The sequence below is a fragment of the Malaclemys terrapin genome, chromosome 2 (genome assembly GCF_027887155.1).
Source record: "Malaclemys terrapin pileata isolate rMalTer1 chromosome 2, rMalTer1.hap1, whole genome shotgun sequence".
In the NCBI taxonomy this organism is placed as follows: Eukaryota; Metazoa; Chordata; order Testudines; family Emydidae; genus Malaclemys; species Malaclemys terrapin.
Window position 1 is genome coordinate 109,191,217 of NC_071506.1, and position 72,089 is coordinate 109,263,305.

The following is a 72,089-nucleotide window of genomic DNA, read 5'->3' on the forward strand; positions in this document are numbered from 1 at the left end:
TCGGCTGGGCTGAGCTCAGAGCGGCGTGGGAGGCGGAGGCCGGTGCAGGCGGCGGGGAGTGGTGCATCCCGGGGAGCCCGGTGGCACAGTGAGCGGCGGGGATAGCTAGTTCCTGCCCCCTGGGCCGGGGTCCGTGCCCCTGCAGGGCTGGGCTGGGACTGGCGGAGTGCAGGGAGCCAGCCGGGAGCCCTGGAGCTGCGGACCAGGCTGCCAACGCAAAAAAAAAAAAAAAAGAACCACGGCAGGGCAGCCGGAATGTGCCGCCCCAAGATTGTAAGGGGCGGCATTCCAGCCAATGTGCCACCCCAGGCAAGTGCTTTCTCATCTGGTGCCTAGAGCCGGCCCTGGGGAGTGAGCATGCGTGGTTGCGTCTTGGGGTGGAGTCTCAAGGGGAGCTGCAAGCATAAGGAGAATTGCATGCATGGTGGGTGTATGGGGGGGAGATGTACGCAAGAGATTTTTCTACTAAGACAAGAAGACATCTTGACTCTCCCTACCCCAGGGTGCTACTGTCTTTTAAGTGGAGAAAGGGAAGTCAGTAACCAATTATCTCCAACAAAGATTTGTGCTATAGCAAAGGCTGGTGGAACCTATGGTATCTTGTCTTGTTCTTATAATAAACAACAAAGAGACTTAATTCACTAACAGACATAACACATGACAAAACAGAACATAATATAGGCTTTGCCTGGGTGGATGCCTAATGTTCCAATGTCTTCCAAGGGCCTGGTCCTGCTTCTCTGAGGCACGTGACTAATCCAGTTGAAGACCAGTGCTACTTATCTGAATAAGGGCAGCAGCATCAGGTTAGGCAATTTTGCTTTTTTTCCTATAGCTTAACCTTAAAAATTGACATGTAAATTTTATTTCCATTGGTTAGTATAATGAACAAGTAGAACAAAGCACAATAAATATCAAAGCAAAATTAAAAAACAAAATAAATGGATCATAAAATTGTGGCTACTGCTTCTGTTTAGTGTGATGAATAATAATAATAAATAAGAATACAACAGAGAAGATAAATTATGCTACAAACATGGCAGTATCTTATTTGACTATATTTGTTATCAAGAAGACATGCAGTCCAGAAACTCATGGCATACACATTGGCAAAAGCCATAAACCATGAGAATAACAAGGCTCGAAGGAACAAGGCTGACGAAAACGACCCCCAGGGTGACTTTCTTAGATACCAGTAAGTAGATCCCTAAAGGCAAGGAACTAAAGTATAGTAAACCTAACAACCAAATGAGCACTCGAATTGAGGTCTGGAAGAGCAAGGATGTACAGTTCCACACTGTCCAGTTGTGGGATACAGTTGCAACAGAGTCAAAACTCGTGGGCCTGTAGAATTCCACCACCGGGGTGGAGTTCAGAGTCTGTGGGCTTTCTCTCTGCACTTCCATGATGGTTATAACCAGGCAGTTGGAGGAAGCGTGAGAAGGGCTAACAAGAGATGCCAGCCTTTTGGGAGTTAGCAACAGTTCTGTAGGATTATCTGGTAGGCACTTCTTCCCCTTTCCCCCACAAGCCAAATTCACAAGGATGTTGTTGTCGTCAGGAAGACTACTAACCTCATCATCAGGCAGGCATGTCTCAAACCTACAGAATGGGCACACTATGACTCCCTGAGGAGAGTCCCCGAAGTCTATGATCTTGCAAAGGCATTTGGCACATACTCTGTGACAACACTCCAGCACTTTTGGTTTCCTCTGTCTCTGATTATAGCGGTTGTAACAGATCTTGCACTCAAGCTCATCTAAACCCTGGGACTCCACAGTATCCTCTGGTAGTTGACTGATCATTTCTTCTAATGGTTTGTAGACGTATGATGATGGGAGTCAAAAATAAATGCTTCACTAAGGATGCTATTAGGGCGCCTCTCAGATTATCACATCACCCATATCAGTCAGGAAAACATCATCACAAGTACCAGTAATCTTCATTCATTTTCAGCTTCTGTCAGTGACTTTGTACTGTGTGTCCTTCACTCTGTGCCATGGATCCATGTAAACAAGACAATGTGGAGTTTCTGTAGAGGAAAGAGAGTCTAGCATTGTTAGCACTGAACTGACAAGTCTTTTACAGCTTTATCTTCCCAACAACATTTAAAAAGCTCTCTAAAAGCATTCTTAAAATAGTTTTTGTGTGTCAGACAAGGCATATACAGCAACCTTGCTGATTATAAAATTTTATACCACTCCAGACATTTATGGATCTTTAGTCTCGTGTGTAGCCCCATTGCCTCTCTAACCCCATTAAACCCTTATTGGATCCTCGTTCTGTTAGATTTGTTCACTTATCTAGGACCCTGTTTTTTATTTTTCTCTCTTTCCAGCTTACACAGCTGTAAGCCCACCCCTTTTCCATTATGCCTCAAAGCCAAACTCACAGGGCAATGAGGCGTGGGCTTTTACTATCCAGTCAACAGTCCCCCTTAAAAATATATTTTGAGCCCAACCAGTACATCTCCCAAGTGCCCTGTCCCTTTTTTCCTGGTGCTTCTGACTTTCTATGCTGTGATGACTGGTTGTAGACCCCTAACTAGAAAGAAGGTTGTAGGAAACTTGCATTGCTGCACCCCTTGTACTGGGTGGGGTTTCTACCATCAGGACCTGCAGCTTGGGTTGTGCTGACATAAAGAAACAAGTCCCGCTATGTAACAGATATTGTGTGTATTATCCTGGCTTTGGGGCATGTTACAGATATTAAATACAAAATATTAACCAATGCTGCCTACATTGGATAATAATAATTGTCAACCTCTTTAAACCAGTGCAATGTGCCAGAGGGCAAAAAACTTCCCATAATATTACCCCAAATTCATTCACATTCTTGGCCAAAAAACTAAGTTTCACAACATGTTTTGAAGACCACAGCAAATTCATGCTCTGGCAGAGTACCAGAGACAGTGTGGACACAGCTAGCTACTTGCCACTAGGAACACCCTGTCCTAATACTCTGATCCAGCTGAGCTGTGCTTGCAGAGGCGGATTAAAATTTCCCAGGGCCCAGGGCCAGAGCAAATGGGTGGGCCCTGCCCCCACTTCTGCCTATGACCCCGCCCACAGCCCCACCCCTTTCTGCCCCTTCCCTGGGATCTGCCCCTGTTCCACCCACGGTCCCCCCATTCCGCCTGCCTCACAACCTGTTTGCTCCTTTCTGTTCCCCCCCCTCCCCCGCCACTGTGGCCTCAAGACCAGAAAAGCTCTGTCCCCGTGCCATGAGCCTGGGGCCATAGCAGGGAGTGAGAACTTCTGCAGGGGACCAGGATCGGGGCTCTGGGGTTTCTCCTGCCCTGCCTGCCAGGTGCTTGTGCCAGAGAGCAGGATCGGGCATGGGGACTGCCCCTGCTGCCCTGCGGCTTTTGTCAGGGACAGGGTCGGGGCACTCGGGGCTTCCTCTGCCAGGGATGGGGCTGGGGGCCACTGCGGGGGCTTTCCCCACCCAGGAGCTTTTGCCAGGGAGAGGTTGAAAGGTGCAGGGGGGGCTTCCCCCGTCCTGCAGCTTTTGCCAGGGTCGGGGGCCACTGGGTGGGGAGGGTTCCCCTGTTCCACAGCTTCTGCTGGGGCCACAGGGGGAGCTTCCTCCATCCCATGGCTTCTGCCACGGTCAGGGGGTTACTGGCTGTCGAGAAAAGTCTTTTGGGTATTACTGTGTAGTCCTAATCAAAACTTAGCTCTCTACATATTTTTGTTTTCTGGCCCTGATGAGCGTTTCCAGGCTTCACCACAGCCTAAGTCCTTGTATTTGTATTTGTCTATCAATCTTTAAACTTTATTTTCTTGACCATTAGTTTTGGCAAGGTCTTGATTTTTTTCCTCTCGGGAAATTTATATCTTCATCTTACACTGAGGCAGAATAGTCTCTCTTTTTAGATTCTTCTGTCAATTAATTGTCATCCTCTCAGGCGACCAAACATCTCCTTTATGGATCTCTTATTCCAATGTACTTGTATTTTGTAATATTTGTCTTAACTTCCTGTTCAAATTGGGTTCAATTCTCCACTTCTAGGTTTTTAAAATTTACTTTCTTTCCAATTGTTTACACAAGATACAACACTTTGTTTTCCCTTGCTGTTTCGTTCAATGAAATAGAACAAACATATAATAATATACTCCTGTGAGAATTTATAATATACAGACCCCATCATTCATTTTCTTAACTTATTTCTACATCTTCTCACTTCATTTGCTAATCTTTCCAAACATCCTCCACATCTTATTCATAAGTTAAATTATTATTTGTATTGTGTTAGCAATTGGAGGCATTATGCTAGGCACTGTAAACACATAATACAAACAGCTGGTCCCTGCTGCACAGAACTTAAAATCTAAGTATACCAGGAGACACAAGAGGTGGATATTTTACACCTCTACCCCAATATAAAGTGACCCGATATAACACAAATACGGATATAACACGGTAAAGCAGTGCTCTGGGGGGGTGGGGCTGCGCACTCCGATGGATCAAAGCAAGTTCGATATAATGCGGTTTCACCTATAACGCAGTAAGATTTTTTGGCTCCCGAGGACAGCATTATGTCAGGGTAGAGGTGTATATCTCACATGACCCGTGGTTACTTTTTGCACATCTTTATTCATTCACACTAGTCTTTATTTTACTCCTAGTATCTCTAGATGACCTTTAGTCATACATAAATGCCACGAGATACTAATCCATCAGGAATTTGGGAAACCTACAAAATGGGCACAGTAAGATGAAATGCTGCCCTTCAGGGATCCTAAGTCCCCCAGAAAAGGCTTAAAAAAAACCCTAAAAAAATTCTGGGCCTTGGATTTATAAAACCTGAGTCTCATCTGGCTTTTTGTACTGGATGTGAGATAGGGCAGTGAATTCATCAATTCACAATTAGAGTTGGTCAAAAATTCTGTCAAAACTATTTTTTGACAGAAAATTGGGAGTTTGAGAAACCAAATTTTTTTCACAAAGAGTCTGCTTGCCACGGAAAATTTCAACTTCTTGTTAAAAACCCTCAAGCCCTAAATTTTCAGATTTGAACCAAAAATGAAAGTCAAACATTTCTGCAGCAAACCAACCCATTTTCCAACCAACTCTACTCATAATTTTAATCACATTCGCTTGCATACCATAAACATGTATTGTATGCTAAAAAAAGTATTTCGGTGTAGCAAAAAATACAGTATTTTGCTCAATTCTATTCTCTTTATTTGGCCAGATTCAGCACTAAAATAAGACATCAAAATTCCATTGAAGTTATAAAAGTAGTAGATTTGGCTCATTATTTCAGATTCCCTGAACCCCTTCTTCTGGCCTTCAAGTAACCCCCCCAACCTCTCCAGGCTCATCATCACAAGCAAGCGCCACACAGACCAGAACACACCAACTCAAAGCGGCACCACGCCCTGCCACAACAACAGATGCAAAACCTGCAGCTGTATCTCCACGGTTATGATGATCAATACCCCCACAACACGCCTTTCAAGATTCCTGGGTCCAACAACTGCCTATCACAACATGTGGTGTACCTCATCCAGTGCACTAAATGCCCCAATGACAACAGTGGATGAAACCAGACAGACAATCACTATGCTCTCGAATGAGCTCACGCAGCAAAATGATAAAAAAAAAAAAAAAAAAAAAAAAAAAAAATACAAAAACACACTATCACCTGTATGTGAACACTTTTCACAAAACGATCACTCTGTATCTGACCTCTCAGTCCTCATCATCAACAGAAGCAGGCACAACGCTTTCAAAAGATGAGCCTGGGAACTTAAATTCATAACTTTGCTAGACACTAAAAATCTTGGTCTTAGAGACACGGGATTTATGGCTTTTTACAACAATCGGTTACCTACTAACCTCCCTTTTTGTACTATGACTACAAGGATGTTAACAGGCCACCTCACCCTGATTGGTCCCTTTGCATATGTACAAACTACTTATGCTAAACTATCTGTTCGACCTTGTATTTAGCTGTGACGCTGGGAGTACTTTTCCCAGAAGAGCTCTGTGTAGCTCGAAAAACTTGTCTCTTGCGCCAACAGAAGTTGGGCCAATAAAAGATATTACCTCGCCCACCTTCTCTCTCTAATCTCCTGGGACTGACTTGGCTACAACACGGCATACAAAAAAGCACGGAGGCAGCCAGGAAGCTGGAGGTGGGGTATGTGTAGCAGCACAGATTCCTGTGCTTATGGGAACTCGAGTCCAGGGGGACACACTAGCACGGCTAAAGAGAGGTTAGAAATCAGTGTTAGTCATGCAAGAAGTTCCCTCTGTATCACAGTTCAGGCACGGTGACAGGGCACTGTTTGTGGGATGCTTGCCCCACGGCTGCTGTGTAGATAAACACACGACTCCATTCGTCAGGGCTATCCAGCCAGTGCTTTTTACTAGCACTCCATTCACACAAATTTGTGTGTGCGTGGAAGTTTATGGTTATAGGTACACTATATGCAAATATTCATATTAGCTCAGTCATTAATTTGCATAAAATATTACCTGGAGCTGTGCAAAACTTGGTAGTTATGAAAAAAGCACTGAGAGAATAACTGGCCAAGGAGCAGGGGAAATGGGTGCTAGTTGTCTGTGTGGGGCCCATTTAAGGGAGTTTTACTCCCCTTACTTGAGCTTGCTTGCTTAATGTAGACTTTTGTAGAGGGGTTGCAGACTGGCAGTGTTCATTTGAAAACTGCTCTGCTGCTGCACCCATTTGCTTGGGGGTGGAGGGGAGGGATGTTGCTGGCTTGCAAGGGAGGCATGATGGTGATCCTGAAGGGGAAGCAGGGTGATGTCAGGTGCTTAAACTATCTGGTTGAATCTCTTTCTGTGTCTCCAAGAGGTTATGCAACAAAGTGGGAGGCAGCCAAGTTGCTAGCTGCAGGAGCAGGTGCCCTTTTGTTTCCCTGTGGGCTGGTAACCACCAGAGAAACCTCTGGTGCTTGGGAATATGTCACAAGTGCTGCTGCACTCTACTGAACATGGAACAAATCATTTTTTAGGCTTACAAGCCATTTTTAGGCTTACAGGAGCCCTTTCCTGTTCCTGATGGAGCTGCTCCACCTCAGCAAGTACTGAGAAGGTTAGGGATCTATTGCTATGTTAGCAGAGATTCCCCCAGCCTTTCCCAAAGAGCTTCCTTGAAGATCCTCTTTCTTCCAACTGGAAGTCAAACTGGAGGGAGCAGGAGAAAATTTACAGGGGAAATAAAAATAAACGTAATTCCCTGGGGAAAGAATCCCTTACAAAAGCTCACTTGCAAGGAGCAGAGGAAACATCTGCTCTCTTCCATGGGGTCAGGGCAAAGTATTTCAGCAAATATGCCAGCAGGAGGAGCTTTGAGTTAAAAAAAACAAAACAAAAAAGGAACTGGCATAATCTCACTAGTTCGGATGGAAATACCCTGATATAACTATAGTCCAGAGCAGGGCATCCATATTAGAGGAATCCTATTTACAAGAAGTATTTAGACTTCACTACAAAGGCCACACTTTGTCTTTAAAGCTCTGTAGCTGATTTATACCATATACCATCCACACCTATATTATAAATCAACAGCTCCTCCAACAAAAGCTCTTTACAAATGACAATAACCCAGTCCAAAATTACAAAGATGAAACAGCCAGAGGCACATTGCCCTTCAAAAGAAGAGACTTTTTAAAGCTATCAAAATACTTTCCTTCAGAAATCTCACAGAAGCTTTGATCACGTCTAGCTTTCCCAACAAATTGCAACCTCTTCTTCGGTATTGATTGAAAACCATATCTCCTGTAGACCAGTGCATTCATATTCAACCACTTCCAACTATATACTGTCTCAGCCACCCATATCACTGGATTTTTCCAGCTTGTGCTATGCAGGCTGCTAAAATAAAAAAACTGCTTTACTATTGCTGACATTTGTATACACTACATTCAAAGCTCTGGCAGCTATAGTGTGTTCAACCTGTTTCATGCCACATTTCTGCTTGCATTGGACAGTTTTTAACAATGAGCATTAGCCTGTCAGCTCTAATCAATGTGTCACTTTGCATTAGTTACAGGATGTGGGATATCGATCTGTTCTTGGTTTAAAGTCACCTGTGTAACTACACTGAAAAGTGCCTTAGTGCATTCTTTGCATGATGAAATGATTCTTACTGGGCGAGGGAGAGAAGTGTGTTTTTTTTAATAAGGCTTTCAAAGAAAACCCAAGAAATACTGTGCATGGAAGAGAAAATTTGCAACATGTGCAGCTTAAAGATTTTATTAATATTTTATAAATAGCTAATAACACATACAATAAATCTGAGTCAGGGTCTGCTTTTTACCAGAGGTTAGAAGAGCACTTAGCACAGTGGGGGTTCTAAGTATTGCTGTGACACAAACAACACTAGAATACAAAATATAGAAAATTGACATTCGGGTACAGGTGCATGAAGCAAGTGAATAGCATATACAATTGTGTTACAGTTACAAAAAGTATAAATACATGTGTTAAACTGTCACAAACCATATGTAATTCTTCCTTGTACCAATAGTCTAGGTGAGATTTTTAGGAGTCTCTTCTCCTTACTAATGCACATGTAACTTAGAGTATATTTATTTTTCTGAATGGGTGAGTGAGTGCCTTGGCCTTTGAAAGTTTATAATATGCAGTAACATAAAGGGTTTAAGGTATTGTGTGGTTTAAGGGATAACAATGTAATCAATGGGTAACACTGTTTTTCCGATTCTGTTGGTAAAGGTCCCTTGTGTAGGCAGGGCAGACATTACTTACCTTGTTTTGTATCTAATAAAGAGTGATCGTTACCTACTACAGTACTGTACTTTGGCTTGGTATGTACTTTCCACCACATTTTTGCCTATACATGTGCAGAGATCACCAGACTCCACTACATGTAACCTAGTGTAATTTGCATTACTTCTTAATTATTCTAATACTAAAACTATGTGCCGAATAGCAAGTGAAAGTGACAGGAATAGCTGAGGATGTTTATTGAAAACACAATACCCTGCATAACTTCCCTTTAGGTCTAGACAGAGGCTAAGGCAATGCAGATACAAATCTTACAACTGACTATGACGTAGACTGCTCCATCAATGAGGCACATAGAAACCAGCTTTTCCAGAGAAAGATTTTATTTCTCATATATAATTATTAAATCATTTACACAGCAATATGCTAGTGGAATATTTTTATCCAAAATAAAGCTGTGCTTTAATTTTATTTTTAGAATAAAACCAATAAAACACAAAGGGCCAGATCCCGCAGAAGGTGTATATTGACTATAGGGGATTAATGCTAATTTACACAATTTAAAGATCTGGCCCCAAATTTGTATTTAAAATGGTCACAAAATTAGTTTTGTTAAAAAAAAGTATTCAACAATTATTTCTTTTTTAAAAAAAACACTTTTAATTAATTCATTTCCTGTTTACGTGGGCTTCCATTTTTTTCTGTATTGGACAAACTGTTTGGTTACTTTTTCCTGCAATACTTTTTCACTGTAGATGGCTTTCCCTTTATGACCCTGAAATCAAAAGAAATGATCCATTATAATATGAATAAATATTGCACAATAGAAATCATATCCTTAAAAACACAATCATTATGCTATACAGAGAAATAAGACAATTACTTCAAAGAGCAGGCTCAAAGATTTACCACTCTCTTCTCTGCTAATATTTTTTCCACTGGCTTGCTCAATTAGGTAGATAATCTGGGGACCCGTTTTCCTTCTCCAGATTTTTTGCCCTTCAGAAGCTCTGAGAATTACTGTGCTGTCTGTAAGACATTGATTCTAGATGATGAATTGAAAAGATATACAATGATAAATAAAAAAGCTTTCCAACATTTTATTATGTTCATTAATGTTTAATTATGTGATCTGCAGATATGTAAACCATTTATCTTTATGCTCAGCATTAATAAAAAGCCATGTTATTATACTGGGTTTCAGAATGCCTGCCAATTAAAGATGATAACATTGTGGAAGTGTGCCAGGAAGTTTGCTTGACACAATTCATTTGAATGTAACACATTAAAGTGAGTTAAGAAGCACGGTCACAGAAGCTTTTTTGGGTTTGGGGTTTTTTATTTTTTTCAAGATTTATTGTCGTACTGGAAAGTATTGGTTAATGTATACAAAATTACACATCACTAAAATACTACAGTATTGTTTCCCTTAGGACATATTTTGTACTTTCTATCATTTGGAAGGAACCTTTGAGTGTGGGAACAGATGCGAAAAAATTACAGTTACTCAGTCATTATTTCTTCAGTCAGGTGAAATTACCATCTGCGCCAAGGGAACAAAAAAGGCCTATGTACTGTAAATCCCACTTAAACCTTCAAAATAGAGTTTAAATAGAAATTAAGCAGTGCATGGCTTTGCGTAGGTCTTCTGGTCTCGGGCTATAAATAATTCCAGCACGGAGTGCAAGAGAAGGTGTAATTCTTCCTTCTATTATTGCTATTACAACAGCTTCCCTAACACTGCACTGTTTTACTCGGTACACCTTGCTAATTAGCCACTGAACATCTCTATGTGGAAAAGAGACGGTTCTGAAGCAACCCCCTAGATCCGGAAACCCTGAAATTTCAGGAAATTCAGATCTGGTTCTAGATTCGAACTCCATAAGTCTGTGCCTGTCTCTAATATGTAAATCAGTGATGGGTGCAAATCAGAAAGTTTGGACATTTGGATGTTTATCTCTAGTTCTCTGAATTGTGATTCAGTCTGTGCACATGAAGTGAAATCTCGATCCCAATAAAGTCAATGAGAGTTCCGCCACTGACTTCAATTGACCCAGGATTTCACCCACGAGATTTCCAATCCTCGTGTAAAACTTCCAGTACTCCCTGGTAGCCAGGCTGGCAAATCCATAAAAACAGCCTGGGTGTGTCCTGGATGAAACCAGGAAGTCCAGAGCCCTATGAAAATTAAATACAAAAACAATGAACTATGATTGTTTTGTTCTCAGAAAATACTCCATTTTAATTGGTTCAAATTTTAAGCAAAGATCTGCGTAAAAGTTCTCTCATATTCTTATTTTATCTGAACAAGTTAGCACAGCCACAATATAAAAGGAAAAAACAAAGGAATTATACTTGATGCAGTGTTGATACTGAAGCTTATGTATATTTTGCTATGTAGGTTTTATGTTTTATTCAGAATTGGTATTATTTTTCTTTGCCAAATAGAAAAGAAAATGTGAAAGACAACTGTATTTACTTTAGTTACACAATGCTTACAATTCATAAGTGGCAGAACAACCTACTTCAGATACGAACTTTCACAAGTTTGCAACCCTCTCAGTCCTTACCTTCCATCAACAAGCCCTTTTGGAGAAAATCTGAACCAAACTCTGTCCTGATTGATGTGCTATGCAATCTCCATACCTTCAGGGGTCACCTGAGGAACATATCATCAAACTCTCTAGGTATATTAACATGTAAGATCCGAACTTCAGTTTACTTGGAAAGCATATTTAAAAATAAGTGTTGGGATAAAATATATAAATGTTTTGCAATATGCCAATATTTGGTTTACCAAAAACTTGACATTCCCCTCTCAGTTAACTTTACTACAAATGGAATTCTATCGATGGAACCGAGAAGGGGATCTGGTTTATAACTCTCACAAATATGCTAAAAAGAACCCTAATAAATTAAAAATCCAGATGTTGAGAGAAAATAAAATATCATTAAATTCTGCTACTTACTGATCATAGGATAAAGCTAAGATGTGCGCCTCCATTGTGGTCTTCCTGGTGTTTGAGTGATCACGCAAATGTAAAAATAGTGAAGAGGCCCTAAGTTGGCCCATGACTACATTAGTCATCATGCAGATGTTTGTATTCATATGGGAATGATCCATTGGACATGCTTTGTACATAAGGGGAAAAAGCAAATATAGCAACAATCCAGTAAGTTTGCTTTATGCTTCAAATTTTCTTGATGGTCACTTAATTCGTGAGAGCCCTTGCTGGCAATTATGCTGCACCAGCAAGCTTCATTTTCATCTGATTTTCAAAGGCATATTTCCTTTGCCTTGACAGTTTTCACAAATTAAATGGAAAAATTCTGGCTGTATTTTTACATAAAGGATGAGCTAATTAGAACCTGAGTCCTCCCTTGAACTAGGTGAATACTGCAAAAAAGTATCTGTGAACATTCATTTGAATGTTTATTTGAGCCGTTCATGATTGAAAATAGTCTACAGGGAGTATCATAGCAATTCCTGCTCTGTATAGCAGAATTTCAGTTTCATAAACAGAGGCCCAGATTGCTTCCCCAGCATCTGCACACAGAGGGGTCCTCCACATGCAGAACTCTCTTCCTCTGCGTGGAAGGGGCACTATAGCCCTTCAGAAGCACTGTTTCCTACATTCACCTTCCCCCATCTCATCCCAGACCTTGCAGGACTCTCTGCACAGTCAGGGATCCACACAAGAAAAGTGGGAGGGGGGTGGTGAGCTGGGAAAATAAAGGGTTTGGGGTAGGATGCTCCTGTAGCCCTATGGAACTTACATAGCAAAATTAATAAAGCTCTAGGCTGTGTTAATATTTCCACAGTCTCCAACAGGGAGCTTGGAGGGAACCATGCCCAGAGGGAATCCCTGTCCATGCAGTTCCAATGGGAGCTGGGCTGGGGGCAGTGGCCATTAGGAACCAGAGTAACTGCATGGATACTGGGCTTTCAAATGAATGGGATTGGCTTTTCCAAAACAGGAGGACCCACCCACTTCCCCACAGCAGGACAATGGGGGATAATTTCTGTGGAGGATTTTCACATAAAAAAAGTCCCCTCCCATGACTTTCCACACAGGCCCATAGGAAGTACAATGCAGGGACATTTTGCTCTGTGTTTGTACAGCATCTAGTGCAATGGGGTCTTGGTCCATAACTAGGGCTCCTAGGCATTACTGCAACAAACAAAAATACCATTATAGCTAGCCAAGGATTCCACAAAAAGTTGTGTGATCATTTCTCCATCTATAAGCTAACTTTTCCACCGGTGAAACTTCTGAAGTCCACTCCCGTCCTCCACTCCTGTCCTGTAGGGACCTATTCCGATTTCCATTGTGGTGCAATATAGAAAATTAAATTTTTAAATGAATTTACTTCAGTGGAGTTCATGCCCCTTTATTTGTTTTATGTGAATGCTCTAGCAGTGTATGAGTTTATTGGCAGGAATGATCACAAAAATGGCAGATTTTAGGTGAACATTGCAGGGTATTCACAGAAAGGGAAATGCCAACATTCATACTAGAAACCTGATTCTAAGAGTTAGGCTAATCCAGTCCTGGAACAGAAATATGTCATATGCTCTATGTTTTCAATCAAAACCACTTGGATTTCAGATACCAAATAAACCACTTGCAAACAAGCTACAGAAGAAAAAATATTTGCAGAAATTATTCTATGAATAATTTGGAACAACAGATAAATGAGACAAAACGTCAATCTGTTTGCAGAAATTTAAACAGAAAAAGAGGTGAAACTGGTTGAATAAATTGCTTGGTACAAATGATTTTCCCAGCTGCAGTCTGTGCTTACCTCAAATGTGCAATAGAATCGATTGCAATGGACTTTTATGCTGTAATGCGACTGGGAACTGAATGCAGATTCCTTTTAAACAATAGGAATGCAAGTGTTAGAAAGGCAGTTTTGGGACTTCCTTGTAACTGCTATAAATTAGTATGAAGCTGTCCAAGTGCTATAAAGTGCTGCCTCACCAGCCGCATGACTGCTTAACTTGACTTGCTTAAATCAAATTAATGATAGAATAAGACTTCTCAGTCTTCAAGAGGACTGAAATTGCATTATTGAGACTTAATATGATACTTAGCAGTGAAATGTGCTGGTCTTGTCCCAGTTGTGGGTTGTCAATGACAGAGAATATTGTATTGACAGCAACTGGAGACAATCCTTTAACTTAAGCAGTAAAGTTATTGCTATGGGATACAATGCTCTCTAGTTCAAGTGAAGGGCAGAATCTTCACAGACTGAACTTGTATATATAATGGTAATACATGGACCACAAATGTTCAGCAACGAAACTGATGATGGGCTGTTAAGAGACTTTCATGCCATGCCAGAACGTGCAGATATGCAGTCCCCTTGCACTTTATTACAACTGGAACCAACACGTTAGTGCTGCTGTTGATGTTTAGATTAGGACTGATGATGTGATATTCCCGTTGGAGTATTTAATTCTAGGGCTTCCCTGGAACTGGATGAGGGACAGCCATATTATCGCTTGATCCTGCAAACCCTTACTCACCTGGATACGTCCTAGAGAAACGAGCAGTTCCAGTACACTGAGGAGGCTGGCCAGACAGTTGATTGTGGAAGAGACGGGGGAACACCCACTAGATGGAGTGAGGTCAGAATGTCTCCCCAAAGTGCTTGCGGATGGGAAGAGATTGGGTTCTTGGGAGCGATTTTGCTGCTCTCCACTTTACTGATTGCAGTCATAGGTATTTCAGAGTGTTGGCTGACTCTGGTGGAAAGTGGGAAGAACGAAGGAATTGTCTCCCCTTCTGTCAGCCAATGAAACTCTTCTCTTTACTGTGAGAGACAATACCTCCCCCAAAGTAATTTCTAATTAAGCCATGACTAATATGGCAGTGGAGAGGCATCTCAGATTACATTTACAGCCCTTAGGGATTCCATGCATTGTCTCTGTGGATGCTCTCAAAAATCCCTCTGTAGTAGTTTTGGGCCGAGGTTCGGCCCTCAGCGGGGCTGTGGGGTATCCCACTGCCTGGCTCTGATCCGGTGGCAGTCGGGGACCGCAGACCCACAGTTAGGGGCTCAGGCCCGTAAGCAGGGGCTGAGCCAAGAGTTCTGAACGCAGGCCCTTAAGCAAGGGCTGAGGCAAAGTCTATAGCAGCCCAGGCCTTAAGTCAGGGCAGGGCAGTAATCAAATAGTCAGAGGTTTGTAGCAGCCCAGGCCCTAGGTCAGGGCGGGGCAGCAAGCAAATAGTTAGTCAGAAACCCAGCCTCTCTAGGCCAGGGAAAAAGGGGGAGTCTGCCACCCAAGGAGTGGGTGGCAGGGGGGACGCAGGCCCTCCCACTCCACTGCGTCCCAGCCCGGGGCCCTGGCAGTGGCGGAAACTCGCTGCTGTCAGTGGGGATCCTGGCTGCAACACACTGACATCGGCTCTGGCAGTGCAGCAGCCAGACTGGGGTCGGCTGCCCCCGGGCTACTTCCACACTCCCCCTCGTATGGTACCTGGGCCGTCCTAGGGTCCTCAGTGCTCTCGACCAGCATCGGCTCCTCAGGGTACCGGGCGAAGGGCAGGCTCGGCTCCTCCTCGGGATAGCTGGAACGGGGTAGGCTTGACTAGTCCTCCTCAGGGTAGCGGGCGAGAGGTAGGCTCGGCTCCTCCTCAGGGTAGCTGGTACGGGGCAGGCTTGGCCAGTCCTCCTCAGGGTACTGGGCGAGAGGCAGGCTCGGCAGGCCTGGTAAGTCAGTAGGCCGGTCGCGGCCTGCGGCTGTCTCCCAAGCAGGAGCTCGGCCAGAGATGTCTGTTCTCTCTGCCGGCGTGGGCTCCACTGAGCTCCGCAAGTGGGCTTTTATACGTCCGGGTCGGCACCGTGACCTCTGAGGGGCGGGCACTGGACCCGGTGGCTCCGCCCATGTCGGTATTAGGGGAGGTTCGGCCCTCAGTGGGGTTGTGGGGTATCCCACCACCTCGCTACACGCCCCCCCCGCCCCAAGGCTGGCTCCCATCCCTCGGGGCCAGACCCGTCCAGCTCTCCCAGGCAGGACAAGAAGTCTGCGTTCGCGTGGTCCTTACCAGCCCTATGGCGGATGGTATAAGCATAAGGTTGTAGTGTCAGGTACCACCGCGTTAACCTCATATTACACTGCTCTACAGCCAAAATGCTTCTGAAATAAATGTAGTCAAACTTTACTAATTCTGGGTCACTGAGAACGAAAATGATGCTTAAAATTGTTGATTGGCTCTAGTTTTCAAGATATGCTATTGGGTCAGTATATACAACTCTTGACTTGGAAATGGCGGAGGATAAGTGAGTTATAAAGGGAAGGGATCTCAATTTAAACCAGAAATGACTAAAATACATCTTTGACTGGATCTATGAATAAATCTATGACTGGGTTTGGACAGTACTTGCTTTTTAGGCAAAACAATGAATGATGCAATCTGAAGCTGGTATTGCGTCATCCATGATATGAATTGCATCTTGTTATTCCTAAAAGTCATGGATGATGCAATCATAACGAAGCTTACATCACTCTGCTGAACAAATTGCCCTATATCAGCTCTAGAAATCATATGGTGTCGTGCTCTCTTATTTGTCAGTGTTTGATTTTGCAAAGGGACACATTTCTGTTTAGCCAAAGTGAGCAGAGATGCCTCGTACTTGTGTGAACAGTGCAGATAACTTCTGCTATGTTTGTGGTGAAGTGACTTTTGCATCACAAAAGCGCAGTATAACCACGATGGTTAAGAAAGCCTATCACCTTTATTTTGGCTGCAAAATTGGAGATGAGGACAAGAGGTGGGCCCCACACATATGCTGCAACACTTGTGCAACAAATCTTCGCCGGTGGTTGAACAGGAAAAGGAAATCTATGCCTTTTGCAGTGCCAATGATTTGGAGAGAGCCAACAGATCATACCAGCAATTGTTACTTCTGCATGGTGCCTCCAGTTGGGAAAGGTGTGTCAAAGAAGAAAAAGTGGACTGTGCATTATCCAAACATTCCATCAGCTATACGCCCAGTACCCCACGGAGAAGGACTGCCGGTTCCTGATGCACCAGAATCATTCTCACTTGAGTCAGATGAGGAAGAGGAGGAGGATGAAACTTCTGGTCCTGAACCATCAATGTCACAGGACCCACATTTTCTCCCATCCTCCTCCTCTGAACCACACCTCATAACACAAGGTGAACTGAATGATCTTGTCAGGGATTTGGAACTACCCAAGAGTAAGGCAGAGCTGTTGGGCTCCAGACTACAGCAGTGGAATCTCCTGGCAGGTGATGTTAGGGTTTCCATGTTCCGTGACCGTCAAAAGAATCTTGTCCCATTCTTCTTGGAAGGTGATCTTGTAGCCTGCAACAACATCGATGGTGTGATGGCAGCCCTCAACATCGTTCACGATCCAGATGAGTGGAGACTGTTCATTGATGCATCGAAGACGAGTCTTAAAGCTGTTTGACTGCATAATGGCAATGTTTTGCCATCAATTCCAGTCGGTCATGCAGTCCATATGAAGGAAACCTATGACAACATGAAACAACTTTTGAGGTGCATAAACTATGACCAACATCAGTGGCAGCTTTGTGGCGATTTGAAGGTTGTTGCTCTCTTGCTTGGTCTGCAGACTGGATACACAAAGTACTGCTGTTTTCTCTGCGAATGGGATAGTCGTGCAAGAGATTCCCACTACATCAAGAAAGATTGGCCACTCCGACAGTCATTGGAACCTGGGAGGAAAAGTGTTCAGCATCCACTACTTGTTGAATCAAGGAAGATTTTGTTACCACCCTTACACATCAAGCTGGGTCTGATGAAGAACTTTGTCAAGGCCATTGACAAAACACAAGCAGCTTTCAAGTACCTCCTTGGAAAATTTCCAAGGTTAAGTGAAGCTAAGATAAAGGAAGGTGTCTTTGTTGGTCCTCAGATTCGTGAATTTCTTCGAGATGATGCATTTGACCATGCATTGCGTGGCAAGGAAAAAAGACAGCATGGAAAGCGTTCCAGTTAGTGGCAATACATTTTCTCGGAAACAACAAGGCAGACAACTACAGGTTGTTGATGGAAAACCTCCTCAAGGCATACAAAAGCCTTGGTTGCAACATGTCGCTAAAGATACAATTTTTGCACTCTCATCTAGATTTTTTTCCACTGAACTGCGGAGCAGTGAGCGACGAGCCCGGCGAGCGATTTCACCAGGACATTGCAACAATGGAGAAATGCTATCAGGGCAAATGGAGCCCATCCATGCTTGCAGATTATTGCTGGACAGTGACAAGAGATGCTCCATTTAATGAATACAAGAGACAAGCCAAGAAGCGCCGAGTAGACACTGAATAGGACTAAACTATGTACATAGTTTTTTGCCTTTTGTTTCATAATAAATTTTATTTATATAACCGTTTTGCTGATTTTTAAAGTGTTAAATAAACAGGACAGGTGAAATATTATCATGTAAAGCAACCACAAACACACGAAAAGACCTAGGTTTACAATTTATGATTAAAACTCTACTATCTACACAATATACATAGACATAAAATGTAAAAACTTAAATATCTTAGAAACAGTAGCCAGTTGTTTTAATTGTCATATTTGAATTCAGCACATCAAAATACATAATAAATAGCACATTTTATCTCTGAAGCAGACGACTTCTCAAAAATTGTAGATCAGTGTTATTGTTCTTCATTTGGGCCAACCACCGAAGCGTGGCGTGGTCCGTGACTAGTATGAAGAGGGCCCCTAGGATGTAATAACGCAGGGCGTCACAGGCCCATTTTACTGCTAGGGCCTCCTTCTCTATCACAGCGTAGTGTCTTTCTCGCAGGAATAATTTCCGGCTGAGATCTATAACTGGGTGCTCCTCCCCATCCACCTCCTGAGGCCTGGTCCACACTAACCCCCCACTTCGAACTAAGGTACGCAAATTCAGCTACGACGGCAAGCACTTCCGGGATCGATCCATCGCATCTAGACAAGATGCGATAAATCGATCCCAGAAGATCGATTGCTTACTGCCGGACCTGGAGGTAAGTGTAGACCTACCCTGAAACAGGACCGCCCCTAATCCTACCTCCGAGGCGTCGTTCTGGAGCACGAACCCTCGGTCAAAGTCAGGGCTGTACAGGACAGGTTCGCGGCAGAGACAGTCTTTGAGGGCCTGGAAGGCGCTGTCACACTCCTGGGTCCATTCCACCCATCTGGGACTAGTTTTGGTGAGAAGCTCTGTTAAGGGGGTTGCGATGGAGGCAAAATCGGGGATGAACCTCCGGTAATAGCCCGGAAGTCCCAGAAATTGATGTACGTGGCGCTTCGTAGTAGGTGGTGGGCATGCCACTAGGGCTTGAACCTTTCCCACAAGTGGCTTCACTTGTCCCCCTCCAATCGTGTAGCCCAGGTAGGTGGTCTCCTGCCACCCGATACAACATTTCTTTGGGTTGGTGGTTAACCCTGTGGCTTGTAAGGACCTCAGGACAGCCGCTACCCGCTCCAGGTGGTTCTCCCACTGGTCGCTATAAATTACGACATTGTCCAGGTACGCGGCCGTGTACCCTCGGTGAGGAAGAAGGAGGCGGTCCATGAGCCGCTGGAACGTCGCAAGGGCACCATGGAGACCGAAGGGCATCCGGGTGAATTGGTAGAGGCTCGTGGCGGTGGCAAAAGCAGTTTTCTCCTGTGACGTGGGGTCGAGGGGAATCTGCCAGTACCCTTTGCTTAGGTCAAGGGTCATGAGGAAGCGGGCCTTTCCTAAACGATCCAGCAGCTCATCTACCCGAGGCATTGGGTAGGTGTCGAACTTCGAGATGGAATTAACATGACGGAAATCAATGCAAAAGCACTGTGTGCCGTCTGGTTTGGGAACCAGGACTATTGGGCTGCGCCACTCGCTTTGGGATGGTTCAATGACACCCAGCTCTAGCATTGCTCGGACTTCCTCCTCGATGACCTGTCGCATACAATAGGGTAGGGGTCTCGTTGACTCTCGGATCACCACCCTCGGCTCCGTCTGAATGGTATGGTACACGAGGGTCGTATAGCCTGGCTGGGTGGTAAATGTCCCACGGAACGCCTGCAGGAGGCACCTGGTCTGTTTCCATTGTTCCACAGTCAAGGACTCTCCGAGCTGCGATGTGGTGACGTCTTCGGTCGGTGTAACCTGGGGCCCTAACTCGGGCTCTGTGGACAGGGATTAATTAAGAGGCCTTCCTGTTCCCGCCAGGGTTTCAGGAGGTTGACGTGATACCGCTGGACTTTTTTCCGGCAGTCTGACTGGTTGATCTCATAGGTGACCGGCCCAATCTTCTGGATCACCTCATATGGCCCCTGCTGCCGAGCCAGTAGTTTGGATTCACTGGAGGGTAAGAGAAGTAGAACCCGGTTGCCAGGTTGGAACTCACGGACTCGAGCCTCTCGGTTATACGTTTGGGCCTGAGCTTCCTGCGCGGCCTTCAGATTCTCTCGAGCTAGGGTTCTGGCTTGTGCTAGGCGTCCCTGCAGCTGGAGGACATACTGGAGAAGGCCCTGAGTGGGTGACGGGGCTTGTTTCCAGGTCTCTCTCATGAGATCCAGCAGTCCCCTCGGACGACGGCCATATAGCAGCTCAAAGGGAGAGAATTTGGTGGAGGCCTGGGGTACTTCACGGACAGCCAGGAGCAATGGTGGGATCAACTGGTCCCATCGGCGCAGGTCCTCAGGGGAGAACTTGCGCAACATGTCTTTCAGGGTGCGGTTGAACCGCTCGACTAGGCCGTCGGTCTGCGGGTGGTACACAGAGGTGCGTAGCTGCTTAATCCCAAGGAGTCTGCAGACCTGCCGCAGCAACCTGGAGGTGAAGTTGGTACCCTGGTCGGTGAGGATCTCCCGGGGCAAGCCCACGCGGGCAAAGACCTTGACAAGTTCGTCGGCAATGGTCCTTGTGGTGATGCTCCGGAGCAGGACGGCTTCGGGGAAGCGGGTCGCGTAATCCACTATGACCAGGATGTATAGAAACCCGGCCCGGCTCCTCGGGAGGGGTCCCACCAAATCCATGGCCACCCGCTTGAATGGGGTCTCCATAATGGGCATGGGGACTAGTGGGGCTGGGGCCGTCCGTGGGGGAGCAGCAAGCTGGCACTCCGGACAGGAGCTACAATAGTTTCGCACCTCCTGGTGCACCCCAGGCCAGAAAAACCGAGACAGAATCCGGGCGAGGGTCTTTTCTTGACCCAGGTGCCCGGCTGCAGGGACATCATGGGCGAGCTTCAGCACCGCTCGTCGGTGGTACCGCAGTACCATCAGTTGTCTCTGGACCTCCCCGGTGCGGGAATCTCGGTCCACCCGATAGAGGCGGTCACGTCGTAGCTCGAACTGGGGCCATACCTTGGCCCGGGCGGGATCAAGCAGAGCATCGTCTACCGCCGCCAACTGTTCATATGCCCGACTCAGGGTGGGATCCTCCCTCTGGTCTCGGGAGAAGTCCGTGCCAATATGAGGGTCATCTGTCGATGTTAATGGGAGGTCTTTAGGCACACTTTCCTGGCTCCGATGTCCTGCTTCTTCAGCCTCCTCTGCGGGGTCCTCGCGGCAGTCCCCCTCCAAGGCTGGGGTGATATCGGGGCTCTCCTGTGCCTGGGAGCCCAGGACGCCTGGGAACTCTGGCCAGTCCTGCCCCAAGATCACGGGGTAGGCGAGTCGCGGGGCCAGGCCAACCACCATGGTCCGCGTGACTCCGTCGACGGTCAGTGGGACTCGGGCACTGGCGTAAGGTCGAACGTCACCATGGATGCACTGCAATAGGATGTTCCCCAGCTGGGGGTCTTCAGGGAAGCCTAGGCTTTGGCGGACTAGGGTTTGTCCACAGCCAGAGTCAACCAGGGCCTGTGTCTGGCAGTCTCCGACAATGACGGGCACGGTGACCTTGGCAGCCTGTGGCGGTCGGGCACGGTTCTCTCCCGCGCAAATGTGCCCAAAGCTGCAGTCCATCTCAGTGCAGTCGCGTTGGAAATGCCCACGCTTCCCACAGGAGAAACAGGGCCCGATTTTGGGTCAGCCGGGTCGGGCTGAGACTCGCCCCTGGGTCCTAGGGAGACTCCGCGGGCCACGGCCAGCCCTGGTCTCAGGCCCCGTGGGGGCAGGCCGAGGGGGACCCTCGGAACGTCTATACCAGGGCTCCTGACTCCACGGGGGATTCCGTGGTTTAGCTCGGGTGCTCGCCCGTCTCTCGGGGTTGGGGCAATCGAGCCCTGGAGGGTGGCCCCGCATACCCGGCCCAACCAGGGTTTCCGCCGCCAGGAAGTCTTCCATGAGGGCGACGGCGGCTGCTACCGTTGGAGGCCGGTGGTGGAGGACCCAAGCCCTCCCCCATGACGGGAGGATGTGGATGAACTGTTCCAACAGGATTTGCTCAGTGAGCTCCTCGGGGTTCCACCTGTTGGGTTGTAGCCATCGCTGACACAGGTCTCTCAGCTCCCGGGCCACCAACCGGGGTCGGGCGCCCAGGGTGTAGGACAGAGCCCGGAACTGCTGCTGGAAGGTTTCGGGGCTGATGTCTAGGGCGTCTAAAATTGCCGCCTTTACCCGGGTATAGTCTTTTGAATCCTCCGTGGATAACCGTTTGCGCCGTCCCTGTCAGGTATGGTGCCAGGAGGGTGGCCCACTGGTCTGGCGCCCACCCGGCAACGTGGGTGACTCTTTCGAAGGTCACCAGAAAGGCTTCGGGGTCATCCTGTGGTCCCATCTTTGTCAGTCTTACAGGCAGGGTGAATCGGGGAGCCCCCTCCGGGTCTCCCGGCTGGGACCCCGCGGGCCAGGGCAGGGCTGTTGCAAACTGCTGTAAGCATTGTTGCTGGAACTCCCGGTTTTGCACAGTCAGGTCCTCCACCCTCCCATGCCCTGGATGCCAGTACCACTCCTTGGGCACTGAGCATGGTGAGCTGCAGAGCTCCCTCTGCACTGCATCTGCTGAGTGGTTGCATCACAATTTTGCCATCTGTGATTTCTCAACTGTGTCCATCAGACAATCTGAAAACACGTGCGCAACTAAAAAAATAAAATGCACCTGACAAGCCTCAGCCTCAAATAGAATCCACTTAGAAAACAGCTAAGCACACTTCTCACTCTTACCCTATCAGGAAAAAACTGAAAAAGTTAGTCTTCCATTGTGTCCTAAAGGGACCAGAGTCTGTGTCATACAAGAGGAAGGGAATTCAAGAGGTAAATGCCCACCATTGGAAGTGCTCTGACCCTAGTTTCCAGACTTGCAAATCTATTACCAAAGGTATGGTTAACAAAAGTGCTCCAATGATAGAGCATATATAGAGCAAAATCCAGACCTTTATTGCACTCCAAAGGGAATTGATACCCAGACTTCAGAAAACAGCTGCTATATATTCCCCGTTAAACTGCATTGACATCACTGAGCAAGCAGGAACCCACCACACTTTGTACTAGCCATAGCTTCCAACAGGTCTTCAAAAGGTAACCCCAAGAAGTTCACATTGCAACAAAAGAATATGGAGGTCATAAAAGCCTGGACAATTATGGGCACGTCTGCAATACAGAGAAATGGTTGAAATTATTTAGCCAATGCAGATGAAAAAGGGTACTTCTAACTATTGACACTATATGGGAATTCGTTAAAAATTAGGGGTCCAGAAGCAAACACAAACTGAGACATTTTTGATAAAGGACATCGCATACACTTTGACAATGGGTCACTACACTCTCAAGATGCTTCCAACTACTCATCAGCACCATTTTAATTTGGTCTGACAGTGTTCCAACAAGTTTAGTCTTGTCCATACTCCTGTTTTGGCAGGCAACGGGACACTGCATGAGAGAAGTGAAAAAGTGACTAAGAACTGCATATCATCATATACTCATGGTGTGTCTCACATATGTTGAGCAGGAAGAGTGACAAAAAGGAACTTTGCAGAATCTCTCATAAGAGCGTTGTCAGGGCAGAAAAAACAATTGCCTAGCACAAGCTTCAGGATCCTCTAGTCTGAGAGGAAAGAGTGGACCCACTTGGTGGTCATCAAGTCCACCACTGCCAAGATCAGCAAAACCTAATGGTCATTGGTACTGAAGGTTGCTTAGTGATCTAAAATAGCTAAGAGGAGACAATCAAATGGTTAAACTAGTGCAGTCTACGTGTCAGATTGAGATTAAAAATAGTTTAAAAGGTGTCTAAATTGTTCCACTACAATCTTCTCAGTAACCTGGTTCAAATGAGGAAGACTAGAAATATGGCAGGAGTTGGCAAAACTGATATGAAGTGACGGCTTCTTAAACATGAGCCTAACACTCACTTGTGAAAAAGTGGATCCTTGGCAATGATTTCTTTCAGGAAATCTTAACCAGTAGTATACCCAATAACTCCTTCAGAGGAGGCCATAAGGAGCCTGAGTCTACTAGCTCATAGGTTTCAGGCCAAAGCTCTGCCAGCACACCTAGCACCAAGAATCAGTTCTCAGCCTTTCCCTGCTCCTAAGTGGGCAGCTGAGGAGGCTGGGTATGCTAGCTATATGTCATTCCAAAGATCCCCTAGCATAATGACTATTTTGGGGATATGCATGGGGTTTGTGGTTGGAATGTGCTGTGCTCTAGCAGTCTTTGTAGGCATAATGGCCTCTAGGGAACCTTTTACTAGCCAGAACTTGGAGCAGCCCTGAGGCTACTTCTAGGCCTGGTCAACACTTAAACCGTAGGCTGACAGCTATGGTGCTTAGAGGGGTGAAAAATCCACACCCCTGAGCACTATAACTACCTAAATCTTGGTGTAGATGCAGGGTAGGTCGACCGAAGAATGCTTCCATTGACCTAGTTACTGTTGCTTGGAGAAGTGGTGTTCTTACAGTGACAGAAAAATCCCTTCCATCACTGTAGGCTGTGCTGCATCTACCCTATAGGATTATGCCAGCATAATGTCCTTGTAGCATAGACATGGCCTTAGTAATGCTGGGAGCATATTCAGGCCTGAATATCCTCTCAGGATTAGGTGAGAGGAGCAGAAAGGTGGCAAGTGCTCCAGTGTATCTGAAGATTTATCCCTCAGCATGTGTAACCTATCAAAACTCAGAGATGATGTACTTCCCTCCCTCCCCCCAAAAAAGGATTTGCTACCACAGAGGCAGCCGATCCAATAAAATCTGATCATTCTTGTCTGCAAAATAGATAGAAAACGTCTTGCAGTGAGAATCACCTGGTTCTGTTTTGGGGCAAGGACAACCTGGGTTCCCTAGATTGTCCTCCACCCAGAATAGTTCTACTAGTCAGGACTTTGTGGACTCTATGGAGTAGATATGAAAGCTTTCTTTGCCTTCACCACAGCCATGGCTCTCTTCTCTCATTTGCATACTACTACACTTGAAATGGTGAACTATTTTCAAATATTTAAAGTGTGTTTTACCACTTAAACATATTTAAAACACAAAAATCACTGAGGCATATCACTGTCTCAGAAATTTCTCCATATGGCCTGCCCAGCAGTCCAACTAGAAAATTTAGATAAAGGGAACATAAAAAGTAATATAAAAGTTTAGAAAGCAGGATCATATAAGAGTTCTTATACTTGCTCACTTAGCTGTTCTACCAGGTATTGTCTGAGACCTGATATATTATTTGTCACACAGTACACTGGGTTTTAGTTAAGTGCCTGGTTAATTGCATTCATGGTTAGATGCTGTACAATACAAGAAGAATATGAATTAGAACCATCAAAAATTCTAGATTTCACTCTAATATGGACATCAATCTCCTTAGCAACGTATTAATTTCTTAATAAGTACTCCCAGCAATGTCACTTTTCCTTTTAGAGTGTCACAAAAGAACAGTTTGGTGGAGAAGAAAAGAATGAAGCAGGATAATGAAGGATAATTCTTGCCTGGTCCAAATTAAGAAAGAGAAGACACTTTGACAGGGAAAGAAACATTAATATTAAGATTACATTAAAAAGTATAATTAATGTTTCTTTAAAATAATTAAAGAATACAATGGTTTTAATAAAACAAAACCACCTCTACCCTCACTGCTTTGAGCTGTTAAATGGAATGGTCTGCTGAACACTCCACTGTGTAAGATATCTTTTCCAAAAAGTGATGTGCGAATGATCAGCCAGATAAGTGACTTGACTGACCAAACATTCAAGGATGATTTATATATTTCATAATGCACTCTCTTTCAATGTGCTGAATGCTTGCAATTTGCATATATTTAGAAGGTAAAATTCACCTCTCTGCAGAGTGCCACAGGGTTAATACATAGGGGTGCATTTCATCCATTGTGAATCCATGGTATCTCCACACGTCTCCAAACACAGTGCACACAAGTTGTAGTGTATTAAAATATATCCTTTTCCTGGGGTTTGGTTTTATTGACAAAAGGAGCTAACAATGGAACAACATAAAATCTAGCCTAAGCTATCTCTCTAGATGTGACTGCTTACAACAAGACTAATGCAGGATTTCTCAGCATCCCTCACCCCCCCTCTTCTCTCCTTCAGTAGAGCCACTCCCCACTCTCTTCTATTTGGGTGGAATTATGTGTTACTTGCAACAGAGAGAGATTCAACAAAAAAGTTATTTAACATTTTCCATCAGATCATCATTTGCTAACAAGTTGAGGTTTTGCTACAACTGCTGCCAATGAGTTGCATTTGTATTTTGCCTGTTTAGCACCTGATCTGTAAGCAGTCTATGGTGTTACATAAGCCATGGAGAGCTACAGAAGAGTGCTTTTTGAAAGGCGATAGACGATATCTGAGAAGACAGCAGAAGTTTTATCTTTCACTCTACAAGTTTCCATAGCCATCCTGGCCAATTTGAGACATGTCTGGGTAAGAGGATGAGTAAAGACATAAAATTGAGACTGATCTCCAGGGTCCATATATTCCCCTCCCCTCATGTAGATTTGTGAACTGTGCTGCTCAGCCATATTCTTCCCTTAGAAAGGGGAGGCAGTGACACACACAGTAGATATGGCTTCACAATACAAGACACTGCAGATCTTTCCCCAAATGTTTTTGTAATTCTCTTAGACCCATACCTTCAGCCATGCAACGGTGTGTCCCTCTGTAATGACCAGAGCAGGCTCCAGGCACCAGCCTGGCAAGAAGGTGCTTGGGGCGGCCACTCTGGAGAGGGGCAGCACGTCCAGCTATTCGGCGACAATTCGGCAGATGGTACCTCACTCCCGCTGGGAGCGAAGGACCTCCCACCGAATTGCCGCCGCAGATCGCGATCGCGGCTTTTTTTTTTTTTTTTTTTTGGCTGCTTGGGGCGGCCAGAACCCTGGAGCCGGCCCTGGTAATGACCCCTCTAATAGAGGTAATAAAGTCTGCCAGTGGAAACTTTCAGTAATATTAAACTTCCATGAGTTTCTAACAGAACCCAATACTGCAGGATCTCTGGCACACTGCTGCATAAATGGGAGGGGGATGGGACACAGGTGAGCCAGGGGGGAAGAGCAAGCAAATGCAGTGCTAGTGGATCTTATGCTATATAGATCTACCAGCCATTGCCCCCTCCAGAGAGGCATTCAGAAACCAGTGGCCACAGTTTCCACACACTAAACCAAAATATCTATGATCAGAATCAGACAGGTTACTTTTATGACACCTGTTAAAGGGAATGACTGTTTTCTTCAATAAGGTTATCTTTTTAAAAGATTTCCATAGTAAGGGGGAAATCGAACAGATTTTTCTGAAGAAAAGACTCTTGTTGCAAATGCTAATAGTGTTATCTTTATGCAAAAACTATCCTATTGACACATTTCCGAGATTGAATTATGCACCAAATAGAACCTTAGCTCATGTATCCAGATGTGCAATGGCTTGCCTGAGTGAGGACTACAGGATTAAAGTCCCACCGAATTGAATAGGAAGTAGTCTGAGAAAGGTCTGCAAGATAATCCCACCTGGTGAAATTCCTTCCTCACAATGCTACAGATTGAATTTTCTGACTTATTTCAGCCTGTTCAAAAGGAAGGTTCACCCTGTTAATGAGGCATTCCTTCTCTATATCAAGAAGTGATTATGTTTTAGCCAGAGGATATCATGCCACCTGTGACCAAACCTCTAGCTTCCAATTATCCCTGCCAAACTGCACAAAATAAAAACAGTACTGAACACCGCTTTTAGTGATGCAATTTATGGTATAATACATCTGTAAATAATTCTTATGTCACGGAGTAAAAGGGTGAAGTGGTTAAAAGCACTTAGATTACAAAAATGGAACTAGGGCATAATGCCATGTCAACAGAACCTCTAGATATTGCAAGCCAGACCCTGTTCTCAGTTAGAACAGAGTAAATCTACAGTAATTCAGTTGAAACCAACGTAAACTTTAGCAAATGTCATGTTAGCAAATCTTGCCTATTTTTTGTCTTTTAAAAAACAGAACACCAATAGTGCCGTCAAAGTAAATAAATGTTATAACAATGGTGGAATATGGTGTTAATGTCCCCCCCCCCAGTCTCATAGGTTGCATTGAAACAAGGTCTACTGTTTCATTCTGTTGCTTTCATTACATTATTATATGTTTCTAAAGGTATGTTAACAAATCTTATTTTTAGGGATTCATAACTTAGTTAATTTCATTGACATTTGCTTGGAACGTGGCATGAGAAATTTAATTTATGTGTAGGTACATTTTTTCAAAGGGCCCTAGCTGCAAACTATATAGAGACAAAACTCCACATTCACTTCCTGGGTGAGAGGGGTCAGTGCCTGTAAAGCCTGCAGGCTCAAACCCTAAAAAATACTTTGGTTTGTAGCTTTAAAACTCATTTTGGCTCATGTATTCAAAGATGCAGTAGCCAGTCCTCTAGTTCTCACTCAGGCAAAAGTCCTACTTTTCGAATGGGAGGCAAAGGAAAAACAAACTTAAAAAAACCCATTTTAATACCAGACATTTTTGCAATCTGTAGGGAATGCTGCTGTTACTGAAAACCATTTTTAAATCATCACGTTATTAAAGCTTGGCAGCAGGTGTGCTTGTATCTATATCCACTCTGTGAACATCATCATTAAGAAATGGCATCTTAGTCATTACACCATCATCATACAACTCTGCATGTACTTGCATGCCCAAAATGATACACTTGTTTTAATATCAGAGGGTGTGCAAAAGGGGCAGACAGGATCTCTGTGAAAGTGTTTATGAATGCATGAATTGTGGCAGCTCTATTGGCAGAGTATCAAATCTAAAGGACTTACTGATCCAATAGGTGAATGAAGCATTTGATACTCTTGCATTGACATTGTATCCTGTCCAAAAGAGCCATTATGGTATCAGTAGAAGTGACTCATATAGTCTATTATTATACCATGTGAAATCCACAATAATATAATTGCTCTGTTGGGTCTGACAGAGACCTAAGTACAATTCACTGGCAATAGCAGGTTTTAAACATATTATTTGGTAATCTTTTAATTCAACTATCAGAAAATGAAATTGAATACAATAACTGATTAAAACATCAATAAGAATGATATTTTTACTGGAAAAAAGCAATGGAATTCAAAGTAAAGGTTTTCAATCCATTCTCAATGTCCTGACTCCTGGGGCAAATTCTACTCTCAGTGGCACCCATTCAAGCCCACTGAACTCAGCCCCATTGAGTTAAATGGGCTGCATGGGTGTAACGGAAGACATTTTGTAAGATTTCCTTCTGAGACCCCTATAATGCCTGAGCAAATAGCGGTATCTCAAACTAAAATATAAGCCTTAAATATAAGTTTCTTGGTGTTTGTCAGCGTTAGTTAGCACACTAGTATTATTTTAGCATATTTTTGTATTTATTACTGTTTTTTGGGTCCACATAAAAATACTGGATAACTCTACCTCAGTTTGGATCAGAATACTTCAAACAGGCTTGGTAAACAATATCAGTATGGCCACAAACCACAGCTATATATTTGTACACAATTATTAATTCTTATGATGATTTGCTTTATAGTGCCCAAAATATACTTAGGGATTTACAGAAATATGTAAAAAGACAAGGCCCCTGCAACGAAAGTCTTACAGTCTAATATTAGAGATGATGTGATGAAAAAAGGACAAACAGTAGAGGATGTGGAGGAAGGAGGACAAGGGTTACAATTATGTGGTGGTTCAGTTTGGGCAGATGCACATTTTGGGATTGTTTAATGAATATTGAGATCTTGTTTTTTTTAAATGAACTCACTCACTTCTTGAAGGTGCTCTCACAGAAGTGAGTTTGAAGGAGGGACACAAAGGATGAGAGTCTGGTGGATGGGATGAGGTTACAAACACGTGTATGGGGGGAGTGGTACGGAAGAAGGTATAGACGAGAGTGTGGAAGAAAGAAATTAAGGGAAGGCGGTTTCAAGGCTGGCATTATTTGCAGAGTGGAGGGAGGCAGGATGAATTCAGTAGGAGAGTGTCAGAGATAAATGCAGGGCCAGACGTAGGGCCTTGAATATGATGAAAACTAGTTTGACCTTGATATGCAAGCCAGTCCTTGGAGTGAGTCAAAGATGGGGGAGGTAATAACATGGTTTGTAAGATGGCTAAGGAAGATGTCAGGGTTTTGGACAGCAATGTGGATATCAAGTCAGCTGGTGAGAAGCGGGTTACAGGAGACAAGGTGGAAGAGAATATAAAGGCATAGACAAGAGATTGCAACATTGGACAGATAGGAAGGTGGAGGAATTTTAAATATGTTGTGGAGGGAGCAATGGCAGGATTTTATCCTAGCCTGGATGTAAAGAGAAAACGGAGAAGGAAGCGTTGAAATTTATCTTTGCGTTGCAAACATGGGAATGGCCTTGTTGTTGACAGTAATGGAGAATGGTTGAGGAGAAAAGGATTTAGGAGGGAAAATTACAAAACGGCTTTGGTAATCCTGAGTTGGAGCTATCAGCAAACCATCCTAGTTGAAATGTTAGTGAATGCAGGAGAAAGCAGGCAAATCTATTTCCTCTGTCACTAACCTCACAAGACTTTCTCACTAGTAAGAAGGTTCAATTTCCAGCCATACTTAATGACACCTATGAAAACAAATGAGATGTTTTAGGCAGGTGAGGTCACTCCCTTAGGTTTTAGGCCACCAAGCTGACAAATGGTTTGGTTACTCTCATAGAAAATACCTTAAATAAAAATGGATAGCCAGGAAGTGGCAGAAGTGATTTATGGTAACTTCTTTAACATTTGTGAGGAAATCATATTTCCTCAAACAAAACTCATTGGGTTTGTAGTGGAATTGACAGACATGCATGATTCTGAGACATGATTTGATTCTATGTACAACTGGATTACACTCCTGAATGAAAGATATTGTTTGTGACTCCAAGCACACAAGGTTAATCTAATACAGCTGGGTTTCCAGCAAGACAGGATTGTGAATTCAGGATAAGGGAGTATGATGCTGCCAACATTTTATAAAAGTGTATGGTACATGTGCCCTGTACCATTTATGGCTCTAAGTTAGCAGTGCTTTGGCTATAGCTGGGGAAGCATTTACATTCTAAGTACCTGATTCCAAATACTTACAAACTGAATAAAGTGTACCCTTGGACTGAAATTTCTCATGTTTCTTTTCAGCCTTAAGATTATTTAGGTAGAAAGTTTAGTAAATCAAAAATTGCCAAACGGGATTTTAAGTGTTAAACATATCAGGTTCTTTTTTGTACTCAGATAATGCAAAACCAATAAACTTTTAAAACTCTGAACTTTGTACCCTTAGTTCTCAATGAGGACATGTGTATTTGAGGCTAGAAGGAACCATTGTGACTATCTAATATTATGTAAGACAGGCCATAGAATGTCACCCAGTAATTTCTGCATCAAGCCAGATCCTGTCTGGGCCTTTCAGAGGTGCACAGTCTGGGGAGGGTGCAAGGAACTTTTCCCACTCTCCCTGTGTGACCCTCATAACACAGGAACTGCTTCCTGACAGGGGTAGAAAGAATGGTGATGAGGTGGAGCAGAGCTGGCCCTCGGACTGCTACACAAGGGGCTATAAGTTGCATCTCATCATGGGGCATAGCTTCTGAGAACCCCAGGATACATTTTGGACTACATCCTGTGGTCAGCTAATGCTGGCTTGTGCAACTCTGGTGGAGCAATGTAACCGTAGCATCCTGAACCAACAATCCCTCACTACCAGGAGCTCCTTAGAGCCACAGACGGCTGCCTTAAGAGAAAATAACCCTGAGACTGCTCTGATTTACACTGTGGACTAGGGAGGGGAAACAAAGATGGCTTTATGCCACCTCCTCAACTGTACTGAGAACACCTTGGTCACAGCTCAGAATCCAGACCCCTGCTTTTCTGAGCCAAAATGTCTCCTGATGCTCCCTCAGGAATGGCACAGCTCAGCACTATCCCCAACATGGGACTATACTTACAATTGAGCCCTACATTTTTTAACAAGCCAGTGTGCTGTGTTTGTATATGCCAGTGGTTCTCAACCTGCAGGCTAAGTGCGGCACAATGAGTACACAGCTGCAGCCCAGCTGTGTGCTAAAGCCCGCACAGCCCCACACAGCAGGGTCTGGGGTTCATTGAAAGAGGGCACTGGGAAAGAAGGATTTTCCTTATTAGGTAAAGGAAAGGGGCGGGGAAATCTTGGCCTCAGTTACTGTTGTCCAACCAAGATGGAGCATGTAATACACTTGATGCCGCCCTTCTGAAAGCATACTAGAGAAGCTGGGGAGAGCCATGATGTATTTCTCTGAATACCACGTTGATAAGTGTAGCTAGGTTTTGGTCTATGTGTAGAGTGTGCATACAATATTATTAGCTATTGAATTTCACCTGGTATTTTGGGAACCATTCTTTCTTATCTCCATTCCACAATCAATATCCAAAAGAGAGAGACTCCCCGCACCCCCTGCAAAAAAACCCACTGCATTCAGGGGAGACTTGATGTCCTCACATAAATGTTGATTTAAGACTTCAAACAAGAAGGATGGGAAGAATTCCCATGGATTTATTTAAAGAGAAGCTATGCTTAAACATTAAGGCTTGGACACATTATGTTAAAAGCCAGAAAAAAATCTCATATTTAATGTAATGGCTTCTCCTTAAAACCTGTCACAATAATAAATGGTGATGACACAGGGCTAGATCTCCCACAGTTTGATTATGTTGTTCTTGGTGCAGGAGGACAGCAAAGGTGCCTTTAAATTGTCTTTATGGTCCCCTAATCTTTGAGGACTTCAGTTGGGAATGAGTCTGGTCCCCATGTAAGTTAGAGCAGCCCTAACCTATACCAGCCTGCTCAAAGAGTCCATTCCAGCAGCCAGGCATCAGAATGCTCCAGCAACACCCTTTTACTCTTGGAAACGCCTTCTACTGGAGGCCAAGAATGGGGTGGCATAAGAGCTGTAACGGTGGCTCTATACCACCTGAGGATTCCTCCACTGCAGAAATCAGCCATGCCAACGGGGTTCCAAACCTGTTGCTTATGTGAAAGCAGGGTTGGCAAAAACCACTAATACAGACATCTGGAATAGTATCCAGGAAGCAACACAGGATATACAGAACAGGTCACTGATCCCTGCTCATTTCCTTATACATTCAGTTACTGGAGAAATGTTTCCCGCATTGCAAGGCAATGATGGTTACTGTTTGCTACCTGGCTCATCCTGTTTCCTTTTACATATGGGTATATAGCCATACATGTTTCTAACTATTCATATTCATATTGTTGGAGAGGTGTGTCAGGAAAGTTGTAGGGCAGTTGCTTAATGTATGTGTGCCTGTCTACATGGCCTAGCATGTCAGCGTGGATGAGTGATGTGATATCTGATGAGGACTGTACAGTGGTGGGGCTGTGACATTGCCTACTGCTATGAATGCTACAGAAATTGCTTTTCTAAGACTTGTAATTCCTCTGCCTCAAAACAATATGATCTTGAGGTGTGTGGATTCACTTTGTGTTTACATGCATGTCTTCCAGGCCAAGGCTATTACGTCCTAGACAGTTTCAGAGTAGCAGCTGTGTTAGTCACCTCCTACAAGACAGGCCCAACAAAGAAAATAACAGAACACCACTAGCTGTCACCTTCAGCCCCCAACTAAAACCTCTCCAGTGCATCATCAGAGATCTACAACCTATCCTGAAAGATGATCCTTTACTCTCACAGATCTTGGGAGACAGACCTGTCCTCGCTTACAGACAACCCCCCAACCTAAAGCAAATACTCACCAGCAACCACACATCACTGAACAAAACCACTAACCCAGGAACCTATCCTTGTAACAAACCCCGATGCCAACTCTGTCCACATATCTATTCAAGTGACATCATCATAGGACCTAATCACATCAGCCATACCATCAGGGGCTCGTTCACCTGCACATCTACCAATGTGATATATGCCATCATGTGCCAGCAATGCCCTCTGCCATGTACATTGGCCAAACCGGACAGTCTCTACGCAAAAGAATCAATGGACACAAATCTGACATCAGGAATCAAAATACTCAAAAACCAGTGGGAGAACACTTTAACCTGTCTGGTCATTCAGTGACAGACCTGCGGGTGGCTATATTACAACAGAAAAACTTCAAAAACAGACTCCAACGAGAGACTGCTGAGCTGGAATTGATATGCAAACTAGACACAATCAACTCCGGTTTGAATAAGGACTGGGAATGGCTGAGCCATTACAAACATTGAATCTATCTCCCCTTGTAAGTATTCTCACACTTCTTATCAAACTGTCTGTACTGGGCTATCTTGATTATCACTTCAAAAGTTTTTTTTCTCTTAATTAATTGGCCTCTCAGAGTTGGTAAGACAACTCCCACCTGTTCATGCTCTCTGTATGTGTGTATATATATCTCCTCAATATATGTTCCATTCTATATGCATCCGAAGAAGTGGGCTGTAGTCCACGAAAGCTTATGTTCTAATAAATTTGTTAGTCTCTAAGGTGCCACAAGTACTCCTGTTCTTCTTTTTGTCCTAGACAGTGTGTTTTTTCACACCCGAGCGAGAAAATTGCAGTGCTGTAAAGTGCCAGTGTAGACAAGCCCTCAGATCACAGTTATATACAGATGAAGAATATGGGGGGTTACAGGGTGCTCCCCCAAGGTACAGAATGTCACAATATATGCTACCTGTATGGCCCTGAGGGTGTCACATGGGCCGCAGCTTGTGTGCTGCTTGGGTCGCAGGTTGAGAACCACTGATCTATTTTAAATCTAAATACACCTACACCTCTACCCCGATATAAAGTGACCCGATATAACACGAATTCGGATATAACGCGGTAAAGCAGCGCTCCGGGGGGGGCGGGGCTGCACGTTCCAGCGGATCAAAGCAAGTTCAATATAACGCAGTTTCACCTATAACATGGTAAGATTTTTTGGCTCCCAAGGACAGCGTTATATCGGGGTAGAGGTGTACTACGTTATATTGTCTGAAGTTACCTGTCAGCCTGAGTGATTAGAGGCATATAATGGGTGAAAAGAGTTAGTAGTTATGTGTACACATTTCAGATTGTAAACTATATCTCTAATCTATCTGGTAAATAGGTATATTTTGATTCAAAATACCATAACTGGCTTGAAAAAGTCTTGTAGACTTTCTGCAAGTTAAAATCTCTTGCTTTATATAATATTGTAATGATTCACAGCATCATTATATTAATATGGTTATTTGTATTTAACAGGTTATAGGGCATGTACTATTGTCAACTCCCATTATGAATAATTTAAATATATTGCAATTGAAAAGAAAAATGCACAAAAAGGCCCAATTTGCAACATGGTCTGAAGATTTAAAGACTCTCCTCAAGCACATGAACCAGCTTTCTAACAACAAGAATGCAAAAAGCAAATCAGCAAGTCTCTTTATGAGCACTACTGTAACACAAAAAAAGTTGAATAGAATTTTAATTTTAAAGGAGTACAATATTAATTCATGTTAATGGAAACCACAATTTTAATTCTGACAAACTACCCTCAGTTCCCAAACACACATTTCAGCTTGAAGCAAGTGTGTTTGGTTATATTACTATAAACCGCCTAAAAAGAAACTTTAGATGGAAATGTGGTCAGATCCTTAACCACAGCAAAACACAGTGGGATAAATTCTGTTTGCAGTTTATATACCCACAACACCATTGGTGGACTGCCATACAATTGCTCATAACATGCTTTAATTTGCAAGCAGGACCTAGGAAGGGTGAACAGTCACTTTAAGGTGGGTTCACTCATTCCTTTTGGAGAGCTCTCAGAGGATTTCAACAGGCAATTGTTTTTCCTATCTGAGAATTCTCACTTATGGAGTCTCACAGGGGTTAATCTTGTCAGCTCTCTTTTTCCATGTGTACATTTTATAAAGCCACAGAGAGAAGATTGTGAGATATTATAGGCTATCGTGTCATCAATACGTCTCTCTCTTACAGTCTGGAGAGAGTTGTTTCCATGATCCCCTTCTAGACATCAAATAAGCACATTCTTAACTTTAAGCACATGCTTAAGTCCCACTGAAATTAAGGATATGTTTAACTACTGTCATGTTGTCTGAAGATAGGTATATTGTATATAAACTATTTGGTTTACGTTTACGTTTAGTCCAGAAAACCTGGATGTGATGCTTGGAAAAGCATTCCTGAGAACTTTCAGGGACTATAACTGCACCCTTAGTTTTGCACACCTATCTGCCAGTTGACAAATTGGCTTACAGTTTTGGGCTCTATCCATCCATCCACCCCAATAGCATCTGAGTTACGGATATGAAAATAAACAGGTGATTCATTCCTGGTGTGTTCTCTCTCCCCCCTTTGTCTTGTGGTAGTGAGGATAATTTGTACCAGCGATTCGTGTGTTTATGTTTTATACTGAGGGAAATCTAGGGCATCAGGTTGGGTTATTTGATCTTATTGGAGTCATACCAACTCCTAGACAGAAGTGATGACTGGAAATAATAAAAATAATAATAACTAGCTCTTATAGAGCACTTTTCATTAGTAGTCTCAAAGTGCATTACAAAGGGAAGTAAGTATCATAATCCCCATGTTGCCTAGTCAATCTTTTGAGAGCTTGACTTTTCAACCTAAACATTTTTAATGCAGTTTTTTTGGTAGGTAATTTCCTATGTTTTTAAAACAGCAAACTAGATTAAAACCCAGACATTCCACCATGTGGAACCATATGGACTCCCACATGGTTGATTCATCAGCAAGATTGGGCATTTAATTATATCTACAACACAGACCTCTGCCACTTGAGCGAACAGAGTAGTTAACGTGGGCCAACCAGTAAAGGGAGACAAAGCACACATTTTTCATATGGGTTTTACAGATATCTGCTGAGCGACAGCACAGAAATGTTGAAACTCAGGAACCCTGGATTCTGTTCTAGATTCTTGGGGGAGTGTATCTAGTGGTTACAGGCCCTTCTGTCCCTGGCTCCTCCAGCCTGTTCTTGTCCCAGTCTCCCCCTCCACTACTCCTTTGTTTTCTTGTTCCAGCCTCTTCTCTCTTCAGGCCCCCATCTCAGTCTCTTCTCCTCCCCCCTTGTCCCAGTCTTCCTTCTCTCTACCCTCTAGGACCAGCTCCTCACCTCTGCATTTCACTCCTCTGCCTCCTCTTTTTCCTGACTGCCTGGGCACCAGTGGGGTGTGAGGGGACTGAGAAAATGGAGAGACTATCTCCCTGCTCTTGATTCCTGTGCATGGCACCACAGCTGCCCCTGGCTGCCATGAGGAGCAATTGCAGGGAAAGTCATGCTCAGCCTTGCAGCCCTGAGATGGAGCATGCTCAGCAGAGATGGAATCTTCAGTGAACGTAGCTGCAAAACTAACAAACCTCTACTGAGCTTGAATGTGAACTGAGATTTTCAGAGGCTCATAACCTGGCCAAATTTGGGCAGAATTTCACGAGATTGAAAAAATGCACATCCTTGATACAGATGACCATCTGCTAAATTTCAATTCCCTGCATAGAAGCACCAAAGCAATTTTTAGCAAGGAAAAAACCCAATCCATTTCCCTCCAACCTTGTTCTGAGAAATGGCTGGATTGTTTTTGTTGAAATTTTCAACAAAAGTCAGCCTGAGGCAGACATCTGGTATGGAAAATTGCAGCCCAACTGGTTAGAATTTGGCAAAGATATAAGCAACTGAAAACAGGATCTTATAATGGAAAATGTTGAGCAACCTTAATTTTAGGCATTGCTTCAAAATTACTCTAAACTATTGATATGTACTCCCAAACTTTAACTCCATTTTAGCATAATTTTTGTCTGGGAATTAATAGAAGGTAGCAAACTGTCCCAGTTTCCCTATAATAAATGTTCCTTTTCTTGGCCAGAAAAAAAAAATTGTGGAAAGATACATATGCATAATTATCACATTTTTTATTGTGCCTCAGTTGCTGTGTATCATGCCATCCAATCTGCAGGAAAAATAAGTTATAAGAAACCATATAGGATGTGGCTTTGAAAATCCAATGTAGTGGTTTAAAAGTCACAGTTCATATGCTGGGGAAGATGCATAGCATTATACATCTTTATATGTGCCTGCAAATGGAGCTGAAACACAAGGCATATATATACATGGACCATTTCTGACTTCTTTGCAGTCGTCTAACATGTAGCCTATACATAGCTACCATTTGCAAGTTGCTTTTTTACGCTTGGAAATCCACTGTCATGATTACTGTATGTATATTATGCCACACTAAACTGCAGGTGTCTGCCAATAGCATGTTACTGCTGGAACATTAATTTACAATGGGTAGGTACAGCAACACTTCAGAAAGTGTGTAAAGGCCACATGAGAATTTCCTGAATCCTGTACAGTTAGGTCCCACAGCACTCCATAGCAACAACGCTGGGAGGGATGAAGTCACAGTCTCCAGGGTGCCAGTGCTATGTATCTCTCTGTATGTATGAAACTGCTGCTGGTGTGTACCAATGCCTATGGTGACCCTGTATCACAACTAGCAGTTCCTTGTAATGGCTTCCTATATGACTTCTTGGGCCCTGTCCCCTGCTTCCTGAGATAGTATATGGAATGAGGGACCTCAGGAAGGTATGAAATGGCTTATTCTGCACGGTCCTGATGTGGTCTAAACTTCTACTTCTGCACCTATTTACATAGCAGGTTATGACAGCCATATTTTCTGTAGTAAATTACCTTGTTCTTTCAGGGTACCAGAGTAGTACTTTGGCTTTTCTCTTTTGTCTCCTCTCACATTTCATCTAACACCATTTTTGGAATTTGCAGATATTCTACATGGAACCATTTCTGTAATGTAATTTGATAGGCAGCATAACCAGTAAGAGATTTTGGCCTTTCACTTGGGGGTTTACGACAGGATTTGTGTTAAGTTCCAGTGTTTTTCTCACCTGGTCCATGCAAGCAAAGGGAGCAGAAGTCCCCTTGTCTTTAATGTACACAACTGACCTTTTACTATCTGATAGGTGCATTCAATTTCACATAGCCTGGAGGAAGGTCTAGAAATGCCATTTTCCATTGTGCTAACTAACCTCAGGTTGCTATTCCTATGCATTTAATAAATTCAGAGTTGCTCCTTGGTGTTACATGCAAACAGAGGGCATTTAGAAGGATATGACTTTTTCAACAAAACAACTGTTATGACACTTTGGCAAGAAAGGCAAACACTTTTTAAAAAAAATATTGAGTAAACCTTTGCACACAGAATATGTAAACCAGCCTACTGGGACTTTGGGGTTTTTTTACTCAATACTTCTGAGGTCTTTTCATGGAAGGTTTAAATGAGGGATACTACAGTGATATACAGCTTAGAATTACTTAGGGTATTTAAAATTAATACATATTAAACTATCAGGTAATTTGTTTCTTACAAAAGCAGACAATTTCAGCTTTATACAAAGCATCTGCTGCTTTTGCTCACAGCTGCTAAAGAAAGTTGTGCTTTCATGTCACCATTTCTTCTTTATATTTCTTAGCTCAATAGTCTCAAGTCTCTCTCAGTGAAGCGTAATTGGTAGGATAATTATTTCATTTAAGAGTAACAATTTCTATATTCATCTCATAGACTCATCAGTGCCTAGGCTACAATTAGCTAATGAGGGTATTGAAATCCTGAAAGATGAATATTACATTATTTCCTGTGTCTTAAATCTTGATACTCTGATTGTACTCAGAATACCTTGGCCCACTTCAAGTTCCAATCCTTAATTGCCAATCAGCATCTCTACTGCCACATCTTCCTCTGTACATGGTTCCTTCATATACAATCTCCCATCTCTTCCTGTTTACATCAAAGACCACACATGTTTCAAGTACCTGACAGGCTGCACACATGTACTGCTATAATTTCACTCCACTTCCCACAATAGAACACTGCTAGCTAGTTACTTAGGACCTGATCCTGCAAGGTCTGTCTATTTGTCATCATTGGGAGTTGTTTTCATTCAGAGAGCTCTTTCAATGTCTATTAAATACATTTACTTGCAAAGCAAGTAAGTAGCAGTGCTGAAAAAATAATGCTATTTATGAGCCCAGTACAAATACAATACAGGCACTTAACTGTATTGCAAACTTCTAGGGACTGCCTTGTCAATGGCCTTCCTATTGATCCTGTTTGGCACTAAGAGCAAATTCACCTTCCTACTATTCCAACCCTCCTAGCAACTCAGTCCAGACTATCTTTGGTTGCCTAACCACATTTCTGATAGAGGTTTAAAAAAAAAAAAAAAAAAACACAATCACTTTCTAGTGAAGGTTAATTTGAGAGCAACAAACACATTTCACATAAAACCAAGCTGTAACATATTGTATGTTTACTTCCAAGAGTGTGCAGCAATTTCTTGATTCATTAATCCTAAACCCAATGCTTTAGTATTTCTTGTTTTTCCTCAGGCAATACATTTCAAAATCAGACCCAGTCTTTTCCTAAAAACGAGAATCAGAATATAACAAGATATAACACAGAAGTCCCAAGGGAAAACTTTCTTTTCATTTGCAACAAAATATGAACTTCATTGATGAACATGCATGTTATTTTAAATATATAAATATCATCCCCACTGGAAATGAAAAGCCAAGCTCACCAGTTGCAGATCAGGGAACTAAAATGGAATGAAACCTGAAAGTATCATTTTTCTGTAAGCTTATCTTTCAAGTTGTTGCCAGGACAGTAAGTCAACCTGTCAGACTAACAGAAGAAAGTGACCTCAACAAGCACTGTGAACCCTGGAGCTGCACAATTAAATTGAACCATTTTTATTCCTCCCATACTTGAGGCAAAGTCATAAAACTGCCCATTTCTCTCTAAGCCTTTTGTCCCTCTTCCTTTCAGACGAGTCTTCATCACTGGCACTGAGTTTCTAGTGCACTTCAGAAAAACAAATAAGATTTGACAAAAATCTCAACTTTCCTTCTTTTGCCTTTTACCACAATATTTATGTGTCTGCTCGTCCTCTTCTCTCACTACATCAATATTTGTGTGTATTAATCTTCCCTTTTCCTTCCTTTTATTTTTTCTCCACAGTGGCAAAGCCAGGCAGAGTTTAGCTCCCTCACTCCCTCCATCACACCCATTTCCTCACCTCCTCCCCAAATAATCCTGACTGCGGGCAGGGGTGTGCAGGGGGCTTTGCATCAGGCTCTTTGGTGAATGAGCTGCTTCAGGCGGGGCTGCTGCTCGCTCCTTCAAGGGGAGACACTGGTGCAGTAATAAACTGTCAGCAAGTCATTAAATCCCATTGACGCTTTGTGAGCCCCAGCCCCACAATGCCACCCAGAGACATAGTCGACCCCCTGTGCAGGGGATGAGGATGCGGTGAAAGGTGAGGTGTCTGCAGACAGAACCGGGTGCCTCTCTGTACCTGTTTTGAGTGCTGCAGGCAGGGTTTCTTCAGGAGACGGTGCCCTCGTCCTCCCTCAGCCTCAGCAGCAGCGAGTGTCTGAGAGCAGGGAACAGGCTTTGTTACTACTCTGGAGCCCTGGATCAGTGCCGTCGCTATAGAAACTGGCTGCAGTCTGAGGTGACACTGACAAGTGGCAGGGGGCCTGAGCTGTTCATTCAGGAATATCCTGGCCTCTTCCTATTGCAGCCAACCCCACAAGTAGCCCAGCCCAGGGAGGGAAAGGGTCTGACCCCGTTTGTCGTGGTTATACTCTGCCTTTAGGGGGCCCAACCCAAGGATGTTTCTTCCCATTCTCCCTCCTCTTCTAGGGGGCAATCAAGCGCAGAGCATTATTCCCCTCCCACATCCCTTCCTCCAGTATGATGTGCTGGAGGGCATAGTTTGAGGGGAGAGCCCCTTGTTCACATTTTGCCATCAAACTGAAGGGAACTTTGGGATGCTCTCTCTGCTGCAGATGGCTCACTCCTTTCTGCGTGCTGCCAGAGACAGCTCATCCCTGGGGCTCACAAAAGAGAAAATGTTGGTCTTGTAGAAGGACCAGACTGCACCAAATGGTGGGTATTTGCAAACACTTCCCAGGGGAGAAACGCCCTTAAAATCCAGCTACGTATTTTAAACCCCTACCACTTCACATTATTCAAGGTGAACAAGAGGCCATACTATCCACTGGTTACGGAGAACTTTCAGAACCACAGTATAAACATTTCCAGCAGAGGCTCTGCTAGCTCATTGGGGGCCCCCCCAGGCAGGAATATGATGGGCCCCTCCCACACAACACAAAAAAAAAGCAAATAGGGAACCCCCTTGAGCTGCTCAGGGCCCTAAGCAATTGCTTAATCTGCATATGCCTAGAACTGGCTCTGATTTCCAGCAGCAGCACTTAATAGAAGTGATGTTTCTCACAAGAGAAAAAGTGGGTATATTTTTATTTAAATGAGTGACCTAATGAATCAGACCCCCAGTGCTTCACCCCTCCTGGAGGCAAGTGTGAGCAGATAAGGAGGGACACACACAATACATGGGATTTATCACACATTGTGTGGAAATTTTTTGTGGGAGTAGCTCATTATTCTCTAAGGACAGCCCAATGGAGGGTATCACTCATTTGTTATTCTTAATAATAATCATGCTTATTAGCATAATGCAGGGGTCGGCAGCCTTTCAGAAGTGCTGTGCCAAGTCTTCATTTATTCACTCTAATTTAAGGTTTCGTGTGCCAGTAATACATTTTAACGTTTTTAGAAGGTCTCTTTCTATAAGTCTATAATATATAACTAAACTATTGTTGTATGTAAAGTAAATAAGGTTTTTAAAATGTTTAAGAAGCTTCAATTAAATTAAAATGCAGAGTCCCCTGGGCCGGTGGCCAGGACCTGGGCAATGTGAGTGCTACTGAAAATCAGCTCGCATGCTGCCTTCAGTACGCATGTCATAGTTTGCCTACCCCTGGGATAATGGCTAAGGACCAAGAATTGGGCCCCATTGTGCTGGGTGCAGAACAAACACAGATTAGTAGATGCTCCCTGCCTCAAAGTGCTTTCAATCTAAATAGCTCAGGCAGACACCATCTAGGAAAAGGATAGACCATCTGCAGAGTGAACTGTGTGATGGCAGCAAATATCATGTTAGCTCCACTATTTTTAAATTTGGTGTTGGGGGGGGGGTTAGTTAGGAGAGGATACATTAAATGGAAAGGAAGGGAAAGGGGGTGAGGCAGACAAGACAGGGAGGCGAGGGTAAGGGGGCAGGTGTGGAGTGAAGCTGAGGTGAAGAGACTGAGGGAGGGTGAGGGTTGGAACACAGCCAATCAGCACAGGGCAGAGACAGTCCTGTCAGAACTCGAAAGTTCTCTGAATATCCAAAGGTCCCTGCTTTGGCTGTTGCTGCAGCAGCTGCTACTGGCTGGAGTCTTTGGCTGGTTCCTCCCTGCAGTTTTGCCCTCAAGGCCACATGGGCATAACTCTCAACATTACAAATGGCTGCAAAGGAGTTTCCCACTGCCAGCAGAGCAGTTCCTGAGCATAGGGGCTGCTGAGCCCAGCACAGCGGGAGCTGGGGAGATCCCAGGCATGTCTGCCAATTAGGGTGACCAGATGTCCCAATTTTATAGGGACAGTCCCAATATTTGGGGCTTTGTCTTATATAGGTGCCTATTACCCCCCACCCCCTCTCCAACCCTGAGCTCCACTGCAGCCACTCAGCTGCCCAGAGGAGCTGAGCATTCTCAGGAGCAGTTATAGCCAGTGCCCTCCCTAGCTGTGCCCCTGCCAATATTACACACTGCGTGTAAAGTATGTATGGCTGTGGGTGCACTGAATGCAGGAAATGTTCTGCTTCAATCACGCCAGGGGTTTTTGGGAGCCATAGCAGGACAATCCTGCATAACCTGGGACTGTTGGGGGGTATGCATGGGTGTGTGTGCAAGGGAGGCACCACCTATGCCCTAGTGCCTCCAAAGTAGAAGAGGGTCTCCCCTGCACAGTTCTGGATCCAGAGATGTGATGGGGGAGGGATGGCACCAGTTGAATCCCCTTTTGCCCCCTCCCTTCCCAGTTCAGCAGTTCCTGCTTTGGCTGGAGTCTCTGGCTAGTTCCTGCCTGCTCTACCTCCTTTCCCAAGACTACAATGTGGGGGAGGCCCTACTTGGATCCCCCAAATGAGGGCCTCTCCTTCACACTTCTTGGTCTGGTGTATGCACAGGTGTGTGCTGAGGGTGGGGGTGTACTTTTCCATGGGAGCCTACTGCCCATGTAGGGTGTCACTCATCACCACCACAGAGCAGTGCAATGAGAGCCAAAGGCAATTCATGTTCTTCCTCCTGTGCATCCGTCTCTTCCTTCACAGGTTGTTCAATCCAACCCCGACTCCAATTTATGCAGCATGCTCTCATTTTATTTTCCCCTTTGAAAAGATCTTTTCTTCTCTCCCAAGCAAATGAAAGTTGATAATTATCCTTCTTGAATGAAAGATGGACTTCTCTCTTTTCTCCTTCCTTAGTTTATATTGATTAACTGCTCTCCTAAATTTGCCAAATAGAAGAAACCCAACACACAAGATACAATTCTCAAGCTACATTATCAATCTTAGCTGCTGCCAGTGCTAAACTACTGGTGATGACTATTAAGTATCAGCATTGCAAGTCATTGTAAATTGATGAATCTGTGCCAAGAGCTGCCTACACATTTCAGACTATACTCCTCAGGAAGAGTTTGGCAAAGACAAGAAAGCCCTTCCTTTCCCCCCATGACTTCGTCACAAAACATGGGTTAAAGCAGAACTTTTGACAGATTATAAAAGAATGAACAGCAGCAGGAGGAAAGGGGTAGAAGGGAGAACAGGACAGAGTTGCTATGAAGGATTGGGGTCACCATCTATCTACCAACCTACCTACCTAGGACGCGTGGTGAATACCAAACCTAGAGTGAGACAAATTCATCTGATCAGAGGCTGAATGGAATCGCTTTTTTACATTAAAGAAATACTCTGATCTGAAGTACAAAGTGTAGGTTTAGAGAATGGGACATGTTGACCCTCACAGCATAGGTGATATTTTGCTTATTAATTCCCCATTTGCAGCAGTATTTTTACATATGCTTTGGTCATCTGGAATTTAACTATACTCAATAAAAAAAAATTGTTTAAAAATTAGAAAGTTAAAATGCAATTCATTAGAGATTTTACAGTAAAGAGGCCTTTCAAATTAAGACTGTAAAAATTTAAGAATGTGAACATTTGTTTGTAATAAACTGATCAGTTAGTCTAAAGGAAGAAGCACAATGTCAACAATATAATACCTATTCACTTCAGTTATAAAAGAACTTGCCAGACAGTCTTCTATCAGGAAGATGATTCTAGCCGATGATTTTAACCTATATGGTTTTCACCACATGCCCACAGGAATTAGAATTTGCAAACCATTGCCACATTCCCCTCCTTTACATGTACACAGGAAGGGCTAGAAAAATGATAAAAAAAGAGGACACCCTTGAATGCAGTGCAGTATCTGGGCACAGATAACACTAAACTCAAAAGTAGCATTTTCAATCTTCAATTAAATTTACTTTAAAAAGACTGAGACTATTCAGCTTGCAAAAGAGATGACTAAGGGGGGGGGGGGATATGATAGAGGTCTATAACAGTGTTTTTCAAACTGCGGGTCATGACCCAGTATTGGGTCACAGAATGTAAAGCCCTCCTGTACCCCAAACTCCTCAACCCCGGCCCCACCCCAGCGCCTGCACTCCCAGCCCAGAGCCCTGACCTCCTCCTGTACCCCAACCTCCTGCCCCAACTCAGAGCCCCCTCCCACACCCTGAACTCCTCATTCCTGACCCCATCCCATGGCCCTCACCCCTGTACCCCAACCCTTGCCCCAGCCCTGAGCCCCTCCCACACCCCAATCCCCCCCATCCCCAGCTCCGCTGGGTTGCAAGCATCAATTTTCTTCAACTGGGTCACCAGAAAAAAAGTTTGAAAACCACTGGTCTATAAAATCATGAATGGTGTGGAGAAAGTGAATAAGGAAGTGCTATTTATCCCTTCTCATAACACAAGCACTAGGGGTCACGCAGCAGGGGTTAATAGGCAGCAGGGTTAAAAACAAACAAAAGAAAGTACTTCATACAATGCATAGTCAACCTGTGGAACTAGTTGCCAGGGGATGTTGTGAAGGCCAAAACTATAACTTAATTAAAAAAAGAATTAGATAGGTTCATGAAAGGCAGCCATTGGTGGATCTATTAGCCAAGATGTCAGGGATGCAACCCCATTCTCTGGGGGTCCCTAAGCCTCTGACTGCCAGATGCTAGGAATGGATGACAGGGAATGGATGAGTTGATGATTGTCCTGTTAATTCCCTTTGAAGTATCTGGCAATGGCCACAGTTGGAAGACAGGATACTGGGCTAGATGGACCACTGGTCTGACCCAGTGTGACAGTCTATACTATTATGGTCACAACATTTACAGAATATGGGTAATGTCACACCCAGTGTAGCCATTCTTATGTTCTAAGTGTTAACTATTTAATTTGTTGTCAAGTCATGAGGTAAGTAAATTTTCAGATAGGGAAACAGAGGCATGACATTTAGGTGACTTGACAGATTTAAAAAGTAATTAATGGTATAGAGAAAATAAACTCTGTGTTCCTAGTCAGCACTAGGAGGCTTCCAGTGAGGTTGAAAGGGAACAAATTTAAAAGATAAAAGGAAATATTAAGATTAGAGCATCTAGTTAGATAGGGTGAAATCAGTGATACTCAGACTGATGCTCACGAGCCACAAGTGGATCTTTAATGTGTCTCCTGCAGCTCTTTGTAGCACATGATATTAAAACCCTGTGATTTAATTATTAACCAATTAGAATGCTTTTAGTATGTTATTAAACAATTGTAGAATACTTGGCCAGTCAGAAAATTATATATAGTAAATGAAACAATGAAGTCACACTACTGTGGCTCTTTTGGGTAATGTTGATCACTAATTTGGCTCCTGAACCACTGAAGTCTGAGTGTCACTGATTTAAAGAAAGGATTAGATAGCATAAAACATTTGTTAAGGCATATATACCCTGATATTTCGGAGCATACACCAACCACTAATTGATGAGGGTGGTGGTGATAAAAAAGAAACTTCCCTGAGGGCAGGTATGATGGAGTGCAGCACTCACCACTAGTCCGGCACTTCCTTCTGGTCACTCTGGGGAGTAGCTCGCAAGGTCAACACCCCTTCCCATGGTTGCATACCGACATATTGTCTCTCTCACAGGTCTGCAGCTCCTCTTGCCCAGGAACCACAGTGTCCTCTTCGTGACTCAGACCTCCGGCCAGGTCACTCAGCATTCACCCATTCCAGGGTACAGTCCTTCAATTCCCTGTCACTCCCATAGTGACTCAGGCAATCTTCCGGTTCACTGCCCCATCAGTGCCACTTCCCCAGTGGCAGGTAGGGGAACCCGGGCCTGCCCTCTACTCTGGGTTCCAATCCAGGACCCTCAACCCAGCAGCTCTGGGCTTTCCTCTCCCAGCCCTCACTGCTCCTTCCCTGGACTGCTTCCCACAACTCCAGGTGTCCCTCCTTACCTTGGGTGTACCAGATCCAAACCCTCCTCCTTCTTCCCAGGGAGTGACTGCCCTTTCCCAGCAGCAGTCTCTGTCTGTTGCCAGCTTCCTGGCTTTATGGGCCCCGCCTATTCCTGCACAGCTGAACCTGCTTGCAATCAATTCCCTGCTCCCTGGCTCTCCCTCCAGGTGGAGTTAGTAGGCCTACCTGGCCACCTTAACCCCTTCTAGTCCTTCCATCACAGCAGGTTATTCCATTGAAGCATTTGGTACTGATCACTCCTATAGAAAAGATACTGGATGGCCACTGGTCATCTGGTATGGAAATTTCTACCTTCCCCAGAGATGTGATTACCCACATGGATATCGGTGACTGATGTCTGAAGCAGCAATAACTCACACTCCACACCTGTATCCCCTTGGAGAACATTTTTTGTGCAAGACAGGGTGCTTGACCAATGGCTTGGGGATGGGGGACAAGGGCAACAGAACAAAGGTGCCAAATCTTCACCACACTGTTTCCCATAGAGCACCAAGAACAGCAGGCCCACCCCTCATTCCTTTCTATGGATCCCCAATGCACTTCCCTATGATGCAGAGAAATCCTTCAAAGCCCTCCCCTTGGAGTTTTCTGGGCCCCTATCCTCCACTCATGTAAATACTTGAGGTGAGTTACAACTTGGCTGTAAAACCTGGCTGTAAGTGTGATGAACATTTCAGAATGTGACATGGCTGACAGACCTACTTTTTCTGGGTAATTGTAGCACTCAGTCTTTGGCCTCATGTCTGACAACAACCAAAGGTGCCAACTCAGGTATCTGAGCATAAGCATATCCCATCAGGAGTTATTGCTGTTCCAAATGCCACTTTAAAAACCCCAGATATGGACTGAATTTTAATATACTACTGGGAAAACACGCATGAAAATACAAAGTAGGATATATAAACTTTCTTTAACACTGTAGATCCCAAAGATTACACTTAATATTGATTTAAATAAAAACAAAAACAAAAATATTTGCCCAAGAGTTGAATATTCGGAAGTGCCTAAGGACCCTAATGATCCTAAGTCACCTAGGCTATGTTTACACCTAACCCACCACAGCGGCACAGCTACAGCGCTGCAGCTGCACTGCTGTAGCGCTTAGTGTAGCCACTCCCTTCAGCGATGGGAGGGGTTCTCTTGTCACTGTAGTCAATCCACCTCTCCTAGAGGTGATAGCTAGAGCTGTCTACACTGGGGGTTAGGTCAGTGTAACTACGTCACCCAGGGATGTGGACTTTTTGCACCTCCTGAGCGACATAGCTGGGTCAACTTAACTTGTTAGTGTAGATCTGGCCTAGGTCCAGACCAGGGATTGGCAACCTTTTGCCCGCTGCCCATCAGGGAAAGCTGCTAGCGGGCCAGAACGGTTTGTTTACCTGCAGCATCCGCAGGCTCGGCCGATCGCAGCTCCTACTGGCCACGGTTCGCCATTCCAGGCCAATGGGGGCTGCAGGAAGCGGCATGGGCTGAGGGATGTGCTGCCTGCCACTTCCTGCAGCACCCATTTGCCTGAAACGGTGATCTGTGGCCAGAGGGACCTGTGATCGGCCGAACCTGCGGATGCTGCAGGTAAACAAACCGTCCCGGCCCGCCAGTGGATTTCCCTGATGGGACAAAGGTTGCCAATCCATGGTCCAGACCCTCAAAGGTATTTAGATGCCTAACTAGGGTTACCAGATAGCAACGGGACAAGAGGTGGGGGGTAATAGGCACCCATATAAGAAAAAGTCCAAAAAACTGGGACTGTCCCTTTAAAATGGGACATCTGGTCACCCTATGCCTAACTCCCTTTGAAATTTCACCTCAAAATTCTGTAATCCTTACTCAAGCAAAATCCTCACTGAAGCCAGCAGGCATTTTGCATAATAATTAAGATTTGGCCCATTTTCTTTATACATTTTTCATATGATGGGATTCAGCAGAAGACAAGTAAATGTAGGTTGCACAAGAAAGCAGGAGCTCAATACAGCTTGGGAAAAAGATGATAATAAAAAGATGATAATATAGCAAGACTACACATATCTGAAGATATTCAGACAGTTGAAAAATTACCCTCCCACAGTCATTACTATATATAAACTTGTGTTATACTTTACATTTCATGTCAAATAACAGTACTTTCACTTTATAGTATTGCACATATCACTTTCACAATATAGTACAGGCTACATGATCCAAGCTAGTCCTGGTACCGTTAGCTCTGTTCAGTGCAGAGGGGTGACAATTTTTCCATGTTATTTGTACTTTTTTTTTTTAAAGTGAGATTTTAAAGCAGATTGAACCAATCTGTCCTGCCCTTTGAGAGATACAAGCGTGCCCATCTTTTCTTTACAGATATAAAAACCAATTACTGGCTCGCAGCTGGGGTCTGTGCAGTAATTCAGTACCAGCAGTCACTGTTTCCCTTTGTGTTCCCCTCCCACAGCAAAAAAAGATGATGGCACAGCAACAACAGTAACAACCAAAAGAAAAAAAAAGTGTAACAAACCCACTCTGGGAGTCTTGTTGTCACCACTGCACACCATCTGGTATAAGTTTGGTTCAGTTTTTTCCTTAAAAACACAAACCCAGATTGATTTCAGTAAAAATGTGCGTGAATCATTTAAAAACAGGGGGAAATTATAAAAATATATAGAGATCTAATCGTAGCTCAGCATCTCAGGATCTGACTCTACATTTATCAGTGATGTAAAAATTGATAGAATTTCACATTACACTTTATATTATTGCTTTTCTTTAGGTACTCTGGTTCCCAGTGGGGTATGTGTGCCATGTGATGCAGAGGTGTTGCTAGGGTAATATTAATTACTCATTGTTCAAGAATAACAAGAAACTGTAATGGCCATAAACTGCCTGATCACACTTTCTTTCTTTAAACAAGTACTGTTGTTGTTGTTATTATTCATTATTATTATTTTCTTTTTTGGCATTTAAACAGAGGTTCTCTCTTTTATTGTTCAGCTTCCTCTTATTTCTTTTCCATTGCTTAGGTACATGAGGCATTAGCTCATTGCGTACAGGAAGACAGCCTTTGTAAACAGAACAATGCAGAGTATGGGTCTCTGCTTTGGAGTGATCAGTGTCTGCTGGATAGTAATTTCCCTATCTGAACTGATGGCACTTCATGACTCCAGTAGTTAATAATTACAGTTCTAAGAACAGCATTGCAATATAATACACTGAATTTTTATATGGTGTTTGTCTTACAAAAATATCACAGAATGCCTTACAGTAAGAGTCTGTCAGAGGGCTAAAGTGAAAAGGAGGGGGACTAAGACAAGATTTAAAGAGAGGAAATGATTCAGTGGCTTGAGGGGAAGTTGGGGGAGGGAGAGAGAGTTTCAGATAGATGGTTCAGAAAAATGAAAAGGCTACTTTGAAAGAGAGTTTTAGATGAGGCTGATGTCTGTATATTTTAGATTTAATTTTGCCCTTTGATTTTTTTTTTGTATTAAGCATATGATGATTTACCAGATAAGCACAAAACACAAAGTCACACCTTTCCACATGACTAATAAGCAGCCATTAAAAGTTTCAGGTGGGTGTTTCCTCCTCTTCCCACAACTAATTGGTAGTGTATTTAGATAGACCAATGACTAGACTTTTACTTTTTAGCACATCTTTAAGGGCCAGAATTGGGTTTAGGACAGTTAATCAAATTGACAATCTGTGTGTACTCTCACTCTCAGTTTTTGTTTAAGTTGCTGGCATCAGAAGATGAAGAATTTTTTTTGTTACTAGTTGCTGGCATCAGAAGATGAAGAATTTTTTTTGTTACTAGTTTGTTACTAGTTTCTGAATTCCTGTGAATCCTTAGATACTGAACCCAAAGGGTGTGTTATAGAAGTTAGTTGTTTGTAACAGATGATAGTTGTGTCATAGGAATTTTGCAAACTGACTGTCATTTTGAAAAGAATAAGATTTTGGCTATTGAATGACTGATACCCAATAGTCCATGAAGGATTTTCTTTCTTTGCTCTCCCCTCTGTGGAAGACACAGCCTATTCATCTGCAGTTAGTGGGAGTCAGAGTCTTTATAAAGCTTGGAGATTACTTAAAAATCAATTGAGCTCTTTCTAGGCCATGTCTACACTACAGGTGCTACAGTGGCATTAGCTGCAGTACCTTAGCTATGCTGCTGTAACCGCATAGTGTAGACATAGACTACAGTGATGACTGGGGTGTTCCCACAGCAACAGAAAAACATCTCCCCAAGAGCTGGTAGCTAAGTGGAAGGAAGAATGCTTCCATTGACCTAGCTACATCTACACCCCTGAACTCCATGGCTATGTCAACCTAACTTTTAAGTGTAGACCAGGCCTTAGTCAAAGAAATTGATGGGGAGTTAACTTATTTAGATAAAAGTGAGAAGTGACCGGTATCCATATAAAGCACCAGGAGCACAGGGATAGGGAGATAATTAGCACTTCATCTTTGTGAGATCATGGGCTCCATAATTTTCATGTTTCAATAACTGGTCAAGTTAAATGCAACTTGATGGCACTTCTCTGTTTGGCTGTAACATGATAACTTCTGAATGACGCATCTGGTCAATTCCAAAATTTCAGGGAACGTTCTAGACATCAATGGGCAGAGTCTTATCAATTTTGATGTAATCTAGGGAAAAAATGGGGAACACACAGAGCCAGGAGTGGCAAAAGCTCCCTAAAAGTGGCTGGGGCTGCGGCGCCCGAACTGTGCCCTGCCCCCTGTGCCACCCCTTCCCCCGAGGCCCTGCCTTCGGGCAGCCCCTTCAACCCAAGCCTCCATCCTCACACCTCTCCTTCCCCCCAAGACCCCTGCACTGCCTCTTCCCCTCCAAAACCCCATCCCCTGCTTGCTCCTGTTTGCCCCCTCGCCCCTGTCGCTGGCCCTTACGACTGGGAAAAAGTGATGGGACCATGGCCCTCTGACCCCTCCATTACGGCACCCTGTACAGAGCCAACAGTTTCAACTACATCTGTAGTTCTCTTTGGATCAAAGAACTGATTGACAGAAGAAATTAACACATTCCAGCATAACAATACTCTTCATCATAACCCTGTCCATGTCCCAATTGAGTTTAAAATATCAATAGCATGAATAAAAAGAAAGGAACCAAAAATAAGAATTGTGGTGGGAAAGGAGGTATGGGAGGAAGGAGGGATTCAGGCATGGGGAATTGTAGCATGGGAAGGAAAGGGGAACTCACACAGAACCCCTGGCAGGAGTAGGATGGGTGGCACTAGTATGGGGGAAGCATCAGAATTAACTTGAAACAAAATAGCTTTTATTTTGGCCCTTTTGAAACCGTATGGGTTACTGAATTCTGTTACCTGTCCTTAAAACATGCTCAGCCCCAGGGGTGTTACTGCAAGCTATTTTTCAAGGACACTGTTGGATTTCCCCAAAGCTTTTGGATACCTACATAACCAGTCTCAGATGACCAGCACAGCACCTTATTCTCTTGGACATACAGCTGGCCACTGATACTCATATTTGTGACTTGCAGGCTTGATTACTACAACAAATTTTATCTAGAAAATAATCCACACAGCCTCAAAAAGAGCCAACTGGTGCAAGATGTAGCAGCTCATCTACTAAGCAACCTAGATAGCAGCAAACGCATGAGCCAGGTATACCACTCTCTGCCCTGGCTCCCTATTAAATGCAGAAGCTGGAACCCAGTGTAGAGGATGGGCCTGGGTTCCCCTACCAACCACCAGGAAGTGGCAAGGGTGTTGGCAATGCCAGCCAGACAGCAGGTCTGGAAGGACTTAGAATTCCCCGGAAGGGGAGGACATTAGTGACCTGGTTGGAGGATCAAGCCATGAAGTGGAAAGTGAGCATGGCCGCAGAGCAAGACAAGATGGGGGAAGACACTACCAGAGGGAGAGTGCAAGCCAGGGGGAGCTAATTCCCAGGACAGCCAGCAGGAGGCGCTGTTAGTGGTGAGTGAACCCCGTGACAATGTATTATAAATATATGCTATAATCACAGAAAAAAAAAACCCTTTTATGTCCTATAACTGGAGTATGAGGGCTTTTTTACTGCAAGGAAAAGTCAAAAGGGACTTTTTTTTCCTTTTAATCTCCCAGGGCTTTGTTTTGAATGCATCAATGAAGATTCAAATATTTTACTGAAAGTACAACTGATTTATGAAAAAAATATTACAATCCCTATGTAAAGTGACTTTTGTATGCCTTGTGAGTGTTCAGCTATCTACTTCCAAACCCAATGAGCTGGATAGAAAAGAATGCACTAGAGAGGGAACATATCACCTTAGAAAACTCGTTGCAAGTCAAACACTGTATTATATATTACCAGATTACCATTTATTCCAACCCTTTATTTTCTGTCTATTTCCAGTTACTGATCCATGAGAGGCCCATCCCTCTTATGACTTCAGGACTGCTTACTTTGCTTAAGAGCCTTTGGTGAGGGAACCTTGTCAAAGGCTTTCTGAAAATCCAAGTACACTATATCCACTGGATCACTCTTATCCACATGTTCATTGACCCCCTCAAAGAATTCTAATAGATTGGCGAGGCCTGATTTCCCTTTACAAAATCCGTGTTGACTCTTCAACAAATCATGTTCATCTATGTGTCTGCAAAAACAACAAGGAGTCTGGTGGCACCTTAAAGACTAACAGATTTATTTGGGCATAAGCTTTCGTGAGTAAAAACCTCACTTCTTCGGATGCATAGAGTGAAAGTTACAGATGCAGGCATTATATACAGACACATGGAGAGCAGGGAGTTACTTCACAAGTGGAGAACCAGTGTTGACAGGGCCAATTCAATCAGGGTGGATGTAGTCCACTCCCAATAATAGATGAGGAAGTGTCAATTCCAGGAGAGGAAAAGCTGCTTCTGTAGTGAGCCAGCCACTCCCAGTCCCTATTCAAGCCCAAATTAATGGTGTTGAATTTGCAAATGAATTTTAGTTCTGCTGTTTCTCTTTGAAGTCTGTTTCTGAAGTTTTTTTGTTCAATGATAGTGACTTTTAAATCTGTAATAGAATGACCAGGGAGATTGAAGTGTTCACTTACTGGCTTGTGTATGTTACCATTCCTGATGTCCGATTTGTGTCCATTTATTCTTTTGCGGAGGGACTGTCCCGTTTGGCCAATGTACATGGCAGAGGGGCATTGCTGGCACATGATGGCATATATGACATTAGAGGATGTGCAGGTGAATGAGCCCCTGATGGTGTGGCTGATGTGGTTGGGTCCTCTGATGCTGTTGCCAGAGTAGGGGACAGAGTAGGCAACGAGGTTTGCTACAGGGATAGGTTCCTGGGTTGGTGTTTCTGTGGTGTGGTGTGTAGTTGCTGGTGAGTATTTGCTTCAGGTTGGGGGGTTGTCTGTAAGCGAGGACCGGCCCACCTCCCAAGGTCTGTGAGAGTGAGGGATCATTTTCCAGGATAGGTTGTAGATCGTGGATAATGCGCTGGAGAGGTTTTAGCTGGGGGCTGTATGTGATGGCCAGTGGTGTTCTGTTATTGTCCTTGTTGGGCCTGTCCTGCAGTAAGTGATTTCTGGGTACCCGTCTTGCTCTGTCAATCTGTTTCCTCACTTCCCCAGGTGGGTATTGTAGTTTTACGAATGCATGATAAAGATCTTGTAGGTGTTTGTCTCTGTCTGAGGGGTTGGAGTCTATGTGTCTGATAATTCTGTTCTTTACCAGAGTTCCAATCAGTTTGCTCAGTACTGAAGTTAGGCTTACTGGCCTGTAATTGCCAGAATTACTTCTGGAGCTTTTTTTAAAAAATTGGTGTCACATTAGCTATCCTCCAGTCATCTGGTACAAAAGCTGACTTAAAGGCTAAGTTATATACCACAGTTAGTAGTTCTGCAAGTTCATATTTGAGTTCCTTCAGAACTCTTGGTTGTATTAACTGTCTTTTTGGTTGGATAAGTTCTGCAATGGCTTAAACGTTGAGAGAATGATTCAGAAACGTTGCAGGCATGGAACTGCACACATTCACAGGCTTGATTTGAACACACAATTACCATTATTCATGCCGTTAGCATGATTGCACATACAACTTACTTAATCATGTGTGCAAATCATCAATACAGCATTTAACTGGTTTTTGTATGCACAGCTTCAGTGTTGTACATGCAAATGAAACACACAAAGGTGTGTCTAAACTGTTTGACAATTAGGCACTTTATGGATTATCTTTTCAATGTAGGGTATCAGAGGAAGCCAACAATCTAGGAGTGAATCTGGCCTTGAATGCTCTTGACAGCTTGTTGCTGGTTAGATCACCTGGAAAATTTGCTTGGAGCATTACCCAAAATGCTATTTCTTTTTGCCTATGTATATGCAACCTTAAACAGCATTTGTCTGTGTTCTACCCAGATTATGGTCAGACAGTGTGCTGTTGCCATCTAGAGTTGGTTTGCCAAAACAGATTTTATTTTTAAAATGAAAGTGACTATACTAACCCTTCAACTTCCTTATCCCAAAACAAAACTCTTGTTACTTAGGCTAGGTCTACACTGGGGGGGGGGGGAGAAGATAGCTGAATTCGACGTATCCTATTCGACTTACCCCGCTGTGAGGACGGCGGCAAATCGACCGCCACAGCTCCCCCGTCGACAGCGCTTACTCCTCCTGACGAGGTGGGAGTACGCGCGTCGATTTGGGGATCGATTTATCTGTCTAGATGAGACGCGATAAATCGATCCCAGAGAGATCGATTTCTACCTGCCAATCCAGGCAGGTAGTGTAGACTAGCCCTTAGAGTCCAGTCCTGACAAAGCAGACAGTAATGTGAGGAGAAAGTCAGGTCTTCTCAGTGTGTAGAAGAAAGTTAAATCAGCATTTGTAAAATATTGTGCAATACAAGACAGCAGGGGAAATGTAATAGAAAACTAAATCCCTGCCAAAAAATATGAGTGCGTGTATGGAAAGGCAACTTGTAATGCTATGAATTTCCTGTAGCTAATTATACCTTCCAAATTAGATTTAGGATTCTGCTAGAAAAGCATTTCCTACCCTACCACTGCTTCTTGACATCTGTTGATTTACCATTCAAATAATGTAGCATCATTGATAGTGAATATACCAACCTCAGAATTAAAACATTCTGCTTTAACAGTCAGCAATTAAAATCTCACAGCTTGTGTTGCTCCTGCAAAATCTGAAAGTATGTATGTGTGGCATATGTAGCTCTGTCCTGTAATGGTTATAGATTTGTTTTCTGCATTCTGCACTTTTAAATGTCTAGGACTCTGCTGTCTGCAGAGGCAAGTGCCATTTAGTGAGGCAGAGTTGGTGCAGCATGTTACAGAGGGAAGACACACACTGTACTGTCTCATGGAGATTTGACTTTGATTCCCCCTTGATTTGTTGTTTTCCTTCACCTAAAACAAGTAATTCACACTGACAGCATATGGAAAACAACATGATGAATCTGGTATTCCTGGAAGAATATTACCTTTCTCCCTTCATCCCTGAAATATATCTTGGTCCTTTTTCCAAGATGAGCAAAAAATAGATTTTAGAGTCTGAGATGTAGCTAGCTCCCTGAAAAGCCATAGGATAATCCTTAGACCTGAAAGCATCACACCAAAGCACAAGAAACAAATGTCATGTTCTACCTCATTTTGGGTGGCTTTGACATTTTAAAAGTTTTGCTCAGATTCATGTGACTCTAGTTTCTCTTCTGCTTTAGTTATATGTGGGCTAAATGACACGGCTAATAATACCATATTCAGGGAGATTTCTACAGGGGATTTCTCATCCAACAAAAACCACTGAGTATCCCACAGTTTTGCTTACTAGCCACAAATGGAAAGGAAAGGTCACAGCTTTTTCCTGCCCACCATGATCTCACCAGTGTGCATAGGGCCAGACTGAGGATATTGAGGGAAATTAGGGAGAAGATTCTTTGGGATATACTCCAAACTTAACTAACCTAAGTTTAGATACCATATGTGCTTGAGGTCACCCAGCCAAAGAAGTGGAGTGCTTGTACCAGGGTCTGTGCATAAGTGCCATCATTCTTAGATCCGTGGGACTACTACTTGTGAAGTAAGATGCTGTGCAGTGTGAAGACGGGAAGCAGATATAAGTTCAGCCGTTTCAGAATTCAATTTAGAAAAAGTTTAAAATCACATAAGAAATACAATTTTCAGAAAAGGCAGCGTTCATGTTATTGGTATTGGAGACCACTCAAATATTAACTGTATGGTGAAGATTGCTGAACAATTTATTGGAAAGACTTGGCTATTTTCCAAATTAAATTTTCAATACTACTGTATCTAGGAATCCAGATGTTATCCTCTGCACACTGTTGAAGCAAAACATTCCAAAATGGCTATTTAAATGTTTTGTAAAAGTTTAATCAGAAATCAAAAACAGTTTCCCAACCATCAGGCTCCTTGACCTTTATTACGATGTTAGAAGAGATAGTTATCAATTGCTTTATTGTTTCTCTAAGGCTACGTCCTCACTACGGGGGGGGGGGGGGGGGAGTCGATTTAAGATACGCAAATTCAGCTATGCGAATAGTGTAGCTGAATTCGACGTATCGGAGACGACTTACCCCGCTGTGAGGATGGCAGCAAATCGACCTCCGCGGTTCCCCCGTCGACGGCACTTACTCCTACCTGCCCTGGTGGAGTACAAGCGCCGATTCGGGGATCGAATGTCGTGTCCCGATGAGACGCGGTAACTCGATCCCCGAGAGATCGATTTCTACCCGCTGATTCAGGCGGGTAGTGTAGACGTAGCTTCACTGGTCTGACCAGAGAGGATGATCTTTGGATCGAGATACTCTCCAGAGTATACTTAACCCATGTCATATGAAATGTGCAAGAAGCATCTGTTCTTTTTCAAATAGAGACAAACAAATCAAACCCAAATCAGTATCAAATGTAGATCCTGTTGTATTTTAAATAGGACCAACTGAAGAGAGAGTAACGTGGGATCTATTACATGTCACATAAAGTTCAGTATTGACCATGGAGTCTAATGCCTTAAAAAATGAATAAAACCAGGGCAAAACAATATAGTCAATCAAAAGCCCAGAATCATTAACAAAGCACAGACTCACAGAAACCCCAGCCCTTTCCAATCTCACAATAACAGTATAAGAAGCAAGAGTAGGAGGGAAGCAGTGACAGTGACAGCTGGGCATGGAAGGGGTCAGTGTCAGTGAGGTTTTACTTTTTAGAAAGTGGGCAATAGTTGCAGTTTTGAGAGATTTGGAATGAGATCCCGTAAAGAAAGATTTTCATCCTGTCTGCCTGAGGTATTTATATAGCACCAGTCACTACTGTATATGACTCCTCCGGCTACCTCTTCACCCCTGTGGCCACCCTCTCCCAGAGAAAAGTATCAAGGAGTGAGACGTAATACCTGCTTTCCCAAGCACTGGCCACTTCCTTTCCTGGCTCTGGCTATTGAGCCCCGAGGACTGACCAGACCCACCCAGGACAGATCAGTGGGTGTCAGCAATAAAATCTGCACTTCACACCTTCAACCATGCAGCTCTTAGCTCCTCTAGCTGCTGCTCCCTCCCTGTAGCGGGCCCCACCGAAAAGCTATCTGCCAGGGTGAGTTTTTAAATTTGCTGCTTCCAGGGGCGGCTCTATGTATTTTGCCGCCCCAAGCACGGTAGTCAGGCGGCTTTCGGCGGCATGCCCGCGGGAGGTCCGCAGGTCCCACGCCTTCAGCGTACCTGCCGCCAAATTGCCGCCGAAGCCGCGGGACCGGTGAACCTCCTGCAGGCATGCCGCCGAAGGCAGCCTGACTGCCGCCCCCACAGGGACCGGCAGGCCGCCCCCCCGCGGCGTATCATTACAAACTTTAATGGTCTTTTATTTATTATAAATTCCACTCAGCACCAGCTGGAATATCTGTTACAGGAGCATATAGTAAAACAAGAGTTTCTGAGGCCTGGTCTACACTGGGGAGGAGGTGGGGGGTCAATCTAAGATACGCAACTTCAGCTACGAGACTAGCGTAGCTGAAGTCAACGTATCTTAGATCGAATTAAAATTACTTACTTCACGTCCACGCGGCACTGGATCGACGGCCGCAGCTCCCCCATCGACTTTGCTTCTGCCTCTCTCACTGCTGGAGTTCAGCAGTCGACGGGAGAGCGATCGGGGATCGATTTATCATGTCTACACTACACGCGATAAATCGATCCCCGATAGATAGATCGCTACCCGCCGATCCGGTGGGTAGTGTAGACGTACCCTAAGGTAGGCGCCCACCTGCACCTTGTGCTTGTTGAATGGCTCCTGATGGTGAGTTTGTGATAACTTACTCTAAGGTTATCTGAGGATGCAGCCAAGATGGTGGTGATAAACTGTGAAGACACTGGCTTCAGCTAAGTCGTACCACTCACCTGACTGCTGGAGAAAATTTTACTCCATAATCCATCAGAAAGAGCAAGTATGTGATCACCCTTGATCCACAGCATGCTACAATTTTCCTTGCCTTTCACTGAAACATGGCATGAGCATGATTACATCCTGTCTATGTTATTGGATCCATGGCTCAAAAATGCTATGTCTGTTTTCTTCTTCAGGGAATAGAAGGACCTTAGGTCAATATGCCCAATGGCCTTTGATTGGACACTAGACAGGGTGGGATCTGAGTTACTACAGAGAATTCTTTCCTGAGTATCTGGCTGGTGAGTCTTGCCCACATGCTCAGGGTTTAGCTGATCGCCATATTTGGGGTCGGGAAGGAATTTTCCTCCAAGGCAGATTGGCAGAGGCCCTGGGGGTTTTTCGCCTTCCTCTGCAGCGTGGGGCACGGGTCACTTGCTGGAGGATTCTCTGCACCTGGAAGTCTTTAAACCACAAGTTGAGGACTTCAGTAGCTGAGACATAGGTCAGGGTTTGTTACAGGAGTGGGTGAGTGAGATTCTGTGGCCTGCGTTGTGCAGGAGGTCAGACTAGAAGATCATAATGGTCCCTTCTGACTTTAAAATCTATGAGTCTAATACAATCAGAAGGCAACAGTAGATGATACAACCCCGCCCCAAAGTGCTTACAATTTAAAGGGGCCAACAAAGCAGAGGGAAAAGTGTACAGCATCCAAGCAAAGTAGCCAGGATACTAAGCACGTCAACTTATTACCATTACTTATTGTCAATGTTACTTTCTCTTTTTTTAAAAAAATTTACTGTAGCCCCTGCCTATGATACAGTCTAGAAACATTATACTTAGATTAACAGTGCGTCGGCAACCCTAGCCAAAGCTTTCCATTTTTCATTTCTCCATTTTTTACTGCTGAGCTGTGCACCACCGGTTTCCGTCACCTCCCACTCAAAAATCAGTGCTTCCCCTTTCCAGCTGTCATTTGCATCACAGAATTTTTCTGATGCTACCACAGAGTGAGCACTCTCATTCTGTGGTCCCAGGCAGGGAGGAGGCTGTGGGGGTGTGTGTGCCCCTTAGTCTTGGGGTAACCATTCCAGAGAGTCGGGGGGGCCCAGCCGGATGCTCTCTTTCCTGTACAGTTGCTCCTGATGGTGCTGCCTCCTCAGTGAAGTTAGGGCCGTGTTATAAGCAGCCCTTGGGGAGGGAAAGCCCAATGTGATCTGGAGAAGTCCACTGTGGGACTAGGGACCCCATAGTCTTGGACCAGAGGGTCTTGAGTCATTAGAGGAGCTGGGTGCTTTCTCCCTCTATCTTTGGATACTCTGGCTGTTGCTGTCTCCCCAGGGAAGTTTAGCACCATTACAGGATACCTATGGGGGAGGTGGGGGGTTGCAGCCCCATGTGGTCTGGGGAAGGTCACTGAGGGGTCAGGTGCCCCATAGTCCTTGGGAGTTCTTGCTGCTCTCTGTGCTGCCATTGTCTCCTCATGGTAGCTTGAACCTTGTAACATTCCCCATCTGGGGAGTAGGCTGCAGGGCTTTATGTCTCATTTGGTTTGAGAGGCAGTGGGAAGGGGGGAAAGTTATCAGTATATTAAAATAATATAAAAGTAAAAAGTAAAAAAAAAAATTTAAAACTTTGAGATGAGATCATTCTGTTCTCTAGCTTCCATGGAAGTGATAGGTATCCAGAGTACTAGAAAGGCAAATTTCCTTAAAATATTATTCTGCCTTGATAAGAATAATCCAAAACAACCATGAAAAGGAATCAATACTTTCTCCTTCTTGCTTGACAGAATGTAGACTCCAGATTACAATTTACATGAGTATTATTCACGTTGTGGTTTTCTTCCTGAATTTGTGTAAGCCTCTCAACAGAGATGGAAAAAGAAAAACAAAGTGTTACTGGGATGAAAGCAGAAGGTGCAAATGGCCAAAAACATGGACCTGTTTAGCTAAGCAGGGTGATGTAAATACAGGGCCTGCTTGTGCTCCTGTTCCAGTTGAAGTCAGTGGCTAAACTCTTAGGACAACATTTTCAAAAGTGGTCTTCAATTTTGGGTACCCCAATTTTGGAATTACACCGTGAGTCAAATTTTCAGAGTTGCTGTACAAGTACAACTGAAGTCAATCGACACTGTTAAAAATCGGGCCCAACATGTCTCAAGATGGGCACCCAAAAATTTAGGCATCATAAATCAGTGGTCATTTAAAAAATAAACTTTGTTATCATTGACTTCATTGGTAGTAGATGCTCATCATTATGGCAAAATTCTCTCCAAGCCACACATCAGATCACAATTCTTTCAACATGCATGGATTCCTATCCATGCATGTGGAAAAGCAGAATATAAATCAGCATCTGCCATACAGGCATAAAGAGAAGTTTGCCCTTAAACTTGTGCAGACTGCAGGTTATTACTAGACTTGGCAGATTTCAATTTTCATTGTTTTATCGTTTCAATGGATAATGTTAACATTTATTTTTAACAATTTGAAGAAAAAAAATCAATTTAAATTTTTGCTGCTGTGCAAAATTATGGGTTATAAGCTTTTTTTTCAATTTTTATCTATTTAAATTTTCAGTTGTGTCAGACGAAGGGGATCAGACAATTATTTAATGACAGTAGAAGAGATACAAAAAAGTTAAAGCTTTATAACCATTAAAAGACAAATTTTCAACATGACATGTCAAAATGTACAATATTAATATCCTTAAATCAAATCTAAAGCATTTTTCTTACTTTCCCTATCTGTAAATTTTGATGATAATTGATGGAAATATTCATCAGTTTGGGTATGAATGGTAAAATCAACATTTACCGATATTAACCCATAAACATTTAATTATTTCAAGACTAATTATGAGTAATCTACATGCACTGCATTAGTTATAGCCCTGCAACCTTCACTAACCTATAACTAATTGGTATGGCTAGCCTCAAGGGTTTTCTGTGATTAAGTGGAAGCCCAGTGACTCCACCCCTGGAAAGCCCCAGAAAATACAGCAACACTGTTCAGTTTAGCTATTGTGGATTTCTACAGCTTCTTAGGAACATTCATTTGACTGACAGTCTTGAGAGTGCCTGTGTGTTCTAACATTTAACATAATACATTTTTAAGAATCAGTCACCTTATTGCAACATAAAACAAAAGCCGTCCTGTTTTTCAGTGGAAGGGGTACAACACTGAGCTGTTCCTTTAGAAACAGATTCTCTCATTCTCAAGGGTTTTATAATGATCCGAACTCTCATTTGGCACACAAAGAGACTATGGACAAAACTACTGTCTAAACTGCCTTTTTTCTAATCCCAGCAAAGAGAAAACATGAGCCCTCTTCCAGCAACATGGTGTCTAAATCTATTGCCAAGACTTATTTGCTAAGGATAGAAACTGGAGCTTCTGCAGAGGTCCTAAAATATGAATAAAAAGCACTCAGATACTATGTGAAGGGTGCCAACATAGGAACAAAAATATTGTAGACAGATTGGTCACCACCACTCTGTACAAGAAAACCTTTGCCTGGCCAGATATTTCACATAACCCGTGCTGTCATACCCCTCTGATGGAGCCCTTGTTTCATCCCAGTGTGCACTGTTTCTTTGAAGTGATGAAAGTGAAGATTCTCTAACTTCTAAGGCTATGTCTACACTACACAGCTTTTAGCGACATGGTTGTGTCGCTACAGCTGTGCCGCTAAAAATCGTGCAGTGTAGCCGTTGTTTGTTGGCTCTCCTGCCGACAAAAAACGTCCACCCCAACAAGCGGTGTTTGCGTTGCTGACAAAACACTGTTCACACTGGCGCTTGTAGTCAGCAAAACTTTTGTCCTTTGTGTGTGTGTGGGGGGGGGGAATTAACACCTTTGAAAGACAAAAGTTTTGTTGTTCAATTGCCAGTGTAGACATGGCTATAGCCTAAGAAGTGCTATGCTTCCTGGTGGTCATTGTCTTGCAAGGAAGCATATGGAGTTGAAAAGGAATTTGAGATGTCTCTATCAGGCAGAAAATCTAATTTGCATACCACATTATCAGGCATATGCATCATACTACTATCTTAGCAAGCCAATATCTGATTAGGAGGGAAAGAACTGATACTAATATTTATTGAACACTGACAGTGTTCAATAAATCCCAGCCTTTTCAGCATTCTCAAGGACGTCCCGGATTTTCGCACTTGTTTCTATTTTAATTAGTAGTCAACTTCCACCCTTGGATATGACCATGCAGCTCCTGCAATTAGTTATAGCCCTGCAAAGAGGTGGATTTATTTATCTCACAGACTGTTAAAAGTAATATAATTCTCAGTAGTCTCCCACCTAAACTAGTTCTACTAAGCTTTGATTGCTTCCTATGTACATAAGTGGAAATGAAACTCAAGAGCCACCTGAATGCTTAAGATAAGGGGTAGGTTTTTGCTACAGAATCAATAATCATATACATATAAGAGAGTGCTCAGGATCGGAAAGTACAGTCAGACTCAAAGTTTCCACAAGGGAAAATCCCTGCAAGGGAAATTTTAGAAGCAGAGTGCTCTCCTATAGTCAAAGCAAATCATTTCACTTTCTTTTTCCATATCTTGCTTGCTTGCTCTCATGTCCCGTGCCGGCTGCCTGTATATTTTGTTGTGAGGATGACAGACAACTGAGTTTACAAATATTTGTGGGGGGGAAATGAGAGAAGGATTTGTCTGAGGCCATAACTATCCTAGGGGGAAAAAAATTGTATTTTGAAATGTGTTAACTAACTTGATATTAAACACAAATTAACACCCTAGTCTAGACAGGACCAAGTCCTGTTTTAAAACATTTTAGCAAATGTGTTTTAAATACTAAGGGAGAAGTCTTGTATAACATCATGTTAGTTAAAATGTGTTAATTAAAACATGTTTTAAAACTCAATGCTTTTTCCTCATGTAGACATGAACTAAGTGGGAAAATGTTTTTTCCAGCAGTAGCAACAAGGAAGGCTCTCATTCCTGATTCCATCTCTTCTCCCTTTAGCAAGGACATTATGATTGTTTACAGAAACATCTCAAAGAACGGGTATAAATAAATTTCCAGATGAAAATTGACTTTTTCTTAACAAAGGATTAGAACACATTCCCCTGTCAAACACTGTTAATAGAAATTATAATTTTAATTAAATAACACCTATTGGTTTTCATCCATGTATCTCCCTGTACAATACAAATGTGGTTAGGCATCATATCCCCATTATTCATTTAAAAATAAAAGCTCTGGTTAGGTAGAGAAAAGCTTGTAATATTTACCAGATGTCTTGCAGAAGCGATAATGCACAGAGCTGAATATATATATCATATTCAACTAAGTAAAAACATTGTAAAATAGCCCTAGCAGGGTTAGCTTCCATAGGGGAAGCGGGCCTGGATTTCTAGAGGTGTTAAACTTGAAAAATCACTAGCTGCTTTTGAAAATCTTGAAAATCTGCTTTTGAAAATCAGCGCATAAAACAATTTTGAAGGTTTTATGGTAAATCCCTTGAGTTCTGAGTGGACAAAAAGAACCTGAACCATTTTCAAAAATGTCAGCATTTATGATTCATAAATGCTTTGTGATTAATCTCAAACTTCCCCAAAAAGTCTGCCCTGAGAAGGGGCTATACAATTTGTAAGGAAATAACTTGGTCAGAAAGTTAGAGGAGTGTCCGAATTGGGCTTCTGACAGAAACCATCTTAGCTTCTCTATGTGGGGAAATTTACAGGGAAAAATTTACCGGTATAATTATCTTGCTGTAGTTGTACTGGTGTAATTCCCCGTGTGAATACCCATTTTCTGTAACAGGAGTGCCATATTCTGGTTTATATTGCTTTCAGCGCGACATAAATTAAACCGGAATATGAGTGTCCACATGGTGAATTTTACCAATACAACTACAGCAACATCATTATACCAGTCTCATTATGCCAGTAAGTTTCCCTATGTAGACATGTCCTTAAAGCCTGAGCTATGGAGTCACCCTGGTATTGTAATCTGAGGGTTTAACTATGGTTTCTGAAAAGGCAGTGAACATGGCTTGTCCTTGACTGCAGTTTCAATTACACCATATTCAGCACTCGTTGCTGACACCTATTGTCATCACTGAGTAATTTTACTGTTCTGTTAAGGAGAGGGGCAGGAAAGGAGACGGCATCAGCAACAACAGTAAGGGGAAGTGGGGCAGCCCTAGCAAGGTTAAGGGGAGGAGCCTTTACACACTCACTCAGGGATTTTCCCTGTGTCTAGGGGACTTCAGACTCAAACTGTTTGGCTGGGACATACCCCTGCTGACGTTCTCTAGAGCTGTTTGCCTAGGGCTGGAAACAGCAGCTGCTTCACCTCTGTTCACACAGCTCCTCCTGCACAGAACAAATCACAACTCCTCAGCAATCCAAGCCAGCAGCAAGCCATGCTTTCGGCATACTACACCCAGCTTGTCATCCTGAGCAATGGTAAACGTGACGCTTTCATTTTTAATTTTACTTCTCATTGATTTTCTTCTACAGACTGGAACATTTAGGCCTCTCTTTTTAAAGATGATTTGTGTGTACCTGTGCCTTGCAGTATGGTGTTTCATTCGTGGGACTTCTGTGGCCATTCCAGAGGTTGCAGTGACGTGTACAGAAGACGTGCTGCTGCCCTGTGAAGCTCCTCGGGACCCACAAGTCACGTATGAGGCAGTGTCCTGGCATAAAGTAAGGAAATTTTTACTGTGATTCATGCAGACTGTGCATTTTGTTTTGCTTTCCCTACCCCCCGGCTTCTAACTTTCCTCATAGGAAATGCTTGGCTGTTTTATGGAGAAGACTCTTTCTGTCAGAGCAGTGGAGGTAGCATAGGCATTGCCTGCCATGACTTGAGTCACATGCCATAGGATATTTACACACTGCTGTACATAGATGCTTGAGTTAGGTGTCCCTTGCCTGCTCTCAGACGTCACCAGCCCGCACTGTGCCAGAGTTCTGAGGATGCCCACGCTGCTGTTCTAGACATTCTGCCCTTCACAAGGCTGCATCTGTAATGTTGCTCCAGCCCTGGTCTAGCCAATGTGCACTCGGTGCAGTTGCACAGATGCCCCCATTTCAGCCCCTCCCCCCAGAAAAAAACAACCCCCCAAACTGAGTGGTGCTGCAAACCCCAGCACCAGCTCGCAACACCACTCGTTCACATTTGGCCCAGCTGCTTCTTCCATGACGGAGGAGTGGCTGGGCCAAACCTGAGGAGTGTGGGGCCACGTGAGTGCAGGGTGGACGATGGGAGTGAGCAGAGTTGGGTGACCAGGACTGGGAGGAGCCACCCTAGCCTGGGATGGGAGCAGAGCAGTGGGTGGGTGTCACTGGTGAATGGCCAGGAAGAGATCCCAGGGGCAATGGGTGAGGGACTGGGGACAAGTTGTTGGTGAGCTATGGGGTGAGTGGGGAGTGTTGGTGAGCTGTGGGGGTGAAGGGCTGGGATATTGGGGGCTGTGGCCAGTGACGCGGAGCAGGAGGTATTTCAGGGTGGTTGTGAGGTTAGTAGGGGCTGGTGGAGGGTTGTTGGGGTATATGTGGGGTGGGAGAGGCATTCCAGGGTCTGGGAGAGATTGGGGCACTTTAAGGAATGCAGGGACCCCCATTGCCCCATTTGCTGTACTCTTTTGTAGGATGAAACGTGATGTTGTGACTTCAGAATGGTGGATTCCAAAAAAGGGGTTGACATTTTTTCTTTAAAATCTAAATTAGCTATTGCTGTTCTTTTAAATATTTTTGTTCTGAAAGAGGGTGGAGTACAGAGTACAGAGCGTGGCGCTGGGAAGATCTGAATTATCCCCCTGTAATCTTGTAAAAAGGAGATATTAGCCTCCCTGCTTCAGTGTTTCCATCTGTAAAATAGGAGGACTACTGCTTACCAACCTACTTTCAGAAGTGCTATGAGGAATGATTAGCTAATGTACCTAAAGCACTTCGAAGTTAAATTGTTACACAAAGTGAGGCAACATTGTCCAGTGGCTTCTCATGCGGCTGTGTGACGTTTCTTTGGGTCCAGTTTCCTTATCACGTAAACAGGGAATACTACCAATTTCTTAGTTCTGTTAAGCACTTGGTGATGATCCTCTCATGAAAAACGTAGTGCTATATAAATTCTGTTATTATGTAAGTGCTATTATTATATTGGGTTCTCTGGTTGTAATACATGTTCTGCCTCTAATTTAGATCCCAACTACATAACAAAGAGATATCTAAGTTAGTCAGAATTGTTCAGAATTTCTCTGCTTGTCCATCAATAAATCTGAAGTCTTTCTACCTTTGTTTTTTTTCCTGAGGGGTTGGGCTGAGTGGAAGTGAGTGCTTAGAAAGGAGGGCCTTCAACTTGCTGGGTTTGGAGAGTTTCAGTGTGGAAATAGGGGCAATCTGCTCCTTTTTTGCCATCTGCTTTTAAAGACTGACTAAGCAAATATTTTACATATAAATATTTACTAATCAATTAATACCCCATGTTTCCATCTCTGTGCACTGGGAAGCCTGTAAAATGGGGGAATTCCAACTATGTGGCATGCTTCCCTTGATTCCCATCCTGGAGAAACATCTCTGCAGGGCTCGGTCTGGTTTAGGTCTGTGGACCTGTAGAAAATAGACAGAGGCAGGCGAAGGGTGGAAGAGAATGGGTGGACAAACTGGCTCCCAAATCTGCACAGGCAAATCAGCAGAAGTGAAAACTGCCTGAGACTCTATTAACTTGTGCTGCTTCCCACGCTGCGGGCAGGAACCCTCCTACATAGGGGTGAGAATCAGGGGGTTAGTTGTGATCAGTGGAGCACCTGGAAGCACAGCTCATGCAGGAACCGTGCTTTCCAGAGCAGGAGCTGGTAGGGCCAGACAGCAGAACAGAGTTGAGAGCCATCATTGTGAGAGAAGAATTCTGAGGAAACACTGTAGGACTGATTCACTGTACCCCTCTGGTGGCACAAAGAAAGAGGATCTGGCCCTCCACACCACTTTAAGGAGAACAAACAAATGACCGAGTGCAGCTAGGCAACCACATGTAGAATTAATCAGTTATTTAAAAAACAGCTACCAAAGGATTGATCAATGAACAACACGTACGGCTCCCAAAGGGCTAATTAAAAAGTAATTCCAACAAACGGTATGAAATTTCAGACTGTAGAGTTCAAACAGCTGTTAGGCTCAATCTTTTGTAAAAGGTCACTTTGAACTGTGCTGTAAATGCGAGCAATTAATCTTTGGCTAAGGCTGCTTTTTAAAAATGACGATGATGATGTGCCTCTGCAGTTTGTGTGGAATTAATGGTTAGATAACACACCTTGCAGGACATTATTGCCTTTTCTTAACAATTATTGGAGCACTTTCAGTTTTTTTTAATATAATCTGCTTTAAAGAAGATATTTTCGAATATCAGGGTTTTCAAGTTTTATCTTAAAAAACCCTTATTAAAAAAGTGGTGTGTGCCAATCTAATAATCATATTCTAGTGCAAAAATCCAAATATAATATGGGAGTACTAAGTACTACAACTATGTCCAATGTGCTAAAGTCTCAATCCTGCATATGAGTACACATATGTTTAACTTGGCATGCATGAATAGGCCATTGAAGTCAATCAAGCTACTCATGTGTAAAGTTAGACATGTGTGTAAGTGTTCATAGGCTCAGGGTCTAAGTCCGTTAGCTCAAGTGCAAGGGTTTTTATTCAAAAATACTTACAGTATTGTGGCCTAGCAGATCAAGCACTAGGTAGAGTGCCACAAGCTCCTTGATGTTATTCCTGGCTCTGTCACAGATTTGCTGGGTGGTGTTGGGTAAGTTACTGAAACTACACTTTTCATAACTGGGACCTGCAGAAGGGTGATCTGATCTTCCTGGGATGCTGAGCCACCCACAAGTACAGACAAGTCCTCCAGAGGTGTGGGAGCTCAGCATCTGTACAATCAGGATACTTTTATTTAAGTGCCTAAAACTTTAGGGAGCGAACGATGGAAATTGTGACTTTGATCTCTCCATGTCTCATCTATAAAACAAAAGTGTGGATAATAAAACTTTATTCACCTACCTCCTAGGGCTCTTGTTTGTATAGAAATGTGAACATGGGAAGCATTTTGTAAGGGCTAAGAGCCATTCTTTTACTTTCAGTTAATTTTAAACAGAACATGAATATATACAAATTAAATTCTAGAGGACATTTGGCTGTTTTATTTGTGCTTTAGCTAGGAAAAACCTGATCTAAAAGGTAAGAGGGGAAAAGCTTTTATTTAGCTGGGGGGGGAAAAATCTTAACGCTCTAGCTCTTTCTTGTAAAATGTAAAAATGAAGCAAAGTGCTTTGGATAAGTATCCAAAATACACATCTGATAACATATTTAAGTTAGTTTTTGTCTGAGGCCTTTACATAAACACAGAGGGTCAGTTTCTAACATTTATACCCAATTAGAGCTGAGCAAAAAATTTCCATCAAAATCTTGGAAAAATGCCTTTTTGACTACAAGAAACGCCTTTATTTTTGCTTGAAAAACCATTTTTTCCCTGAAAAATTCTAAATGAAAAATTTCAAATTTTTTCAAATAATTTAATTGCAGTAGGAAAAACAACACACTTTCTCCTTTACCCAGTATAAAATATTTTTTAAAATCAAGTGAAAGAAAAGATAAGAGAAAAAGGATTTTTTCTTCCCAATAAAAGGAAATCTTTTAAAACACCAAGAAATTTTAAAAAGAATTTTGAGGGGGGGTTAACTTTCACAAAAATTACTTAACTTTTCTAGATGAGTTCAGGACTCAGTTGTGCCATCTGGCACGACACTGGGCTGTTGTTGTTGGGCCTGAGGACAAGGGTACACTCTAGGGAGAGCAGTGGGGCACATGTGCAAAGAGTACCTTACCTTCTCCACATCTGGACAATGTGTGATGGGTGGGCAGAACAATGGCCCCTCCTCATCCCAGCACCCTTTGTGTGCTGCATACCTTCGAGACACAGGGATGGAGAAGTCCCTGTGTTTCACAAGGGTGTGAGGGATAAATCCAATCCTTTCATCTTTCCTCCCCATACACACTATGCACCATCATAAGGCCCAGGGCACAGTGAGTTTGCCTGGGTGTAACTGAGAGCAGAATGCATTGTCACAAGTAACTCTTCTCATGAAGTGAATTTACTGTTGTGCTAGGCAAGGGTAATAAATTCAGAGCCCTAAATAATAGTTCTCTTCACTAAGAGCTAGATTCTGCCACGGGCAGAGTTCTCCAATGGGTTTTTAAGAACTTTGCTAGATTGGGACCAGACTACACATGAGCCAGACTACACTTGGGCCAGAATCTGTGACCAATACTCACATTGAGTAATACTTTGAAATCAGTGGGATTACTCACCATCAGTAAGCTTGGAGGGGAGAGGGGGTAGACTCTGGCTCAAATTAGGCAAAGCATAGTAGCAGTAGAACAATCTTATTTTATATGCTACTCCTCCACTGATAAGCCTAAGCACTGACTGGGAAAACCCATTCCTTCCTCATTCTGTCCTTTGTCTTTGCGTCAAAAGTTCATAAGAAACCCACTTAGTGCCAACTGATCACAATGGTGTTTTTGTGACACCAACATTTATCCATGAGGTAATCTCAGTTCAGTTCCAGCTCATTCTGTAGTGGCCACTTGACATTTGAAACTAAATTCCTCCTCCTAATTTTTTTTATATTAAGATTAATAATTTATTTAACAGCAAAAAAATTCAGGTTTGTTTATTATCCATAGTGAATTTTTAAATGAAACCATTTCCCCGAATGATCCTACACTCAGAAAAACAATACGTTAATAGTAATACACCCACCTTCATTATGACATCAGCCTTGGAGCAATACCATTTTGCATGTAATAAAAAGCTGGTTTTATGATGAAGGGAAATGATATTGTCAATTTAATGTAGCCAGGAGCCAACGTACCATCTTGCTTAAGGAGAGTACTACTAAAGAAAGCCATTTGATGAGACTGGAGGGTGTATTTTAACTGAATAGCCATTTTCTTTCAAACGTATTTGATACAATTAAGTTTAGTTGATTATTTTTGCCAAAGCTCAGGGAGTTGTGGGTAGGCCCTCTTCACTAGGTGAATTTCACTCATGGTTAACGTCAGCTAAGTT

General features: G+C 43.4%; 2 protein-coding genes across 5 annotated transcripts in view; one reads left to right on the forward strand and one right to left on the reverse strand.

Annotated features, from left to right (window-relative positions):
- Nucleotides 1–1,031: 1,031 nt before the first annotated feature.
- RNF182 (ring finger protein 182) lies at nt 1,032–41,575 on the reverse strand. Of its 3 annotated transcripts, none has more exons than XR_008443939.1 (3): nt 41,495–41,554; nt 9,608–9,753; nt 9,203–9,499 (listed from the first exon to the last, which is right to left on the reverse strand). XR_008443939.1 is itself a non-coding variant. In XM_054019446.1 (2 exons), exon 2 carries the CDS (start codon nt 1,803–1,805, stop codon nt 1,068–1,070), a length of 738 nt encoding a protein of 245 aa, XP_053875421.1. In that variant the 5' UTR covers nt 1,806–2,032; nt 41,495–41,575; the 3' UTR covers nt 1,032–1,067. The 3 variants fall into 3 exon arrangements, 1 of the variants encoding a protein (XP_053875421.1); XR_008443938.1 differs by having other exon boundaries at nt 9,608–9,769; nt 41,495–41,532; XM_054019446.1 differs by lacking the exons at nt 9,203–9,499; nt 9,608–9,753 and adding an exon at nt 1,032–2,032 and having other exon boundaries at nt 41,495–41,575.
- A 24,648-nt stretch (nt 41,576–66,223) lies between these two features.
- The window catches only part of CD83 (CD83 molecule), a 15,060-nt gene continuing 9,194 nt past the window's right edge, over nt 66,224–72,089 (forward strand). The window contains exons 1-2 of one of the 2 annotated variants that reach the window (XM_054018755.1): nt 66,224–66,424; nt 66,537–66,667. In XM_054018755.1, the coding sequence (XP_053874730.1) occupies nt 66,382–66,424; nt 66,537–66,667 (174 nt within the window). In that variant the 5' untranslated portion in view covers nt 66,224–66,381. Of the gene's footprint in view, nt 66,668–72,089 lie in introns of both variants that reach the window. The other variant, XM_054018754.1, reaches the window with a different exon arrangement.

Excerpts from the sequence above, each read along its gene's own strand:
- RNF182 (XM_054019446.1), bottom strand. The coding sequence starts at position 1,805 with ATGATCAGTCAACTACCAGAGGATACTGTGGAGTCCCAGGGTTTAGAT.